At 38.6% G+C, this 72,089-nt stretch overlaps 4 protein-coding genes, 2 long non-coding RNA genes, 2 other non-coding genes and 1 pseudogene across 8 annotated transcripts; 5 read left to right on the top strand and 4 right to left on the bottom strand.

Annotated features, from left to right (window-relative positions):
* LOC131359395 (uncharacterized) overlaps positions 1–1,170 on the top strand; it is a 10,932-nt pseudogene extending 9,762 nt beyond the window's left edge.
* Positions 1,171–3,242: 2,072 nt separating this feature from the next.
* Positions 3,243–4,235, bottom strand: LOC131359078 (uncharacterized). The gene is made up of 3 exons (XR_009205737.1): positions 3,986–4,235; positions 3,709–3,866; positions 3,243–3,438 (listed from the first exon to the last, which is right to left on the bottom strand). It is a non-coding gene; the product is annotated as an uncharacterized LOC131359078 (long non-coding RNA).
* Positions 4,236–4,867: 632 nt separating this feature from the next.
* Positions 4,868–6,048, top strand: LOC131359070 (hatching enzyme 1.2-like). Its single transcript, XM_058398627.1, has 4 exons — positions 4,868–4,985; positions 5,203–5,343; positions 5,418–5,535; positions 5,661–6,048. Exons 1-4 carry the CDS (start codon positions 4,868–4,870, stop codon positions 6,046–6,048), a joined length of 765 nt encoding a protein of 254 aa, XP_058254610.1.
* Positions 6,049–9,993: 3,945 nt separating this feature from the next.
* LOC131359393 (polyadenylate-binding protein 1-A-like) lies at positions 9,994–12,948 on the bottom strand. The gene is made up of 9 exons (XM_058399254.1): positions 12,803–12,948; positions 12,386–12,478; positions 12,119–12,289; positions 11,802–11,897; positions 11,352–11,589; positions 11,154–11,239; positions 10,906–11,001; positions 10,320–10,566; positions 9,994–10,114 (listed from the first exon to the last, which is right to left on the bottom strand). The coding sequence occupies exons 1-9, from the start codon at positions 12,941–12,943 to the stop codon at positions 10,083–10,085; spliced, it is 1,200 nt and encodes a 399-aa protein (XP_058255237.1). The 5' UTR covers positions 12,944–12,948; the 3' UTR covers positions 9,994–10,082.
* Positions 12,949–42,008: 29,060 nt separating this feature from the next.
* Positions 42,009–43,213, top strand: LOC131359068 (hatching enzyme 1.2-like). The gene is made up of 4 exons (XM_058398625.1): positions 42,009–42,150; positions 42,368–42,508; positions 42,583–42,700; positions 42,826–43,213. The coding sequence occupies exons 1-4, from the start codon at positions 42,033–42,035 to the stop codon at positions 43,211–43,213; spliced, it is 765 nt and encodes a 254-aa protein (XP_058254608.1). The 5' UTR covers positions 42,009–42,032.
* Positions 43,214–47,217: 4,004 nt separating this feature from the next.
* Positions 47,218–50,123, bottom strand: LOC131359392 (polyadenylate-binding protein 1-A-like). Its single transcript, XM_058399253.1, has 9 exons — positions 49,975–50,123; positions 49,601–49,853; positions 49,334–49,504; positions 49,017–49,112; positions 48,568–48,805; positions 48,370–48,455; positions 48,122–48,217; positions 47,535–47,781; positions 47,218–47,329 (listed from the first exon to the last, which is right to left on the bottom strand). Exons 1-9 carry the CDS (start codon positions 50,121–50,123, stop codon positions 47,298–47,300), a joined length of 1,368 nt encoding a protein of 455 aa, XP_058255236.1. The 3' UTR covers positions 47,218–47,297.
* Positions 50,124–54,527: 4,404 nt separating this feature from the next.
* LOC131359076 (uncharacterized) lies at positions 54,528–71,395 on the top strand. The gene is made up of 3 exons (XR_009205735.1): positions 54,528–54,899; positions 71,168–71,217; positions 71,330–71,395. It is a non-coding gene; the product is annotated as an uncharacterized LOC131359076 (long non-coding RNA).
* On the top strand, positions 67,244–67,332 carry trnay-gua (transfer RNA tyrosine (anticodon GUA)). Its single transcript is given in 2 exon segments — positions 67,244–67,280; positions 67,297–67,332. It is a non-coding gene; the product is annotated as a tRNA-Tyr (tRNA).
* On the bottom strand, positions 67,422–67,493 carry trnae-cuc (transfer RNA glutamic acid (anticodon CUC)). Its single transcript has one exon. It is a non-coding gene; the product is annotated as a tRNA-Glu (tRNA).
* Positions 71,396–72,089: the final 694 nt, after the last annotated feature.

The following is a 72,089-nucleotide window of genomic DNA, read 5'->3' as shown; positions in this document are numbered from 1 at the left end:
ATAGGCTGAGGTAACTAATATTTATTTTATAGAAGGAAGATTCCAGCTTTGAGCCAGAAATGCCCCAGTCCAGCGAAGAGTGCACTGTTTTTCTCCCAGAAATTACAACACCAGCTGATGTGAGATCTGGACTGAAGAGGAAACACTCAGGGAGTGATGCTGGGCAACCTCCCTGCAAACGTTTTAAGGTGAAACGTCCACTACATCATTAATCCTTGAGAGAAGATGCCCGTTTTCTTGATTTCTGTTATATTCACATTAAGAGAACATATAGATAGAATAAATAAACCCGAACAGATAGATCATGAGATCCAATATTCCATTCACAGAAAGAAGAGAAAGAGATCGAGTTACTTGTCAAAGCCCTGGAGGAGCTGAGGCTGGAGGACAGTGTAAAGACCCATTTAGAAACATTTGGTAAGTTAACAAAAAATAAATAATTAAATAATAAAATCAAACCTTCACATGCATGCAGATATCACTTCTAAGTACAATGCACAGTGTGAAATGTGATATCTGCTCTGAAAGTTTATTATATTTGTTGGTCTTTGAGAGCTGTTTCCAGAGAAATGTCCATCATTGTATTTAGAAGCTGTTTCACATTTCACAAAGCTGATCCACATTTAATAAGGAATTCCTCTATATGTAATCAAACCTGCATTTTTTTCACCAAGACAAGCCTAGAACTGGGTGCAGAGTCAAGTTTTGGGCCAATTATGAAAAAGCCCTTTTGTCATGTACAGTACATTTTCCATAATTTGCTATTATTTTCTATTTTGCACTGCATTTGTTCTCTCCTTTACAGGGTCTCCTGCTTCTGAAGGGATGACACAAAGTCCATCAGCAGTAAAAGCAAGATCTGGGAGGAAAAGAAAGACTCCACTGAGTACCTGCTCAAGTTTTGAACTTCCCTGCAAGCGTGCTAAGGTGAAGTGTTGGGCTCTACTACAAAAACTCTGGGCATTCATATTAGTTAATTAAATTCACCACTAACAAGCATTCAGTTAATATTTTACACTGGCTCTTTCATAATCAGAAATATGATGTCATTCATGAAACTGATGTTAATCTGAATCACAGCTAAACATTAAACTATTCTTTTTGTGTGAATTAATGACACTATAAAACTGAAGCTCAGTTGTTTTTCCCCTCTAGCTTCACCATGGTTAGCACCCGGAAGACATCATCCCATCATTTTCCAGACTCCTGGACCATCTGCCTTAATTTAAAATCTTTTTTAAAAATCTTTTTTAATTAAAAACAAATAAAGAAATTACTTTGTAATGACAAAAAAGTTGTATCTATCTATGTTGCCACAAGTTTCTAATTTCTGCAGACAAATGAGAGAATGAGAGATTTGGTGGGGAACAAGAAACTCTCACTAATCATCAGATAACAAAAACACCTTTTTAAAAAGCAAATAAGAAAATGTGATTCATCAGACCAGGTCACCTTCTTACATTGCTCCGTGGTCCAGTTCTGATGCTCACATGCTCATTGTCAGTGCTTTCAGCGGTGCACAGGGGTCAGCATGGTCACCCTGACTGGTCTGTGGCTATGCAGCCCCATATGCAACAAACTGCTCTGTGTATTCTGACACCTTACTATCAGAACCAGCATTAACTTCTTCAGCAATTTGAGCAACTGTAGCTTGTCTGTTGGATCTGACCACACAGGCCAGCCTTCGCTCCCCACGTGCATCAAGGGCCTTGGCTGCCCATGACCCTATTGCCGGTTCACCACACTTCCTTCCTTGGACCACTTTTGATAGATACTGACCACTGCAGACCAGGAACACCCCACAAGAGCTGCAGTTTTGGAGATGCTCTGATCCAGTCGTCTAGCCATCACAATTTGGCCCTTCATCAATCTCGCTCAAATCCTTACTCTTATCCATTTTTCCTGCTAGAGATGCAGACTAGATCCTTAGCACATCAGGTGCCAAGGCAAATATTATGAAATATGCTAAATCACCTTCTTTTGCAGTTGCTAGGCAGACATGACCTATCCCATAGCTTGAAATATTTGGCCTAAAACATCTAGCCAAGGGTATGGATGGTGGTCATAGGATTTTCTCATTATAGTGTATGGAATCAGATAGCCCTCAATATTAATGAATGTTCACACAATGATTCACAAATGTATATAATAGAAATTGACAACTTGTATAAGTATTTGTGATTTTTATTAAAAACATATTTACATGCTACGTTGTATATGTATTTATATATATAAGCTGTTGAAGTGCTTGTTATTTGTCAACTTCACTGCATTTGTGTGTGGGTGTTTTGAGACTCCCTGTCACTGCTCAGTTCAACTTAAGTGTGTGATTTAAGGCACAGGTTCCCTACCTGCAGGGTCCTAAACCTCACTAGAGGCTGCCAAAGTTTCAGAGGGGGTCACAAGGCCTTCTTAATTTTAAGGGATGTATGAAAACTAAAAATATACAGTCGGCCTATGTCCTGGTACTTTAGTCATTTCCATGAGAGGATTTCATGAAACTGTAATTTAAAAGAACAACAGCCAAGCATCAAGAAGAAGAACACACTGAATTTGTCAATAAAGCAACTTTTTAAGTATATATTATATATATTTAAAAAAGAGTTGTCTAAAAGCATCCTAAAAATCTCTAATGCAATACTGACAGAAAATGATAATTCATGTAAATCACTTATTTCTGGCGCTATGTGTTCACAATTAATCACACCTTTTAAACTACACTTATTTTACTGACTGAAAAGGAAGGAGGTAGGCTACAGATAAAGTGTGAATTTAAGGGCTGTGACACACCAAGTTGACGCCAAAGAATTACTGTCTCACATCGTCTTCATCTGGGTCAACAAGTGGTGCTTGATCACAGAGCAAAGACAACAGCTGACAGACATGTAGGGCTGGACGTTCAGTGCTTGTGTGAGAGAGGGGAAAAAGTGTAAGACCCGGGACTGCATTTGTACAAACCCGACAGCCCGATGGCCAGCTTGGTCTGTCTTGGACCTAAGAGGAGCATTATTTTATTTATATAAATATGTTATGTATTGTATGTATGTATGTTATGTACATATAAATATGTATTTTATTCATATAAATACATCAAAAATTGTATGTTTTTGATGAAAATTGCTAATACTTTTAAATACATATATAATATTGTGTACAAAAAAACTATTTTGTGGAGAGAATCATTTATATTTAAACCACAAAATACATTTACAGAATACAAATACAGAATTTTTCTTTGCGTATTTACTGATTTAGGACTCATGACTCATGTGATTCGATAATAACGTGTCATGGACGAAGTAACTGTGTTAGGCCGTATGGGAGGTATATTGTGATAAACTTACCAGATATTCCTTGTAAAAAAGAGTCTGGATCCTCATTGAGATAGATCACAAGGCTCCTCAGGATGCATTCCCTCCTGATGTCAATGCTGTCACACTAAAGCAGGGGCAACAATCAAGATAGAATTTAGCAGAAGTGGGTGCAATGGCAGAACAGGGAGGAGAGCAGGCTGTCTAAAGCCATTGGTTGTCTGGTTGGCGAGTTGGGTGAATGAAATGCAAATGCAATGAAGTGCTTTGGATAAAAACACCATATAAACAGGCCATTTACCATTTCTCAAATGTTTAAATGAGCAGCTAAGGACAAAAAAACCTTGCAATAACCACCTCAATACAGTGAAAGCATTTCCCATGGATTTTTACTTACAGGATCTTTGATATCCAGGACATCCTTGATCTTCTGCCCCTTCAGTCCTCCTTTCTTGTTGAAGATTGCTGTATTAGTTTGTCTGAGAAATGGTCCTGCTGTGACAGGAACTTCGATCGCAGTGGCTTGGTAGTGATCCACAAGAACTCTGCATTTATCTGAAAATTTTAAACAATAAACAATGGATTAGAATTACTATCATATAAGGATGCAGGATAACTAGAAAATTCAAATTGCAAGCCATTAAACACCATGAACAGTAATAAACATTACCTACTTCACTCTCAAGGAACAGGGCAGGCCATCTGTTTTTGAACTCTCCTATCTGAAGACTGAACAAGCACCTGAGCAGCCTGTGTGGACAGAAATGGCTGAATCCTTCTGATGTTGCACTGAAGAAACTGTCATGAGCGTGTGACATTAGTAACATGGGAGGAAAATGACAGCTGATTGTCCATGGTTACCCCAAGGTTGTGAGCAGTGGCCAAAGGGCAGGTCAGGGAGTTGTTCAGAGCCATTGCGAGATCCTGGGCTGGAGATAAAACATCTGGGATGACCAGCAGATCAGTGTTAATTTGAGAATGGCCAATGACGCTACACATTTCATTCCAAATGAAACAGCAAGTTCACCTTACTTTTCCTGAATAGTCATTTGTCTGCATTCTCAAACAATTATTAATTGCAGGTCCTGCTTCTCCAGAGCAAAAATACACATATTTGTAAATTTTGGATACAAATCACATGACCTTCAGCCATATGGCTCAGATATTCATTCAGAGAATGTTTACCTTGGGTTAACTCGTAAGTCCTTCAAATATACAAGGCACTCCATAAAACTAGAGCCTGTCTGAGACATAGATCAACAACCGGTCATTAAGAGGTATGGTCCAGCTAAAGTCCATCCATTACTCCTGATTATCCAACCAATCTCCTAACTCTCATGATGCTTCAGTGAGGCACTAAAGTGTTGAGTTCAGAGGATCCTCCCTTTAGTTCCACACATTAGACAGTGGACATTAAGGCCTAGAGTTAATCCCCAGAAAGCTACTCCAAGTTGTTTCTGTGTGTGTCAGTGTGTATAAAAAGTGAGAAATGACAGTTGGCAGTCACCGAGCTACGGTGAAGGAGCATCCAGATCATCTCCCCACACTGAAGCATCATGCAGTCTATAGCGTCTCTCTCCATTCTAGCCCTGCTGCTTGGCTTCTCACAAGCTTTCTATCTTGACCAACCTGAGCATGTGGACATCACGTCAAGGATTCTCACCATCAACAACGGTCTGATAACTCCCTGATCTCACTACACCAGTATTATTACTGCTACACATTCGACAAATATGGGCCTAGAACCTGTCTTGTTCTAAGATTAGGATTTTTGTAATTATTTCTTTTGGGTACGGTTTCCTTGCTGGCACCAGTGACAGAAATTGTAAGACACCACCATTACTACTTATTGATTTTGCTGTCTTTATCCCTTTTTGTTCTCTGGTTGAAGGATCCAGTGAACTGTTGTTGGAGGGAGACATACTCTTGCCAAGAGGTAGGAATGCTCTGGTCTGCAGCGACAGCAGCTGCTTTTGGAAGAAGTCCTCAAATGGCCTAGTGGAGGTGCCTTACACGTTGAGCAGTGTTTTCTGTAAGTGAAAGACTTCCTCATTATGACACATCTCTGTTTATTACTTGTTAATGTATTGAACGTTTTCTCTACAGCTTTCTCTGACAGGACCGTAATAGCCAATGCCATGGCCTCCTTCCACAGCAAAACCTGCATTCGTTTCGTTCCCAGGACAAATCAAACTTCCTACCTTAGCATCGAGAGCAAAGATGGGTGAGAACCACTGAACCAATCCCTGTACCTGAAAATGGAATTTGGAGTTCTCTAATTTTGTTTAATGTACAGTGTCCTTAGTTTGACGTAAGTGACATGGTTGATTCCCCTCTTTTTTCTCTCAGATGTTTCTCTAATGTGGGCAGATCAGGTGGTGCTCAGGTGGTTTCTCTCAGCAGGTTGGGTTGTGTTTACTATGGCATTGTCGAGCATGAGCTGAACCATGCACTTGGTTTCTACCACGAGCATACTAGGAGTGACCGTGACAAGTACGTCAAAATCAACTGGGAAAACATCGACCCAACCACGCAGTCTAATTTCGAGCTGAAAAACACCAACAACCTCAACACTCCGTACGACTACTCCTCTGTAATGCACTATGGAAGAACAGCTTTCTCCATTAACGGGCTGGACACCATCACTCCCATTCCTGATCCGTCAGTGAATATTGGACAGAGAAAGGAACTGTCCGCCATCGACATCCTGAGGATCAACACCCTCTACAAGTGCTGAAATTGTTCAGAGGCTTCACTTGCTGTGCTAACAAAATATGAAATCATACAATAAAATGGCTACATGCATCTTTTTCTTGGTGTGTGCTTTAATAAAGTATTTCACTGAAACCCCATGAAACAGTTTTCATCATGCCAGGACCATGAATGTCCAGCAAGATTTATTGTTACTCCCTCCACCTCAGTATCACATATGTACCGGCATTTTATTGAATGTTGTTTTGTATAAATGAACCAGCACTTTGACATCTATGACTACATATAAATATAAAAACTATACATTTGAGGACAGTCATCAACTTTAGACTTCAAAAAGCATATCCAGTGAGAGAATCCTAATACACCATGTCCTGTTCGTTTGGTATAATTGAACCAGCACTTAGACATGTATGACTACATACAAATATGAAAACTAAACCTTCAAGGATCATCAACAACATTAGACATGATTGCAGAAACAAATCCTGTGAGAAAATCCTAATATACTACATTAGTTCAGCCCTCTGTAGGTTGATCATTTTCATTTCCATCAAATGATGTGGCATCCTTTCATTTCTAACACATTACCCAGTCCATTTCAGTATAGATATCCAGCATGATATTTTCCCCATTGAGATCTGATGTGTTTTCAAAGTGTTCCTTTAATTTTTTTAAACAGTGTATTTACCAGTGGTGGGCGGTCAGTTCCAGCAAGGTCTTCTCTGCTGGCCTAAACAGCAGTGATCTGAATCACTGACTTGCATTTTAATATATTTAATATATTTTTCCATGAATGTGTATTAAATTATTCCCAATAGTCTATTCTCTACATTGCATAGCTTTTCTCTCGGTTGCGCTGTTTCCAGTAGTGTATATTTATGATAAGAGTATGTATCTAATCATATTTCAGCCAGTGGCAGACATCATGTGTCACCAGAGTGAAAGAAATCTGCCTTAAGGCCTTCAGAATCAATGGTGCAGGCGCCCGTAGCTTAAAATAAGTGGCAATGAAATTGTTACATTAACCAATCAGATTTCGAGTTGTTGTCACTGGGGCCATCTAGCAGGCATATGATTACGTCAGCAATTTCCCGTCCTTTGATTGGATAATTGGAGTAGTCAGAGGCAGCGAACCGCCCATATACATTGTTTCTATATTCTCTGCGTCTCATTTCGGATCCTTGGGAGATTGCAGTTTGCTACATGCGTCATCAAGAATGTCTTTTTTGAGAAAAGTAACTGTAATAAAATTGACTATTCCTTGTGAGGTGTGAAATACTGTAGACTAATTTCTTTTTTACTTTGTTATTTAATGGTTGATTAGTATCTATTGCCGTGGCGTCCAGGGGTGATCCTAGTTTCATTTAAGGGGGGCTCAGCCCCCAATGAGGGTATAATAGTAAAATAAATAAATAAATAAATAAATAAAGGTTTGACTAACAGGGTAGGATGGTAAACTTATTGCAGCATTCCACTGTATTGCATAGATGTGTATAAAGTACTGAACAAGCCAAATACTAGTCTTCCTGATCACACACACACACACACACTTGTCCTCTGATCCTCGCTCTGCGGATTGAAAGACGGGGAGGAGCCGAAGTCTGCCGCAGTTTTCATATGAAACTTAAAGCGGACTGAGGCGATCACGAATTTGTGTACAGTTTATGGACAATCGCTGAGGGCTGAGAAGAAAATGGCCTAGCGATGCTCATGGTGGCGTCATAATGATGGTAGAGATGAGGATTAATTCAGGAAGGACACCAGTGAAGGCCTAGGTGTGAAATGCACGGTCCGCCACTGAGTTTACATACTGTATAGTCCACAAGATACAAATAAACTATTCAAAGAAGTGAATACGCACGCGCACGTGACGTCTAAAATGCACAGATTCACCCGGCTCGAGACACCATGTGGGAATACCTGAGATGCGGATTGGGGGCACGCAGATGATGATGATGATGATGATGATTATTATTATTATTATTATTATTATTATTATTTTATGTTTGTTATCGTTATTAATTATTATAATAATAATGTAATTACTATTATTGTATTGTTCTTATTGTTGATACATACACTTTATTACACTTATTTACTTCCACTCATATATCAATATATACTTACTTAGATCGTTCCTTATAGACCGTTGTTGCTCTAACTGTGTGAAGAGCTTTGTAAATATGAACACAGTACTCATAAATGCATGTCACTAACTGTCAGAGAAATTGTAAAACAAATCCAACAATCCCTTTGCGCCACCTGCTGGAGAATCGATGAAATGACATCAAGTAATCTGGGGCAATTTTTGTAAATTTTTGTTCTGTTATCAAGTTATAACAAGTATAATTCATTACAATTCTATTCATTCATACAATTTCAGTTATTTATCTTGTTTAGTTTATAATAATAATAATAATAATAATAATAATAATAAACTGTAATCTGATTAAAAAAAAAAGAAAATATCAAGATAAAGTATCTTGTGTTATTGCACAATTCTCATATGATATAGTAGAAATCCCAAAATATATTGTCCAGTTTGTGGAAGGGGCTACTGGGAGCAGTGCTGGTTGTACAGTCTCACAGCAGCAGGAAGGAAAGACCTACAGTACCACTCTCTCAAACACTTGGGGTGAAGTAGCCTACCACTACAGGAGCTGCCCAGAGTCATCAGAGTCTTCCAGAACCTGACCATCATCCTCCTTTCTCCCTCCATCTGCACTGGGTCGAGACTGCATCCTATGAAAGAGCTATTTTTATGATTTTTTCCAGTCTCTTCCTGTCTGCAGCAGAGATGCCACTACCCCAGCTGAAAAGGCAAGATGCAAGATGCTGATGTCATGGACGTTTTGATAGGTCAACTGACAACATTTGAGTTAATTGGAGGCACATCCGTGGATGTATTTTAAGGCTCACCTCAAACACTTCCTTGTGTGACCCCATGGGAAAATCAAAAGAAATCAGCCAAGATTTCATCCTTGGGTACAATTTCCAGATGCCTGAAAGTGCCACATTCATCTGTTCAACAATTATACGCAAATATAAAACACCATGGGAATGTCCAGCCATCGTACAGTAGTTGCAGTACAAGTTTTAAATACTTTAAATACTTTTATGTTGCTGCTGCTCTACAGTAAGCTTACCTGTATATCTGTGCAGGAGTGAATACTATTAAGATCTTGAATGTGAACTTTGGGTGTGCTGATTCTGTAACCTGTTCAAGTGGAATCCCCAACAGTTTCACCCAGAACACCAACTGCTACGCTCCAAACACACTCTCAACTGTCTCCTCACTGTAAGCTTTTAGTTTGTTCTTTAAGCTTTTTTTACTTAGTAGGTTAACTTGTAGTCCAGCTCTTAAAGAGACCATGTTAACATTGTTTTTGTCATTTACAGGCGCAATGGACTGAAGAGTTGCACTGTCGAAGCTTCCTCCACCATCTTTACAGATCCTTGTAACACTACTGCTACATACCTCACAGTGTCCTACACATGCACCGCTGGGCATCTGGTCTTTTTCTTTTTCTTCTTCTTTTTTCTTACCTCTTTTCAGAAATATTGGGTAAACTGGAAAGAAATAAAGTTCTTATGAACTCATGAATGAAATATATTTTTTATTCTTATTATAAATTTTTTAAAAATCTGTCATCTGAATTACTTCAGTTCTCAAGTACATACAGTACACGCAGTATGAAAGGTATTTTAAGTGCAGCAGTACATAATTAATTTCTTTCCTGTTCTTTTTATTGCTATTGACAGAATACCTTGAAGGATTTGAGATTTCAGTGTAAAAAGGAATCAAACCCTGTTAGCTTGATGAGTTTTGGTGTTGGTGTGCTTTATATTTGCATGTTATCAACATGATCAACTGCTGAAATACCCCCCCCCCCCGCCCCAAATTGTTTATTTGCTTTTACATGCAATGAGTATGATAATATAATATATAAAAATTCAAAAATAACAAATGAGTTTCACAAAATTTAACAAAATTTATAATAATAATATAAATCAATATATATATTTTGATAAAAGGAAGTATAAAGTTTAAAAGGTTTATCTGGTGGCCGGTGCAACAGAGGGACGACCTGAAAGAGAAAAGCAGAGTCATATTACCCTATTACTGTCACAGATACACGCTGTGTGTTCAGAATTATTGTGTAGCTATTCAGTTATATATCACAGTAATTCTCAAACAGTTTATCATAGTTTGTATAACCATTGCACTTATTGATATTTTTCATTTTATTATTGCATTAAATTTCTTGTATTACAAGGTCAGCTGTGACTCACGATGTGAATGGACCCTCTGCAAGAATCTGTGAGGTCTTGTGTGTGGCTCAGTTGGACCACTGCTTCCTGTACACTCAGTCTGGGTGAGGGAAGCCTTGCGCTGCTTATTGTTGTTAGCCAGCGTCACATACAGTGGCTTCCTGCCCATCATCCTTCCATTCATCTCCTTAATGGCTTTTTCTGCTTCATTTGGAGAGGTGAAGCTCACAAATCCAAAACCTCGGGAGCAGCCATTCTCCACAGTCACCTGTAGGGGTCAGCAAGGAAATACAGCAAGCACAAAAGTTAATATTACACACACCTACTGTATGTGGCTAATCTTGAGGAAAAACTAGCACTGTCATTACATCAAAACATAATGAAAATAGCTATATTGTGTTAGTATCAGGGTTCTGGTATTGCACATTCAATATGAATCTCTTCAGTGTTAATAGTAATTTGAGGTAGCAACCATTCGAAAAAACACCCAACTACACATTCATCTCCTTGTGCTGCAAGTGCACACTGGTTTTGACATAATAGAGCAGGTAAGGAGAAGTAAACAAAAAAAAGAAATAAAATGTAGGGTTTAGTAATTTTAGGTGACCTTTGCACTGATGACTGTTCCATATGGCAGGAACGCTTCATGCAGGCGCCTGTCGTCCACACTGTAGTCCAGATGTTTTATAAACACCTTACTCTTCTACAGAACAGAGAGCAAAATCAACATCCAGCATTTGATTTGGTATTTTATAGTAATCCATCACTCAGTATTAAGACAATCATTAAGCTAAAAATGTGTGACCAAAACATGGGAAAAATCATTAAAGTCCTGTAATATAATCAGAAAAATACCTGTGCATCCTGGGACTGCAGTGTGGTTTGCGCTCTGCATATGTTCCTGTCCTGTTGGTTGGTTCTCCTCAATTCTGGAGATGCATCTGTAGCCACAACCAAACATTTCACTTTATCATCCAATCAGTATTATGATTGGGACCTATTGAGGCCTTAACAATGTTGTAAACTTAACACAAATTGAGAAGTGTGACTTACTCTGTGGCTGAATATTCTTTTGAGCCTGGTGTGGATTTGGACAGGGTTCTTTCAGGCTACTCTCTGCCCTCTCTCTGTGCCTTCCTCCATGTTCCTCCTTGCTCTGAACCACACTAACATACACTGGCCTGCTTCCCAATACCCTGCCGTTCATCTTCATGATGGCATTTCTGGCTTCATCAGGAGATGCAAAAATGACAAAGCCAGTGCCTTTGGGATGGCCATTCTCCATATTGACCTGCAGAGGAAACAGATTTAGAGATGCGAAAAGCAAAGAATGAGCATTACATGCACTATATGGTAACAATATAATAGATTTCCACATTCAGAAAATAAACCGGTTAAATAGTTCACAATAAAAAAACCCTCATCTTCTTGTGCTACAAGTGCACAGTGATTTTAACCTAAAAGAGGGAGTATGGGGAGGTGAAGGTAGTAATTGAAATTGACCTCTGCACTGATCACAGTTCCAAAGGGATGGAATTCCTCATGTAGTTGTCTGTCATCCACATTGCAGTCAAGGTTCCTCAAGAGTAGTTTCACTGTCTGCAGAACAGGGCAGAGTCAACATCCAGATTGTTAATTAAGCCAATTTGTTAATTAAAAACAAAACATACAAAAAACAGAATAGCACAGCTTGAACAATAACTGATACAAATGCTATATGCTAAGTAGAGACACACAAACATGTCCTTATATGGAAATAAAGCTAGAAATAAAGCATGTCCTCTCAGGCCTTGATCTGCAGCCAGACTTTACTACAGTACCTTTTTATTCTTGCAGAGGCGTTCATTAGGGAGCTTTTTGTCACTAACAGGCAGCTGCTGGACTCTGGCCTGTTTCTCTGCCTTCTGCTCCTCTACCTTCTGCTCCTCTACCTTCTGCTCCTCTGCCTTCTGCTCCTCTACCTGGCTGATGATATCCATGCTCCAGGGATTCTGGTTTTAACAAAAAATGAGAGAGAATTAGAGGATGAAAGACACAACATCCTTATGTTATGTATGCCCGACATATTCACAAGCTTATTGTCTTACATAGAAAGAGAAAGGCTCTACATTCTCCATCTCATTGTCCTCAGCGTCCATGATTTCACCCCACGTGAGTTTTGCGGGAGCTGGAGATGTACACTGTGGTAGTTCAGACATGGACTCAGGATCCATAGTAGGCAGAAAGTTGGAAATTGCCTCTGACAGAAACTGAATAAAGAAAAAGAGTTAGCTTTAAAGAAACTTCGCTCTTGAGGCACATAAAGGTAATTTATGTAATCAACAAAACTACTAACATAGCATAGCATAGTGGTTACAATGAACTCCCCAAAAACCCTGAATAGCACAGCTGAACAAAAACTGTTAGAAATGCTATATGCTATATAGAGACACAAACTTGTCTTTATATGGAAATAAAGCATGTCCTCTTAAGCCTTGATCTGCAGACAGACTTTACTGCAGTACCTTGTTATTCTTGCTGAGGCGTTCATTAAGGAGCTTTGTGTTTCTAACAGGCGGCTGCTGGACTTTGGCCTGCTCTTCTGCCTTCTGCTCCTCTATGTTCTTCTCTACCTTCTGCTCCTCTACCTGGTTGATGTAATCCATGCTCCAGGGATTCTGGTTTAAACAGAAAAAAGAGAGAGAATTAGAGGATGAAAGACACAACATCCTTATGTTATGTATGCCCAACATATTCACAAGTCTTACATAGAAACAGAAAGGCTCTACATTCTCCATCTCATTGTCCTCGGCGTCCATGATTTCACCCCATGTGAGTTTCACAGGAGCTGGAGATGGACACCGTGGTAGTTCAGACATGGACTCAGGCTCCATAGTAGGCAGCAAGTTGGAAATGGCCTCTGATTGGAACTGAATAAAGAAAAAGTTAGAGAAAGAGTTAGCTTTAACGGCACTCGCCTCTTGAGGCACATAAAGCTAATTTATATAATCAGCAAAACTATTAATTAACATAGCATAGCATATTTCTTTACAACTTACCGTTGTACCAAGTCTGAATAATAAAAGCAAGGAAACTGCTGGCTCTATCTGAAATAAACTTTCTCGCGGTGCGATGTGAACTGCTGCTTGCTTTTCCTAACTTGCTGATGCTCTGGACTGTGGCTGACCAACACTACGTCATGTTCTGATTCTTTGTATGATGCGTTGTGTTCCGTCATTGCCATAGCAATGCTGTTCTCTCCACTACCCACCCTTCACCTGACCCCCCCCCTCCCCCCGCGGGTCATCAGGAGGTCATTATCAGTGATGGGCAGTAACGAAGTAAATGTAATTCGTTACTGTACTTAAGTGTCTTTTTCCAGTATCTGTACTTTACTAAAATATAACATTTCTTTGAGACTTCTTACTTTCACTCCACTAGATTTTGAAGTAAAATATCGTACTTTTTATTCCACTACATTATCCCACATCTCTCGTTACTTGTATTAGAAAAAAATAAATAAAAAGCAGTTGTCCAATCACAGCACAGCAAACCGAGCTACAGCGCGCGCAGTGTTTTTGAACCTAGGTATCTTTCCGGTTTCATTAAATGCAGCGAGTGTTAACGGTTCGGTAGAAAAACCCTGACCCCATCCCGCTACCTGCACACACATGACCCATGACCTGACCTGCAGGATTTGTTTTAAGATGTAGAACAGAAGAAAGACTCTTTCATATTCAGATACCTGCTCTGTCTCACTAACATCATCTTTGTGAAAATGTAGAGGTGAGCACGTGCTGTAATCATCATAATGGTCATTTTCTTTAATATGAATCTAATGTTAGCTGTCAGTAATGAAGGATTTTCTAGTGTATGTGAACAAATCTGTCATTATCTTAATTATGTCGTGTATGGCTAGTTCCGCTTTAGTTATCTAAGTAAGCTAATCAGTAGCTCTTGAGCAGCAGCTTATATTAACCTTACTGATGTTATACAGCATCCCAATAACCCAATAACTCAACTTTTATTGTTGATATTTGACCAGTCACCAAGTAACATTCCTTTTTCATAGTTTTTTTATTATGTAAAGCAGAATTACTGCACAAATACTGTAATTGCCCATCACACACCAAAGCATTAGTTACTAAATACTGAAATACTGACTTTGCTGAATTTGAACTTTTTTCCTCTGAATCTGTAGAGCAACAAGTGTCTGTTAAAGTGAATCTGCTTAGATCCTCGCTGGTCATTTGTGTCCCAGGACACAGTAGTGTCCAGCACACATTAGTTATTCTTTATGAGTTACCAAGTCAGACTGTCCAGCTGTAGTGCTTACTATTTCCTTCTGTTGTGATGTATATATTTTTATTTTTAAGCACTTTATTTAGGAAACAATTTACAAGCTATAGACCCTGTCTTTATATGTGTCCTTTTTCTTTTGTAGTGTCCATGCACAAATACCTGTGTCCTGTAAACACTGACACAAATACCTGTGTCCTGTAAACACTGACACAAATACCTGTGTCCTGTAAACACTGACACAAATACCTGTGCCCTGTAAACACTGACACAAATACCTGTGTCCTGTAAACACTGACACAAATACCTGTGCCCTGTAAACACTGACACAAATACATGTGTCCTGTAAACACTGACACAAATACCTGTGTCCTGTAAACACTGACACAAATACCTGTGTCCTGTAAACACTGACACAAATACCTGTGTCCTGTAAACACTGACACAAATACCTGTGTCCTGTAAACACTGACAGACACACACACATTTCAACAGCAAAGTGTTTTATCATGTTTTAATGGTTACTATCTTAAGTATAACATAAGTCTTAACAGGAAAACCTAACTTATCTAAAGTCCTGCTGTTCTACAGCCCCCATGTTCCCAAAAATAACAATAATGTTAACTGACATCTGAATCATGATCATTTCTCAGACCTTGTATTAACAGGCATGTGTGAGCAGAGTGACAGATTCTTCTGACATAAAATGAATAGTTCATACACAAAATGACAACATTAGAGCTGGGATAAATACTTTAATCAAGTAAAAATTAGAATAACATTTTAACTAGAGTATCTGTACTTTTATTGTGTACTTTGTGTACAATAATGTGTACTTTGCCCACCACTCGTCATTAGTGACCTTCAGTAAAGCAGTTTCCGTACTGTGTTTAGTACGGAACCCTGACTTGAATTTGAGGTTTCAGATTCAGTGGAAAGCTTAAAGTAAGAGAGAACAGTGGGAAAAGCAACAGGCTCACTGTGGAGTGGGATAATATTTTAGGCCTATATGAATTTGTGTCATTGTAAAATGATGAGGTAGCATCATGAGTAGTTTTGAACACCATTTCTGTTTTTGGTCTGATGAAGTAAGGTTTTAACAAGACAAGAAGGGTGCATTGTTTAGGTGTGTCTGTTAAGCATGAATAGTCTTTGTGTAGATAATGAATTAACAGTAACTTAGTATTGCAAGTCTTTGCTATCAACACACTGAATACGTTCAATTTTGTCTCCTTTCTTTAGAGAACATTGTGATCTGTGAGCAAGGCTACAGCACGCTGGATCATAGTAAGATCTCTGCTTCCTTATGGTTGGGCTGATGAGCATTTTACTTCTTTTGATGTTGCTATTGGGCTACAGCAATTTTACATGTGTCTCTGTGCAGGAGATGAATCTATTTGGATCAGAAATGCAATCTAAGGATGGGCTGTGGAATTAGAAGCAGATTTACTTATACTTGTTCACATTTTTTACTTCTATTTAAAGTTGTAATGGAAAGAGGACATGCACTTTAGAAGCTTCAAACACCACCTTTACAGATCCTTGTGCTGAAACTGCTAAATACCTCACTGTCTCCTACATCTTGTGGGAGTAATTTTTGACTGGTTTAGAGTGTTCAAAGTGGTTTGGAGTGTTTAAAGTGTATTTGAATGGTTTAGAGTGTTTAAGGTGTATATGAATGCATTCTTGTTTGGATATGTATAAAACAATTAGAATCAGAGGACAGCATGATTGGGTTGTCAGGCACCACCTCAATTTATTGATCACCTCTATTTACAGGTTTAATAATGTAGGGTTTAACACAAACGTGCGGGATGAGGGGTTTGGGCAATGCTTGTTAACTCTGGGCTGAGATTACATAGCTGGTATGGAATGAGAAACAGTGAGGGTAACATCAGTTTGGTAGGCCTTTTCAGTGGTAGACGAAACTTGGAGCTGTGCCCAGGGTCATCGTGCCCCGCTATATGGCTGAGAGTACGTGAGAGAAAACGCAATTAAAACTGCAGGCTGGTGCAAATGTAAAGAAAAATAGAGCAATGAATTAAACTGAAGCAATCATAGATGGAGCAGAGGCCCCGAAAAGATAATAGTGATAGTGCCACTGATAAGAGCACAGATGCCCATTATTTTTTATATGACTGATCTCAAAAGTCCAATTATAATGGAATGTGAAAGAGTTAAAAATTAAAGATATAATGGTGTCCAAAAAGAACCCGATATTCCAAAAAAGAAAATAGGTGGGACTTTCTCAGTGAAGAGGGTTTGGTTTGAATATTATGAAAAGATAAGAGAAAAGAATAAAAAGGCTATGTTTTGTGATGATTATTTCAGAGGTTGTTGGGATTTTCATTCATGAGCAGCTCAGTTCTTGTAAGCAGCGCTGATCGCAAATAAAACCTTGTATCTGCATTCATCCAGTCTGCATGATTCGTCTTCTTTAGTTAGAGTCTTGCTTGACTGAACTGTCGGGTCAATGTGGAGTTTGGAGTCAGATAATAGCGAAGTATTAATGGAGTAGTGTTAAGTAGTACATTATAGTATGGGACAAAAAATATGGGGTATGGGGTAAAAATATTTTCCACATTGTTTTGGTGACCCCGACGTGATAGAATATACGCGATTGGAACAAAGCACAACGGAGCCCCGGACCTGGGACCTGCAGTTGCAGCTGCCACCCACAGACCAGACACTTGGCCATCTAGGACAAAGGTAAGGCAGAAGCCTGTTTAATGGAAATTCTGCATTAGTTGTGTGTGGTCTGGGGAGGTGGAGGCGCCCGTTCCGAGGACGGATCAGCTCTGTTTTGTCTTGATAGAGTAATCGTAAGTTAAAGTTACATAAAATCATATGATAAAATTGCATGATTAATGCATGATAAAGACTGGATGGTGTCAGATGTGTGAATGAACTAAAAAACGTCCCTGCAGGGTTCAGTATGATCGAAAGTCCTGGTGGGTTCCAGGTGGTATGAAAGTTCTGTGAAAAAGACCTTGTTTGGAAGCAAACAGAGTGTTCAGTAGCAGAAATTAAATTCTGTGAACAAGAACACTGTCAATGGGAGAAAATCAAGAGTCAAGTAACAGGTGTAACAAGTAAAAATTCCTGGATCCCGGGTGATACAGTGAAAGGAATAAAGAGAAATACAGAGAAATAAAGAGAAATAAAGGGAATAAAGAGAAATACAGAGAAATAAAGAGAATAAAGAGAAATACAGAGAAATAAAGTGAATAAAGAGAAATACAGAGAAATAAAGGGAATAAAGAGAAATACAGAGAAGTAAGACGTAAAATTCCCGGGTCCAGGTGATAGTGATGAAAGAGAAAAGAAACAAAGAGAAAAAGTGCTGAGTAGAAATTCCCGGGTCCAGGTGATAGTGAAGAGAGAAAAAATAAAGACAAAAAACAGAAGTAAAAAAAAAAAGGGGGCCCCGTTGTAAATAAGGTGTGTTTGTCTTTGTTGTTGTTGTGGTGTATCTGAGAACTTCTGTGTGGCTTTGAATCTGGGTGATGGTATTGTATGGCTAGTTGTGTACACGCTTGACTTTGTTATTCTCGGATGCTGAGAAAATCACTGTGTAACGGTGAAGTGTGATCTGAATCTGGGGGTGATATTTTGCTGATTGTGCTGCATTTGAAATGAAGCTGGATTGAAGTAGTGATTGCACTGGTAATTCTTGCATTGTGTAAATACATTGTGGGGTATGGAGTGTATACAGGTTGAATTTGAAATGTATATTTTGGAGATATATCGTAGAGGTAATGAAGAAAAGCTGAAGGTGTTATTGGAATGGTTCCGATTTAAATATTGTGTTGAAACGACCACTCACAGGTGGAAGGTAAAAGACGATAAATAGACGACGGTACTAGGGCATGAGCTTATGGCGACATGTTTATAGTGAACTCTGACAAGAAGCGGCTTTGCATTTACGCCCACCCTTATAAGAAATCATGCTCTGTCAGAGCTCATTGACCGCAGTGAAAGAAAACAATATTTTCTGAAAAGACCCTAAACTTTAGCTATAACTTTATATAAACTTAAAGAAGCTAAACTTCTCATAGTCAAATGTCCGGCACACAAAACAGACCGCTCGTTCTTAACTAGTGGTAACACTGCAGCGGATGAGGCAGCCAAATTAGCAGCTTTAGGCCACACCAACATTTTGCTAGTCATGGACTCTGAGGATGATACCGCCCCGGAAGCGGATTTGACCTCGTTAGTGGCGGCGCAAAATTCGGAGCGGTTAAAAATGCTGCTTATGTGTGCTATTACTTTTCATGCTGATAAGTATTATAGTTTTTATATGGATTTTTAAATGTATTTTTCACAGACTTCAGACTGCTAGTGTGTGTGTGTGTGTGTGACGTCAGCTAGAGTGAGGGATGAGGGTTTTTTTTGGTTATCTGTAGATATGTAAAACATTACTCCACTGATCTCAGTAGTATTATAAGCTGCAGTTTAGCTTCTTGGTAGAAGCCGTAAACATTCCTCTGTAGATGCTGTAAACAAGCATGTAAAACATTACTCCACTGATCTCAGTAGTGTTATAAGTTACAGTTTAGCTTATTTGGTAGACCGCCTGATAATACGATAATAGACATATTTGAACTGTGACTTTAGTTTGTATATTATTTGAGAATGTCTTGCAATAGTTTAAGCATATTTAGCTTGTATATCGTATATTGTGTATTTGATGGTGGCTAGTGGTAGTGCATGTAAAGTATTAGTACCACTGATCTCAATGACTTTACAAGTGGCAGTTTAGCTTATTTGGTAGAGCGTCCGCCTCACATGCTGGAGACCCGGGTTCGAGACCTGCTTGGAGTTGTATTTATATATTATTTCAAGTTCTCGCAACAGTTTATATATTTATATATATATACAGTGAAACCTTGACTTACGAGTGACTCAACTTACGAGTTTTCCGAGATACGAGCCGTCGCTCGCTCAATTTTTTGCTTTAAGATATGAGCCGAGATCTGAGTTACGAGCGAGCGAGCTTACGCAATTAATTGTAGCATTAAGTGTGTAGCGAGTAAGTTAACTTAAGCGATAGAGCACGAAATGAAAAACGCCACCCACCTCCTCCAATCTCCTCCACCTCCACCATCATCTTCGTCTGATCTTCAACGTAAATACACTTAATAAAACCAGTTTATTTCTTTACATTCTCTTTTATTATGTATTATTATTGTTTTATACATTATTTGTTATTTATAAAGTACATTTTTCTTATTTAAAAAACACGTAACAAAAAAATTGGTGTGAAAAAAAAAAATTGGTTTATTTTATATGGATTTTAAATGTATTTTTCAAGGACTTCAGACCGCTACCGTGTGTGTGTGTGTGTGTGTGTGTGTGTGTGTGTGTGTGTGACATCAGCTAGAGTGAGGGAAGAGGTGTTTTTTAAGGACACATCATCTTTAAACTGTTCCTACAGCTTGAATTCTTACTCTACAGCCACATAAACTACCTTAAACTTTTTAAACTGTGACTTTAGCTTTTAAATATTATTTGAGCATGTCTTGCAATAGTTTAAGCAACATATTCGCAATCACACTCGCATTTTCTCCTGGAAATGCAACATTGCAACATTGCTTACGCAATCACACTCTTGTTATCGTCACTATTTTTTATTATTATTATTATTATTATTATTATTATTCCGGTTCCTGGACTCGCTACTAGTCCTAAACAGTAATAGCTAAAATTATGGTTCCATCGCTAAAATGTTGGTTATGTTCTGCTTAAGTGTGCTATTACTTTTCATGCTGATAAGTATTGTAGTTTATTTTATATTAATTTTAAATGCATTTTTTACGGACTGCACTTCCTGGTTTCCGCACGGACATTTAAGGAGAGCGCTCACAGTTCGGTTTTTCTCAGCAGTTGCCGTAAACAAGCATGTAAAACGTTACTAGTCCTAAACGGTAATAGCTAGAAACATGGTTCCAACGCTAAAATGTTGCCCATGTTATGCTTATGTGTGCTATTACTTTTCATGCTGATAAGTATTGTAGTTTATTTTATATTAATTTGTACATGCATTTTTCACAGACTTCACTTCCTGGTTTCTGTACAGTTCGGTCTTTCTCTGAGATTTTCGGTAGGTGCCGTAAACGAGCATCTGTAGATGTCGTAAACAAGCACGTAAAAGGTTACTAGTCCTAAACGGTAATGGCTAGAAACATGGTTCCAACGCTACAGTGCTGCTTATGTGTGCTATTACTTTGCATGCTGATAAGTATTATAGTTTTTTATATGGATTTGTAAATGTATTATTCCCGGACTTCAGACCGCTGCTGTGTGTGTGTGTGTGTGTGTGTGTGACACGTCAGCTAGAGTGAGGGATGAGGGTTTTTTTTGGTTATCTGTAGATATGTAAAACATTACTCCACTGATCTCAATAGTGTTATAAGTTACAGTTTAGCTTATTTGGTAGAGCGCCTGATAATACGATAATAGACATATTTTAACTGTGACTTTAGTTTGTATATATTATTTGAGAATGTCTTGCAATAGTTTAAGCATATTTAGCGTGTATATCGTATATTGTGCATTTGATGGTGGCTAGTGGTAATGCATGTAAAGTATTAGTATCTCAATGATGTTATGGGTTGCAGTTTAGCTTATTTGGTAGAGCGTCCGCCTCCGGGTTGCATCGCTTGTGGCACTTTGTTAATGCGCCCGCCTCCCATGCTGGAGACCCGTGTAAAATATTGTAAAATATTAGTACCACTGATATCAATAACATTACAAGCTGCAGTTTAGCTTATTTGGTAGAGCGCCCGCCTCCCATGCTGGAGACCCGGTCAGAGTGGTATTTATATATTATTTGAGAATGTTTTGCAATAGTTTGAGCAACATATCGCTTAATAGCTATACGGTAATAGCTAGAAACATGCTTCCAATGCTAAAATGCTGCTTAGGTATGCTATTACTTTTCATGCTGATAAGTATTATAGTTTATTTTATATTAATTTTTAAATGCAATACGTACTTCAGACCGCTACTGTGTGTGTGTGTGTGTGTGTGAGAGAGAGAGAGAGAGAGTGAGGATGAGGTTGGATGCATCATCTTTAAACTGTTCCCAGCGCACACACTAGTTTAGATTTCATATTTTAACTGTGACTTTAGTTTGTATATATTATTTGAGAATGTATTGCAATAGTTTAAGCATGTATAGCTTTTATATTTGTAACGGAGAGTAGTGCTACGTGCTGTGATGTAAACCTCATCTTAATAAGTTTACTTGCCAACGAAAGCTTTTATTGCTTGTGGTACATTGTTAGTGCGCCCGCCTCCCATGCGCGAGACACGCTCAGAAACGTAAACGGTTACGTAAGCGTAAACGGTAATAGCAAGAAAAATGTTTCCAACGCTAAAATGCTGCTTATGTGTGCTATTACTTTTCAACCGCCTGTGCCACGTCAACCACGTGCATACATTAGGTGAAGGCCGACACTTGCAGAAAGTGTGGTTGTTCTAGGACATCAGCAACTGGACATAGCCAAGACAAGGCCAGAATTTATTGTCCAGTGACAGAGATGATGACAGAACAGCAGTTGCTCAAAAAAATAAAGAAAATATAGATATGTTGCATATAGCACTTGTATTCTTACAAAGTTACATGTATTTTATATTTAAATATTTGATGTTTAAATAGTATTTTTCTGTTTTGTTTATAGTTTAATATATTGCTATTTTATAATGTGTCACTTGTATTTATTATTAGGGTACATGTATTAAATAATGTATTATTTGAATTGTATTTGCACATTATTCAACTGCTGCTATACGTACTGTATTGTCTCTTTGCACTGTCTTTTGTCTTGCACTGTTAGCACCAAGTTGCACACGATGTACTTTATGAAGCTAGGACAGCTTACTTTCCGTCCTTAGCTCTGTGTTTTGTAATTATGTTGTTTATGTAGCACCAGGGTCCTGGAGAAACATGGTCTCATTTCACTGTGTACTGCATCAGCTATATGTGGTCAAAAGGACAATAAAAGATTCTTGACCTGACTTGAATGTATTCTTTGTTTTATCATTATAAGTTTATTTAGGTGTGTGCTTCAACATATATATTTAATAATATAAATATTGGTAGTTTTTTTGTTTTAATTAAAAAAATTACAAAACAGGTGCATATAAATCACACGTGGCACTCTGTCTCTCCTTTGCTTTCTTCCTTTCTTTCTTTTCTTCTCTTTTCTCTCTTTTTTCTTCCTTCCCCTCCTTCCCCATTTTTTTTTCCTTTCTTCCCCACCCGAAGCAGACTATTGAACTTTGGCTCAGCTAGTAGAGCGGTGGACTGTAGGTGCTTACAAATGAACATCCTTAGGTTGCCGTTTCAAATCCGGCTCGAAGGATGGCGTTTACCAGCCTCCAGAAAGCACGTCGTTTGTGTGCTGCCGCTAGCTCTGGCCGGGCGCAAAAACGAGCTTGCTTCTCTGACCGGGAATCAAACCAGGGCTGCCGGGGCAAGAGCGCCGAATCCTAGCCATTAGACCACCAGGGAGACACAGACAGGTTTGTAGGCCTCGTGCGGCTGGGCGCAGCACCTAGGATTGGCCTCTAGTGCCGATTTACCGCAATTCCGGATGAGTTACACCTGAGGAAACAGCAGTTTAAACAAATTCGCTTTAACGTCAACAGAATGTCTGCACAGACTGTCTCAAAAGACTTAAAAGAGGTCCCACCTCTCAGCTGCAGGGTCACCAGTTTGCAGTCTGTCCAGAGTCCCCGTGCGTGTACACCCGGTGTTCTCCGGTTTCCTCTCACCTCCAAAAGACACGCCAGTAGGTGGATCAGCTGAAACAAATTGCTATTAGGTATGAGCGAGTGCGTGAATGTGTTTGCACAGTGATGAGCTGGCAAGCCATGCGGGGTGTACTGCTCACCGATCAGGTCTAGACGAGAACAGGTATTTCTGTCCTATGGAAAAGCTTTGACGTGCAGCAATGCACACAAACGTTCACATCTGAAGGTTTTGGCCCATCGCTTTTGAGGCGCCTGGTGGACAGCGTGAAACCCGCATTAGATAGATAGATAGATAGATAGATAGATAGATAGATAGATAGATAGATAGATAGATAGATAGATAGATAGATAGATAGATAGATAGATAGATAGATAGATAGATAGATAGATAGATAGATAGATAGATAGATAGATAGATAGATAGATAGATAGATAGATAGATTCAACTTCATTGTCATTGCAGAGTGCAGGTACATAGCAATGAAATGCTGTTTAGCATCTACCAGAAGTGCAAATAGTAGAAATTCTGCCAATGAACAGGTGCAGATAAATATGTAAATATGTACATCGATAAATAAGGCTATGTCAGAGTGTGCATAGAGAAGTATGTGCAAGTAATATTTACAGTAGATAAAGTGACAGGTGTAATTATAATTGTGCTAAAAATGTGTGCATTATGTAAAATGTATGTACAACAGTAACAGATAATATACATATATTAAATAGTATGTATAAATATAGTATATGTAAATGTATATAAATAGATAGACAAATAGATAATACTAGGTGTAATCTATGAAATGGACAATATGTACAATAATTATATTACACACTGAGAAAAAATTATATTATAACAGAATGTACAACAGAATGTTTAACAGTGAAAAATATTATATTAACAGAATGTACAGAGTGGAGCAGAACTGTAAAGTGGTAAGTGTAGAAAGACATGAGTGTCCTAGTGGTGTAGTGTAGAGTTCAGTAGATTTATGGTTGAAGGAAAAAAACTGGCCCTAAACCTACTGGTTCTGGTGAGGATGGACCTGTATCTCCTCCTGGATGGAAGGTTGAACAGTTTGTGACTCGGGTGGGAGGAGTCTTTGATTATTTTGTGTGCTCTGTGTAGACATCTACTGTGGTGAAGAGACCCAATGGCAGGTAGTTGGGTGCCGATGATGCGTTGGGCGGTTTTCACAACCCTTTGCAGAGATTTCTTTTCACACATCGTGGAGCTGCCATGCCACACTGTGATGCAGCTCATCAAGATGCTCTCAATGATGCAGGGGTAAAAGTTGGTCAGGATCTTGGGGGATAGGTGAACTTTCTTCAGTCTCCTTAGGAAGTAAAGACGCTGTTGTGCCTTCTGAAACAGAGTTGAGGTGTTCAGATGCCAGGACAGATCCTCAGAGATGTGGACACCCAGGAACTTAAAGCTGGAGACACGCTCTACTTCAGACCCGTTGATGTAAATAGGGGAGTAAAACTTACAAGGTCTCTCTCTCTCTCTCTCTCTTTCTCTCTACCTATATAAGAAAGCATAAACCAGCACTAACTGGTATAAACCAGTATAAACCAGCACTAACTGGTATAAACCAGTATAAACCAGAATTAACTGGTATAAACCAGCACTAACCAGTATAAACTAGTACTAACTGGTATAAACCAGTATAAACCGGCACTAACTGGTATAAACCAGTATGAACCAGAATTAACTGGTATAAACCAGCACTAACCAGTATAAACCAGTATAACCAGCACTAACTGGTATAAACCAGTATAAACCAGCACTAACTGGTATAAACCAGCACTAACCAGTATAAACCAATATAAACCAGCACTAACTATAACTATAAATAACTTATTCTATACGGTTTTGCCAGATCTAAAGGGCAGAAATATGAGGTGTGTCTGGGTTTATTTGATGTCCAGAGAATGCACTCATGGAAGATCATGTCTGATTATTTTTTAAGGCTTCATACAGAATCTATTCAGCTTCTGTTTCTGTTGACATGTGAGTCAGAATATAAAACACTCTTACAGCTGACAAGTGCATGAATTCTACACACTGTCTCAACACAGTAGTTTATAAAGGTTTAGGTCACAACAGAAGATGATCTTTACCTATTCATATTGTAAATACTGGGCTTTATGTAACTACAGTGATTGGTACAAGCCTCTGAAATGGCATGTTCCATTAAATATCTACACCAATACGAAGGTCATTGGAAATACCAAGATTGTGTGCACGTGTGCATGTGTACGCATGTTTGTCTAGACATGCTGGATGGGAGAGTATGTGATGATAGGATGAAATATTTTAGTTTGTAGTGTTTCAATTAGAACTCCATCACCATATCACACAAAAATAATAATAAACATAATTTATTTAGAGTAAGCGCTCTGTGTGCTGCCATTGTCCAGTAAAAAGTCCATTATGATTAACTCATGTTAATAATAAGAATATGAACAATAAAATAATTACAACACAGGACAGCTGTTCTAACTGTTAGATAAGCTTTATTTCAGCTCCACTGATCAAAATGTTTGCTTACAGTTGCCTTTTAGTCCTACTGCCAACACGATTTTTCCATTTTCAGACAGTTCACATTTATCTATGACAAGAAGCAAGATATGCCACAAATGATCTAAAACCACACCATCAGACTGAGCTTTGTCCAGCAACTTCCATGTACATTAGTGTCTTAAAGATCAATTTCAGCCACAGCAGTATGTCAGAGCTTGAGATGCATTTCCTCAAAACACCTGGAATCAGTTATAAATGTTGCCTGCACAGACAAAACAAGGACATTTTAAGACACATTGAGGCCATTTCTGTCATAAATGAACACACTTAAATTAATACACTAGCCTTCAAAATAAGGAATGTACAAAACAGAAAAGAAATATATAAAAGGTGGACACTTTATAGCCTTGCTAAGGCCATAATAAAATATATAGTGGGGTCCAAATGTCTGAGACCACTAGGAAAAATGCTTCTTTTTTGCATTTTTTTCTAATTTAATACATTTATTTGTTTTACAGATTATATTATTTGACACCAACTTGAAGTAAAATCTTTAAATTTATGCAAGATGCCTTTCTGAGTTTCTAGCATTTAGCATGTTGCCGTTTTTGCTTTAAATGAGTTTGTGCATTTGAGCTGCATGGACACCACAAGTTTATGCAAAACCTTACAAGCCATTTTAGATCAAATGCATCAGTGTCACTTGAACACATGCTTCAGTAAAAAAGATCAGACATGAGGAAAATCTCACCTTTAAATAGACACCTAGAAAGAGTACAGAATCTTAAATTAACTATTGTTTATTTTCTATATTTTAAAGAGGAAAAAGTGCAGTTGAAGAAAAATCCCAGATTATTAATGTGGTCACAGAATTTTGGACTCCATGCGTAGATTTGTTGTTTTACCCGAGTTGGTTTCTTCAAGTCTTTTGTTTTGTGGTGATTGAATGAATCTGACATTTGACAAATTCAGCCTTTCAGCCTGTGAAATGTTAAAAAAAAAACCTGTGAGGGTGGACTAATGCAAATTTTGTTGAGATGACTAGAGCACAAGCCTCCATTTAAGAATATTGAGGATTAATAAGAGCTTAATCCTAGAAGGAAAACAATGTTTTCTACAAATAAAGTTTAAAAGCTTAGGTTTATTCTGATTCAGCTGATTTTCTTTTGAAGTGGACATAATCAATACATTTATCACATTACAATTATTTATGTGAGTAATAAACCATATAAACATACTGTGATAACACTTTACATTAAGGCTCTGTTAACTTACTTTATTTACTGCATTAGTTAACATTAAAGAAATGCTTATATGAAAGCTTATACCGTCTTTATAACAGATCACCTTAGACCCTGAATCTGTTCTTGGAGCTGGATTTGATTTGTATTGTGAAATGTGAACTGACAGAAACTTCTTAACAATTACTGGTATACTTATGAAGAACAATTTACTTTAAAATAAATAACAGAACTGTAGGATGGGAATAATGAGGATTTAAGTGTTTTAAACCTAAGTGCCAGAATCTCTTCACAGAGCTTTAACTATGCGGTATTTCAAGATAATCACAGCCACATACAGTGTGATGAGATGAAATAATAATTCTCTCAGACTCAATGTCTAAGACACATGTATGACATTTCATAGTGCTGACGAGAGATATATAAAGTGCAACAGGAATAAGAAGCATGCAGGGAGGGGCTATGGGTAACAGTGGGGGTAAGTACACACATGGGTTCAAAGCTTTAAATTGCAGTAATGCTTGTAAAAGTAACCTGAGATGAATGAAATTTAAAGTGACACAGTGTGTAGTAAGGTGTTAAGTCAGTAGTCTGTGTTATTCCTGCTGCCACCTCTGTATGATGGCCTTCTGCCTCTTTAAACAGCTGAGCACACAGACCCTCAGCCAAATATGGCAATTCTGTAAACTTTTACATTCATCCTGAAGGAAATTTCCGAGTGCTTTAAGTGAAGGAAAGTGAAGGGACAGGCCTTGTTCTCTTTCCACATCCTCCAGCTGAACTTAATCACCAGACCTAACTTATAAACACTGATTCAGATGTTTGAAACTGAAAAGTGTTTAAAAAAGAAAAGAAAAGAAAAGCTATTTATTATATACAAGAAGTACAAGTATAAAAACAAATTTCATTCATGTCATTTAATTCATTTATTATTTTATTTCATTAAGTGGTTACAGGCTGGTCTTCTTGTGAAAGTATATAAAGAGACTTAATGCTTTACTTCTATACTCTGTGGTACCTGTTAGTAAGTCTCCTGTATTAGGTCAATTCTCAATCTCACCACAGGATGGCAGTATCGGATACAGCTTATATAAAACAAGGGGAAACCTAGAACTACCTGACAATCATTAGATTATATATCCAACAGTGAGATTGATTTGTTGTGAGAAAGCCTAGTGCATAAATTGATTGAAATAATAAGTTGCTGAATTTTCTCAGGAACAGCCATCTAGTTAAATTCAGTGAATGTCAGATGATGTTTGTGTGTTGCCAGGTGTGTGGTTTTCAGACCAAATAATTATTTCAGGTCTTGTGTGTGGCACATGTTCCATAATCTTCTTGCCAAGTAAGAATGTCACTTTTGAGAGATACAAGTTCTTCTCTGCTGACCAGACACAAGGAGTGAGTTTTGACCAGTACCTTGTGGAACTGCACACACTGAGTAAGACTTGTGAATTTGGAGATTTTAGAGGCTCTGACACAGTGTATGTAAACTTCTGGTTTCAATGGTAAGTACCTGGGTGTTCATCTCAACTATAAACTGGACTGGACAGACAATTCCACTGCACTTTACAACAAAGGTCAGAGCAGATGGTACCTGCTGAGAAGACTCAGTTCCTTTGTAGTGCAGTGGGCAGTCCTCAAGATCTTTTTTGACTCTGTGGTAGTATCTGTCATTTTTATGTTTCTTTTTCAGCTGGGGCAGTGGCAATTCTGCTGCAGACAGGAAGAGACTGGATAAAATTATAAAGATAGCTCTTTCATAGGATGCAGTCTCGACCCAGTGCAGGTGGAGGGAGAAAGGAGGATGATGGTCAGGTTCTGGAAGACTCTGATGACCCTGGGCAGCTCCTGTAGTGGTAGGCTACTTCACCCCAAGTGTTTGAGAGAGCGGTACTGTAGGTCTTTCCTCCCTGCTGCTGTGAGACTGTACAACCATCACTGCTCCAAGTAGCCCCTTCCACAAACTGGACAATACATTTGGGGATTTCTACTATATCATATGAGAATTGTGCAATAACACAAGATTCATTTTTACACAAGATACTTTATCTTGATATTTTCTCTATTTTATAATCAGATTACAATTTATTATCATCATTATTATTATTATTATAAACTGAAGAAGATAAATTACTGAAATTGTATGAATGAATAGAATTATAATGAATTATTATTATTGTTATAACTTTATTACAAAATACAGTGGTAAAAAGAAAGTATAGACAAGAAATTTGCTTGATAACAGAAAACGTTTACAAAAATTGCCCCAGATTACTTGATGTCATTTCATCGATTCTCCAGTAGGTGGCGCAAAGGGATTGTTGGATTTGTTTTACAATTTCTCTGCCAGTTAGTGACATGCATTTATGAGTACTGTGTTCATATTTACAAAGCTCTTCACACAGTTAGAGCAACAACGGTCTATAATAAAGTGTATGTGTTAACAATAAGAACAATACAATAATAGTAATTACTTTATTATTATTATAATTAATAACGATAACAAACATAAAATAATAATAATAATAATAATAATAATAATAATAATAATAATAATAATAATAATCATCATCATCATCATCATCATCTGCGTGACCCCAATCCGCATCTCAGGTATTCCCACGTTGGGTCTCGAGCCGCGTGAATCTGTGCATTTTAGACGTCACGTGCGCATGCGTATTCGCTTCTTTGAATAGTTTGTGTTTAAACTGTATCCATGGTGATAACGCGTCACATCGAGTAGTTTAAAACCATAGCTCGGCATTTGCTCCTTGGATACAGACAAACATCTGCTCTACAAAAACTCATCTCTTCATCTGAACAGCGCACAACTGAACATCGGAACAACTTCATCAACACCACGAACAGCGACTCCCGACGAAGGACTTCATCAACACCACGAACAGCGACTCCCGACGAAGGACTTCATCAACACCACGAACAGCGACTCCCGACGAAGGACTTCATCAACACCACGAACAGCGACTCCCGACGAAGGACTTCTGACTCTGCGATGGATTTCCGCGTAATGCTGCAAGACCTGAAGAGCTTGACCCTGGGTGAGATCGCCTGTGCTGCGGGTCTGGTCACTCTCTCCTCCGGTGTGAGTTACTTCATTTCCCGCAGCCTCCGGGGAAAAAGATCTCCTCAAGGTAGGAAGAGCTTTATCCTACCACGTGACTTTAATGTCTCACTGATTTTACAATAAATCCAGTTGAAGTTACAGTTACAGTCTAATGTTATGTAGCTCACAAGCGACCTCATCTGTTGCCGCGAATTAGCCTCATGCTAGTTATCGTGCTAGCGAACTTGGCTACTGGTTTAAATCACACAATAAAATCATTAAGCTTGGTTTAAGAATTTATTTTATTTCCACAATGAAATATTTCCCCCATCAGAAGGTCACTTAACAACCCTGAGTACTGGTTTTACACTAAATCATGATTAGACTAGTGATTATCCAGTTAGCGCCCTAAAGGACTTGATTACAGATGTATGTTAGCTAGCTAGTGCATTTCGCTAATCATTTCATGTACACAATATCATATTGAGTATAAAGCTTGCTGAAGTCGGGTGAAGGTGTAAATAATTATACAGTATAATATTTAGATAGATTTTGGATGATGGACAGGGACAGGAGGTTTTTGAGACTTTAATCAGTCACATGTACAGTGAATTTACACAAGCTGAATACTAATGCTGATATTTGTCTGTTTATTCACGAGTGAACTAGCTAACAAACTCACAATATTATTAACTTTTCTGTATTAAGGAAAGTTTTTTACTTCTCCCTTTCTCTCTGTTGTTCAGACATGTGTTCATTTAAGATTAGTACATAAAATGTATTTTTAAATAGAAAAATCCTCATTTCCGGGTGTGGAAAACACAGGTTTAACTACACTGTTAGTAAGCCTGGATAATTAACTTGGTAGCATCATTAAGATAAATAATTTATTCATTAGAGCAAAAATAAAAATAAGTGGATGGTTAAAAAAGTATTTAAAATTAATGCTTGGCTATAAATTATAGCATATATTTAATGGTTAGCTAGTGCACTTGAAAACATGTCTACCCATTTTGAAATCTCATCACAATACAACTCATAAACTTGACTATTGGTTTATATGTACAATAGAAAATATTAGTTGTAATTGAAGTTATAATTATGAATCACATACAAATAAAACTAATTTATTACAGCTCCTGTGAAAACCCCGAGAGAAACACCAAGGGCTCCTTCTGTCATGGTTGTTGAGCCGATCTCTCTGCTGCATCCCACCATACGCCGCCATGTACCTACAGCTGCTGTTCTGGTAACCAAACCTTTCATTTACTTACTAAAAGCAATCTCTGAATTTTCCAAGCAGCAGAATGTTCAGTGTGTTAGTATGAAACTGCTATGATAAAAAGCCCTTATGATCTTAATGCTTTATTTTTCACAGTTTCTCAGGACTGGTGAGCTGTACAGCGTCTGCCGAAGTGTTCCCTCCCACATTGCAGACTCCTCCCTCTCACATGTAATCACAGTATTCATTACTCTGATGAAGAGATTTGATATTAATGATTTTTAGAAGAGCATTTTAATAAAATATATCTTGAGTTTCATCTTCCCGTTATTTGCAGGAATTCTCTTATTTTGCCCACACTGAGGATGGTTTCACTGGCATTCAGGTAAGGGGTTATTTATTGTGGCATTGCAAAATTGTGTTAATTGCAGTGACTAATTGTGTTTGTGTGTGTTAAGGATGTTGAGAGAAATCTTCAGCTGCTGCCGTATGAACATCGCCATGATCCATCCAATACCTTTCTGGTAAACAAACCTTTACTCAAGCTGTTTTTACTGTAAGGAAAGTGACAGAATGTTTGATGTGTTATTATGAAACACAAACACACACATCACACACAAACACACACATCACACACAAAGACACACACATCACACACAAACACACACATCACACACATCACACAAACATACACACACAAACACACACATCACACACAAACACACACACATCACACACACACATCACACACACACACCACACACAAACACACACACATCACACATAAACATACACATCTCCTTCTTTACAAGTTCTCATTTTGTTTTTCTTTTTTTGTATTTCTAGTCAGTGAACACTATTCTATCCTTCATCAGGAGAATAAGGGGCCCTGAAACTCAGCTCTGCTGGGTTTTATACAGATTTTTAACCAACGACTTAACACCTGAGTCGGTAAGAGTCTTATCAGTGCATTAAAAAGAATGCTAGATTTGTAGTTTGACAACACAATCTATTTTATTGCATTTTCTTTTCTCATATTTTAACCCTGGCATTAACAGAGCTTGTCTTCTTTCTTTCCTAAAGTTAATGGGAGGATACTTGGACCACCTGCTGGAGTTCATCAACATGTGGGATGCAGACGAGGAGGAGCCTGAAGCAGAGAACTACTTCACAGAGCTTATTGTAAGTGTTGAATATCTTCTCATGCCACGATACACAAATTCTCACCATTGTATCTCTAAGACAGTGACATAATACTGGATTTGTGTGTGTGTGTGTGTGTGTGTGTGTAATTTGTTGATAGGGTCAGCTTACAGGCCTTATTGATGTATTCTACGCTCAGCCACGGTTAGGGATCTCCTCCAGCAGCACGTAAAGAAGATGATGAAGACTTTGGAGAGACTCTGAGCAATGTCCTTCCCTTACCCCCACACCTCCCCATTTCCCACCATACACACACACACAAACAATTTTTTTCACTAGTTAATTCCCTTTTAATACTTTTTTACATTTCATATTTTGTCCCTACATTGCTCAAGCTCTCCACAGGTAAGTATAAATTAATTTTGTAATTAAATTCTCACATTTTCAAATATTTAATATCGTTACTAACATTATTAACCCTCCTATTTTCATCCTCCTATTAAGCCCCCCATCACCCCCTCCTCCCTCATCCCTCTATGTAGATCTTCATCTGTAAATAGTTCAAAATCTGTAAATAGTTCAAAATCTGTAAATAGTTGCATCTTTTATTATAGTGCTTAATTAGTAATCTTCAATAAAATATTTGAATTGCATCTATTACAGCCTCCTTCCGATCATTTCTATGCATCAAAATCATTTCTATGCATCTTTTCAGCACAAACACATAAAATTCATTTCTCCCTAAAATACAAATCCTTTTTAAAGAGTGTCAAAAACTTTTAATCATTCACTACAATGTGAAATGAAAATGACAATAAAATACAGATAGCCTTCAAAAATCCTTCAAGACCCAACCTGTCAGGATTAAAGTCTGAAATTCTAATTGTAAAGGATCAAAAATCTGAGATGACACCATCTTACACATTTTAGTGGATTTGTTTACATGGAATAGTATTGACAAATGCACAAGTTACTTCATTATAGTTGAACATCCTTAAATGAAGCTGTAACTTTATTATTAATAAAGAAGAAATAGAAATTTTTTAAGGTATTTTCCCTAAACAATGCTTCATGTAAAAACAACAACCTAAAATCTTACTTAGATTAGACAATAAGCTGAGATGTACCTTTATCTGTACCAGAAGTATTTCTGTACCAATACCAAGAAATAGAGTAAAATAGTATAAGATAAAAATAAACAATCAAATAAATCTGTGTGTACAACCCAGTCGTGTAGCACTTTTTTGTGTTATGCTACTAGGTATGAAATAAATGAAAACATTATTAGTAAGGCTTATATAAACTTATGAACTGGTTCATTTGTGTTAATTCAGTTTTTTATTGTATCTTGTGCACTATATGTAAACTTTATGTAAAAGCAGAGCTAAATAAAAAAAATAAAATGCAATTTTTATGATCTCTTATTTATTTATTTGTTTGTTTGTTTTACATTTTCCATATTCTGCTAGTATCTAAACTTATGATGTCAACTGCATTAGTCTTGGCAATTTTATATCCCTGTGTGTGTGTGTTGGGGGGGGGGTAAAAATGTAATGAATTAGTATGAAGTTCTTTATTAGTAAAAAGTATAGAAGGTTGTTTCTTGCCTTTACTTCTCCTGCTGTTGACCACGCCCCCTTTTACTTACATTTACATGGCATGTGATGCCTAATGTGATGTCACATTAATTGTGTTATAATTTATCACACAGTTTCACTGGTTAGACTTTCACTTCTTTATTTCTTTATTTTAATAAACAATTGTAAGTCTCTGTGTTTTAAACTCCAGCTGTTTTTAAATAGTCTACAGGGGTACAGATCATTCAGTAAAACCTTTGTTAAATTGCCTGCATATGTTACAAAGACATACACACCATTTGATTTTTGACTCCTTATGCATCAGAAGCATCAACATATTTAAATGTACAGAAAAAGTTACAGAATTCAATTTTTGCCACACTGCAGTTTTGGAAACAGAAAACAATGTGATTCTACTTTCAGTATCTAATCAGTTCCTCCAGGATTTTGTGATTCTGAGATCACAGAAATGAAAACAAGATCAAGCAAATTCAATTCAGTTCAATTTATTTGTATAGCGCTTTTAACACTTCTCTCAAAGCAGCTTTACAAAAGTATAGAAACACAGAAATAATGTTAAAATGAAAAAAAGTTACTATTATTTTAAGTTATGTTACTATTTATGTCTAAAATTTATCCCTAATGAGCAAGCCTGAGGTGACAGTGGTGAGGAAAAACTCCCTAAGATGATATGAGGACGAAACCTTGAAAGGAACCAGGCTCAGAAGGGAAGCTCATCCTCATTTGGGTGATGATATTCAGAGGAGTTTGCCTTCTTTCAGTTTTGTCCGTGTTTCAATACCTGGCCCTTTAATTAAGCTACACAGAGATTGTCACAAATCATTCTTAAATCACATCTGTGATCATCCTTGTAACAATTTGATTGAAAATGATATGATATTGTATTGCTTAACTGTTATGAAACTGTATTTTCCTGTACTTTAGGATTCACCCTGCACTTCCTGATGAAATATTTATGATAAACACACATATGTATATACCACAATTTAAATCCAATGATCTAGAGATGTCCAGAATACCTCTAATCAGTTAAATATTATCACAAATAGATCTATTGGGTCCACAATATGTCTGGTGTATATGAAAGAGGTGACCAGTCACTTCTCTTAATCTGATAGCTAGTGTTTTTGATAATAACTTCATATCAGAGCACAAAGGTGACAAAGGTTGCCAGATTTTTATGTCTCTTAAGTCAGTATACATATACAGTATACATATAAGTAAGTATACATATATATATATATATATATATATATATATACATATATATATATATATATATATATATATATATATATATAGGAACAGGTGGACAGGCCTAGAGAGGGAGCTGGCAGGTGATTCTGTGAAGCCTGCTTTATTGTGTGTATTTTTTTGTGCCACTCCTTTCCTATTGTTCTCGTTCCCACCATGTCACCTGTTCCCCATTAGTCTTAATGTTGTGCCCTATAAATATATATAGGGATCCTTTTATACCTGTCATTGTTCTATGTTTGTTGTTTGTAAGTCAAGTTTCTGTTCATGTTTTAGTTTCTGTTAGTGTTGTCATGTCTTCGTTATTAGGTTAGTTTCCCATTGTCTTGTGTTTATGTTAATAAAGCAGTGCCTTCTGAATCCTGCATATGGGTCTTCTCCATGGCGTGCTGATGCACGCAGCGTCCACGGAGGTCCGGGTTCACGCACGGGGCGGCAGCGACCGGACGCGACACTCATCCATGCACTGTAATTTAATTGAGTTAGTCCAACTAATTTTTATCAAATGCAGCTACAATAATAACCAGTAAACCCTCAAAGGATCTATACAGTGCAGCTTACAAGTTTTAAATGTTAGAACACATCAACCTGAAAATCACTGACAAGGCTGATAACAATAACCCTCAATTCAGCATCATCAATACTTCAATACTCACACCACTATATTAACTTTTAGACTTGAAACCAGACTGCAAGGTTAACTCTTTTAAAAGGATTTAAGAGCAGTGCCCTGAAATAGTACTTCTGTAAAAGCTTCATAACTGGTGAAAAATGAATTCCCAGCTATTCCAAATCCCTGAGCCACAAAAAACAAAGGCTCTATGAAGATGGAGAGCTTTGCACTGCTTTACACACAGGGGATGCCAATGTGTGGTTTTGATATAACAAACACCAATGATGCAAAACAGCTTCTATTAAATTGTTTATCTTAATACTAACTAAAGAACAATTTAAACATCAATTATAAAACACATTCTTTATTCTAGATATACAGTAACTGTATATGTAATAAAAGCTGAACAACAAGGGTGTAGGAAACATTTGCGGGAATTAGGTTTACACCTGAGCAATTTAAAATCTAATAGGCTTACATCTTCTGTTACCACGCAGATAAGTGCAAATGAAAAAGAGCAATATTTTACTAACCTGAAAATCTACCTAAAATAAAAAAATTAAAATTACATCGAAGCTTCCATGTATGTCATGTATAACCAATATGGCAAAAGTAAAATTCCCTCTACTTTGCTTATTCGAGAGGTACGGCATTGTTTTCTTCCCCATAGTACAAACTAGGACAATTGCAGTTACTCATATACACTGAAAAACTGCTTTTGGTGTATTATCCTAGGGGCTAACAGAAACTGGTTGCATCGACCACTTTTGGGCTACAGAAAAGAAGAAGAAAAAAATCTCACCCATCTGATAATAACTAATATGGATACCCATATTCATTTATATGTAACAAACTGTAAAATTTGACTTGTTACACAAAAAAATTCTGGCCATTCACAATCAAAGGGAATTACAGTTTTGTTCAAATCTGTTTATATCCATTTCAACTTAAGTGTTAAGTGTCATGTGATCAGGTGAAGGGTAGCGGGGAAAAAATGGATGCACCGGCTGACACTGGCATCAGCTCTATGGCAGCTTGAAAAGGGTGGAGGGTAGAGTCACACTTGAGGTGAAGGTGAAGGTTGGAGGTTGGAGGTGAAGCAGGCAAACTTGAGGTGAAGCCCATGGAATTCCACACTTAAACCCCATCAACCCTTAGTTCATCCAGGTAGTGCAAAGTCACTCCACTTCCCGTGGTTGTATATCCTTCCTTATAACTGTTAAACAGCTTGCAGTCATATGTAAAATATGTAAAAAAACACCCATAGTCTGCCTCTGTGAGCTTTGTGAATTCTTTGAAAATATCAGGACAAGAAAAACATCAATGAAGTCTCTGATGGTCATTGGTTGTTGACTGAGCCAAAGATGAAAATGGAAAAGCAAAACAAAAACAGCTCCAAAAGACCCGATAATGAAGACTGGCAGTGTACAAACAACTTGATTTTCAGCTGCTGTATCTTTGTATTCAGCTTGTGCACATCCAAATTCATTATAACCTTCTGGAAAAACTCGAAGGTGTACTTGAGGTTTTTTGGAAAGCTTATGCTTATGGACATTGCCTATGTTGCTCAAGACTTGAATGCCTTCGATCACAATTCCCACATCCTCTGGCTCCTCAGCACCATCTCTTCGGATCGTGTAAATCCCCATGACTGTGTCTCTCTGCAACCTCAGTGGCGGAGGCCTGGACAACAACGCATACACACAACACTTGCGTTAAGGAGAATGATGAACACCAAAAACCATAAACTATACACTAAGAATGTGAAGTTGGCGTCACGAAGTGTTAAGTGCTGAAGGACATGGGCACCATCTTGTGAGATTTCCCCTGCCTTTCTATCGGTGAGTTGGAGTCTGTGTTCTGACTTTCTGTCATGATTCTGTAAAGAGTCACCACATACTGTCAGTGCTGCTGCCATAGGTCAGAAGAGGACTGCTGTCTTACCTTTGTGAGCACTTGCACAGAGCCACTGAAAACCGATCAGGTATTTATTGTTATTACTTTTTCCAAATACTGTTGCTTACTATTGTGATTTAATTTCTCCAGGTAAGGTCCCTTTTCTACCTTCACATCTTCCCATCTCTATCAAATTTTAACAATTTCAACAACTTATAACCTTGACCTTCTGGCTCTCCCTTTTAGTTATGCTGTCATAGCTAGTCTTGCCGGAGTCCCTGCCTGCACTTTACACATAATTCTACTTTGTCTTTAAACATCACATGATCAGAAACTTAATATCTTTCTCTTTCTCTCTCTACCTTCTCTGTCGAGCTATACACCCCACTCCTGAGCTCCCAGTGTTTGCCAGTTTCCAGTGCGACCGCTGCCCTACCCCTGGTCGGAGTCTCGCCGCTTGATGGTGCCCACTGATGCTGTGGATGGATCTGTGTGGACCAGGAGACAGCCATGGACAGAGCCACTTGGGGACTTTCACACCATCACAGATATGCCATTACATCTGTCAGCCCGTGACAGCAAAGAACTAGTGTTTATAATGACCTTAGAAACTACACTGACCTAATAGTTCCTCATGGGTCATTGATTGCTGTTGTAGAAAGGACATTAATCAGCTACAGTTACATTATTTTCTGTTTAGTGTCACCCAAATGAGGATGGGTTCCCTTCTGAGCCTGGTTCCCCTCAAGGTTTCTTCCTTTCCATCCCAGGGAGTTTTTCCTTGCCACCGTTGCCACAGGCTTACTCATTAGGGATAAAATAAAATAGTCTAACTACAGAATTTAATAATTTATTCTTATTTCTAGTTAATTAGTTATTTTTTATTTTTTATTATTATTTTTCATTTTCCCCTCCCCTTTCTCTGTTTTCTTCTTTTGTAAAGCTGCTTTGAGACAATGTTCATTGTAAAAGGCGCTATACAAAATAAACTGAACTGAATTGAATTGAATTATAAAACCAAACAAAAGATATGCAGGTAACCTATTCTAACCGCTGTAGCAGGCACAGATAAAGAGACCACATAGATCACAAGATAGTGCCCGTGTCTCCCAACAGTTAACATGATATGACATCTTCACATTCTCTGTAAAACATTCTTAGATTATCAACTGCAGCTTAGAGATGCAGACTAGATCCTTAGCACATCAGGTGCCAGGGCAAATATTATGAAATATGCTAAATCACCTTCTTTTGCAGTTGCTAGGCAGACATGACCTATCCCATAGCTTGAAATATTTGGCCTAAAACATCTAGCCAAGGGTATGGATGGTGGTCATAGGATTTTCTCATTATAGTGTATGGAATCAGATAGCCCTCAATATTAATGAATATTCACACAATGATTCACAAATGTATATAATAGAAATTGACAACTTGTATAAGTATTTGTGATTTTTATTAAAAACATATTTACATGCTACGTTGTATATGTATTTATATATATAAGCTGTTGAAGTGCTTGTTATTTGTCAACTTCACTGCATTTGTGTGTGGGTGTTTTGAGACTCCCTGTCACTGCTCAGTTCAACTTAAGTGTGTGATTTAAGGCACAGGTTCCCTACCTGCAGGGTCCTAAACCTCACTAGAGGCTGCCAAAGTTTCAGAGGGGGTCACAAGGCCTTCTTAATTTTAAGGGATGTATGAAAACTAAAAATATACAGTCGGCCTATGTCCTGGTACTTTAGTCATTTCCATGAGAGGATTTCATGAAACTGTAATTTAAAAGAACAACAGCCAAGCATCAAGAAGAAGAACACACTGAATTTGTCAATAAAGCAACTTTTTAAGTATATATTATATATATTTAAAAAAGAGTTGTCTAAAAGCATCCTAAAAATCTCTAATGCAATACTGATAGAAAATGATAATTCATGTAAATCACTTATTTCTGGCGCTATGTGTTCACAATTAATCACACCTTTTAAACTACACTTATTTTACTGACTGAAAAGGAAGGAGGTAGGCTACAGATAAAGTGTGAATTTAAGGGCTGTGACACACCAAGTTGACGCCAAAGAATTACTGTCTCACATCGTCTTCATCTGGGTCAACAAGTGGTGCTTGATCACAGAGCAAAGACAACAGCTGACAGACATGTAGGGCTGGACGTTCAGTGCTTGTGTGAGAGAGGGGAAAAAGTGTAAGACCCGGGACTGCATTTGTACAAACCCGACAGCCCGATGGCCAGCTTGGTCTGTCTTGGACCTAAGAGCAGCATTATTTTATTTATATAAATATGTTATGTATTGTATGTATGTATGTTATGTACATATAAATATGTATTTTATTCATATAAATACATCAAAAATTGTATGTTTTTGATGAAAATTGCTAATACTTTTAAATACATATATAATATTGTGTACAAAAAAACTATTTTGTGGAGAGAATCATTTATATTTAAACCACAAAATACATTTACAGAATACAAATACAGAATTTTTCTTTGCGTATTTACTGATTTAGGACTCATGACTCATGTGATTCGATAATAACGTGTCATGGACGAAGTAACTGTGTTAGGCCGTATGGGAGGTATATTGTGATAAACTTACCAGATATTCCTTGTAAAAAAGAGTCTGGATCCTTATTGAGATAGATCACAAGGCTCCTCAGGATGCATTCCCTCCTGATGTCAATGCTGTCACACTAAAGCAGGGGCAACAATCAAGATAGAATTTAGCAGAAGTGGGTGCAATGGCAGAACAGGGAGGAGAGCAGGCTGTCTAAAGCCATTGCTTGTCTGGTTGGCGAGTTGGGTGAATGAAATGCAAATGCAATGAAGTGCTTTGGATAAAAACACCATATAAACAGGCCATTTACCATTTCTCAAATGTTTAAATGAGCAGCTAAGGACAAAAAACCTTGCAATAACCACCTCAATACAGTGAAAGCATTTCCCATGGATTTTTACTTACAGGATCTTTGATATCCAGGTCGTCCTTGATCTTCTGCCCCTTCAGTCCTCCTTTCTTGTTGAAGATTGCTGTATTAGTTTGTCTGAGAAATGGTCCTGCTGTGACAGGAACTTCGATCGCAGTGGCTTGGTAGTGATCCACAAGAACTCTGCATTTATCTGAAAATTTTAAACAATAAACAATGGATTAGAATTACTATCATATAAGGATGCAGGATAACTAGAAAATTCAAATTGCAAGCCATTAAACACCATGAACAGTAATAAACATTACTTACTTCACTCTCAAGGAACAGGGTGGGCCATCTGTTTTTGAACTCTCCTATCTGAAGACTGAACAAGCACCTGAGCAGCCTGTGTGGACAGAAATGGCTGAATCCTTCTGATGTTGCACTGAAGAAACTGTCATGAGCGTGTGACATTAGTAACATGGGAGGAAAATGACAGCTGATTGTCCATGGTTACCCCAAGGTTGTGAGCAGTGGCCAAAGGGCAGGTCAGGGAGTTGTTCAGAGCCATTGCGAGATCCTGGGCTGGAGATAAAACATCTGGGATGACCAGCAGATCAGTGTTGATTTGAGAATGGCCAATGACGCTACACATTTCATTCCAAATGAAGCAGCAAGTTCACCTTACTTTTCCTGAATAGTCAATTTGTCTGCATTCTCAAACAATTATTAATTGCAGGTCCTGCTTCTCCAGAGCAAAAATACACATATTTGTAAATTTTGGATACAAATCACATGACCTTCAGCCATATGGCTCAGATATTCATTCAGAGAATGTTTACCTTGGGTTAACTCGTAAGTCCTTCAAATATACAAGGCACTCCATAAAACTAGAGCCTGTCTGAGACATAGATCAACAACCAGTCATTAAGAGGTATGGTCCAGCTAAAGTCCATCCATTACTCCTGATTATCCAACCAATCTCCTAACTCTCATGATGCTTCAGTGAGGCATTAAAGTGTTGAGTTCAGAGGATCCTCCCTTTAGTTCCACACATTAGACAGTGGACATTAAGGCCTAGAGTTAATCCCCAGAAAGCTACTCCAAGTTGTTTCTGTGTGTGTCAGTGTGTATAAAAAGTGAGAAATGACAGTTGGCAGTCACCGAGCTACGGTGAAGGAGCATCCAGATCATCTCCCCACACTGAAGCATCATGCAGTCTATAGTGTCTCTCTCCATTCTAGCCCTGCTGCTTGGCTTCTCGCAAGCTTTCTATCTCGACCAACCTGAGCATGTGGACATCACGTCAAGGATTCTCACCATCAACAACGGTCTGATAACTCCCTGATCTCACTACACCAGTATTATTACTGCTACACATTCGACAAATATGGGCCTAGAACCTGTCTTGTTCTAAGATTAGGATTTTTGTAATTATTTCTTTTGGGTACGGTTTCCTTGCTGGCACCAGTGACAGAAATTGTAAGACACCACCATTACTACTTATTGATTTTGCTGTCTTTATCCCTTTTTGTTCTCTGGTTGAAGGATCCAGTGAACTGTTGTTGGAGGGAGACATACTCTTGCCAAGAGGTAGGAATGCTCTGGTCTGCAGCGACAGCAGCTGCTTTTGGAAGAAGTCCTCAAATGGCCTAGTGGAGGTGCCTTACACAATGAGCAGTGTTTTCTGTAAGTGAAAGACTTCCTCATTATGACACATCTCTGTTTATTACTTGTTAATGTATTGAACGTTTTCTCTACAGCTTTCTCTGACAGGACCGTAATAGCCAATGCCATGGCCTCCTTCCACAGCAAAACCTGCATTCGTTTCGTTCCCAGGACAAATCAAACTTCCTACCTTAGCATCGAGAGCAAAGATGGGTGAGAACCACTGAACCAATCCCTGTACCTGAAAATGGAATTTGGAGTTCTCTAATTTTGTTTAATGTACAGTGTCCTTAGTTTGACGTAAGTGACATGGTTGATTCCCCTCTTTTTTCTCTCAGATGTTTCTCTAATGTGGGCAGATCAGGTGGTGCTCAGGTGGTTTCTCTCAGCAGGTTGGGTTGTGTTTACTATGGCATTGTCGAGCATGAGCTGAACCATGCACTTGGTTTCTACCACGAGCATACTAGGAGTGACCGTGACAAGTACGTCAAAATCAACTGGGAAAACATCGACCCAACCACGCAGTCTAATTTCGAGCTGAAAAACACCAACAACCTCAACACTCCGTACGACTACTCCTCTGTAATGCACTATGGAAGAACAGCTTTCTCCATTAACGGGCTGGACACCATCACTCCCATTCCTGATCCGTCAGTGAATATTGGACAGAGAAAGGAACTGTCCGCCATCGACATCCTGAGGATCAACACCCTCTACAAGTGCTGAAATTGTTTAGAGGCTTCACTTGCTGCGCTAACAAACTATGAAATCATACAATAAAATGGCTACATGCATCTTTTTCTTGGTGTGTGCTTTAATAAAGTATTTCACTGAAACCCCATGAAACAGTTTTCATCATGCCAGGACCATGAATGTCCAGCAAGATTTATTGTTACTCCCTCCACCTCAGTATCACATACGTACTGGCATTTTATTGAATGTTGTTTTGTATAAATGAACCAGCACTTTGACATCTATGACTACATATAAATATAAAAACTATACATTTGAGGACAGTCATCAACTTTAGACTTCAAAAAGCATATCCAGTGAGAGAATCCTAATACACCATGTCCTGTTCGTTTGGTATAATTGAACGAGCACTTAGACATGTATGACTACATACAAATATGAAAACTAAACCTTCAAGGATCATCAACAACATTAGACATGATTGCAGAAACAAATCCTGTGAGAAAATCCTAATATACTACATTAGTTCAGCCCTCTGTAGGTTGATCATTTTCATTTCCATCAAATGATGTGGCATCCTTTCATTTCTAACACATTACCCAGTCCATTTCAGTATAGATATCCAGCATGATATTTTCCCCATTGAGATCTGATGTGTTTTCAAAGTGTTCCTTTAATTTTTTTAAACAGTGTATTTACCAGTGGTGGACCGTCAGTTCCAGCAAGGTCTTCTCTGCTGGCCTAAACAGCAGTGATCTGATTCACTGACTTGCATTTTAATATATTTAATATATTTTTCCATGAATGTGTATTAAATTATTCCCAATAGTCTATTCTCTACATTGCATAGCTTTTCTCTCGGTTGCGCTGTTTCCAGTAGTGTATATTTATGATAAGAGTATGTATATCTAATCATATTTCAGCCAGTGGCAGACATCATGTGTCACCAGAGTGAAAGAAATCTGTCTTAAGGCCTTCAGAATCAATGGTGCAGGCGCCCGTAGCTTAAAATAAGTGGCAATGAAATTGTTACATTAACCAATCAGATTTCGAGTTGTTGTCACTGGGGCCATCTAGCAGGCATATGATTACGTCAGCAATTTCCCGTCCTTTGATTGGATAATTGGAGTAGTCAGAGGCAGCGAACCGCCCATATACATTGTTTCTATATTCTCTGCGTCTCATTTCGGATCCTTGGGAGATTGCAGTTTGCTACATGCGTCATCAAGAATGTCTTTTTTGAGAAAAGTAACTGTAATAAAATTGACTATTCCTTGTGAGGTGTGAAATACTGTAGACTAATTTCTTTTTTACTTTGTTATTTAATGGTTGATTATTATCTATTGCCGTGGCGTCCAGGGGTGATCCTAGTTTCATTTAAGGGGGGCTCAGCCCCCAATGAGGGTATAATAGTAAAATAAATAAATAAATAAATAAATAAAGGTTTGACTAACAGGGTAGGATGGTAAACTTATTGCAGCATTCCACTGTATTGCATAGATGTGTATAACGTACTGAACAAGCCAAATACTAGTCTTCCTGATCACACACACACACACACACACACACACACACACTTGTCCTCTGATCCTCGCTCTGCGGATTGAAAGACGGGGAGGAGCCGAAGTCTGCCGCAGTTTTCATATGAAACTTAAAGCGGACTGAGGCGATCACGAATTTGTGTACAGTTTATGGACAATCGCTGAGGGCTGAGAAGAAAATGGCCTAGCGATGCTCATGGTGGCGTCATAATGATGGTAGAGATGAGGATTAATTCAGGAAGGACACCAGTGAAGGCCTAGGTGTGAAATGCACGGTCCGCCACTGAGTTTACATACTGTATAGTCCACAAGATACAAATAAACTATTCAAAGAAGCGAATACGCACGCGCACGTGACGTCTAAAATGCACAGATTCACCCGGCTCGAGACACCATGTGGGAATACCTGAGATGCGGATTGGGGGCACGCAGATGATGATGATGATGATTATTATTATTATTATTATTATTATTATTATTATTATTATTATTTTATGTTTGTTATCGTTATTAATTATAATTATAATAAAGTAATTACTATTATTGTATTGTTCTTATTGTTGATACATACACTTTATTACACTTATTTACTTACACTCATATATCAATATATACTTACTTAGATCGTTCCTTATAGACCGTTGTTGCTCTAACTGTGTGAAGAGCTTTGTAAATATGAACACAGTACTCATAAATGCATGTCACTAACTGTCAGAGAAATTGTAAAACAAATCCAACAATCCCTTTGCGCCACCTGCTGGAGAATCGATGAAATGACATCAAGTAATCTGGGGCAATTTTTGTAAACGTTTTCTGTTATCAAGTTATAACAAGTATAATTCATTACAATTCTATTCATTCATACAATTTCAGTTATTTATCTTGTTTAGTTTATAATAATAATAATAATAATAATAATAATAATAATAATAAACTGTAATCTGATTAAAAAAAAAAGAAAATATCAAGATAAAGTATCTTGTGTAAAAATGAATCTTGTGTTATTGCACAATTCTCATATGATATAGTAGAAATCCCAAAATATATTGTCCAGTTTGTGGAAGGGGCTACTGGGAGCAGTGCTGGTTGTACAGTCTCACAGCAGCAGGAAGGAAAGACCTACAGTACCACTCTCTCAAACACTTGGGATGAAGTAGCCTACCACTACAGGAGCTGCCCAGGGTCATCAGAGTCTTCCAGAACCTGACCATCCTCCTCCTTTCTCCCTCCATCTGCACTGGGTCGAGACTGCATCCTATGAAAGAGCTATTTTTATGATTTTTTCCAGTCTCTTCCTGTCTGCAGCAGAGATGCCACTGCCCCAGCTGAAAAGGCAAGATGCAAGATGCTGATGTCATGGACGTTTTGATAGGTCAACTGACAACATTTGAGTTAATTGGAGGCACATCCGTGGATGTATTTTAAGGCTCACCTCAAACACTTCCTTGTGTGACCCCATGGGAAAATCAAAAGAAATCAGCCAAGATTTCATCCTTGGGTACAATTTCCAGATGCCTGAAAGTGCCACATTCATCTGTTCAACAATTATCCTCAAATATAAAACACCATGGGAATGTCCAGCCATCGTACAGTAGTTGCAGTACAAGTTTTAAACACTTTAAATACTTTTATGTTGCTGCTGGTCTACAGTAAGCTTACCTGTATATCTGTGCAGGAGTGAATACTATTAAGATCTTGAATGTGAACTTTGGGTGTGCTGATTCTCTAACCTGTTCAAGTGGAATCCCCAACAGTTTCACCCAGAACACCAACTGCTACGCTCCAAACACACTCTCAACTGTCTCCTCACTGTAAGCTTTTAGTTTGTTCTTTAAGCTTTTTTTACTTAGTAGGTTAACTTGTAGTCCAGCTCTTAAAGAGGCCATGTTAACATTGTTTTTTTCATTTACAGGTGCAATGGACTGAAGAGTTGCACTGTCGAAGCTTCCTCCACCGTCTTTACAGATCCTTGTAACACTACTGCTACATACCTCACAGTGTCCTACACATGCACCGCTGGGCATCTGGTCTTTTTCTTTTTCTTCTTCTTTTTTCTTACCTCTTTTCAGAAATATTGGGTAAACTGGAAAGAAATAAAGTTCTTATGAACTCATGAATGAAATATATTTTTTATTCTTATTATAAATTTTTTAAAAATCTGTCATCTGAATTACTTCAGTTTACTTCAGTTCAGTGTACATACAGTACACGCAGTATGAAAAGTATTTTAAGTGCAGCAGTACATAATTAATTTCTTTCCTGTTCTTTTTATTGCTATTGACAGAATACCTTGAAGGATTTGAGATTTCAGTGTAAAAAGGAATCAAACCCTGTTAGCTTGATGAGTTTTGGTGTTGGTGTGCTTTATATTTGCATGTTATCAACATGATCAACTGCTGAAATACCCCCCCCCCGCCCCAAATTGTTTATTTGCTTTTACATGCAATGAGTATGATAATATAATATATAAAAATTCAAAAATAACAAATGAGTTTCACAAAATTTAACAAAATTTATAATAATAATATAAATCAATATATATATATTGATAAAAGGAAGTATAAAGTTTAAAAGGTTTATCTGGTGGCCGGTGCAACAGAGGGACGACCTGAAAGAGAAAAGCAGAGTCATATTACCCTATTACTGTCACAGATACACGCTGTGTGTTCAGAATTATTGTGTAGCTATTCAGTTATATATCACAGTAATTCTCAAACAGTTTATCATAGTTTGTATAACCATTGCACTTATTGATATTTTTCATTTTATTATTGCATTAAATTTCTTGTATTACAAGGTCAGCTGTGACTCACGATGTGAATGGACCCTCTGCAAGAATCTGTGAGGTCTTGTGTGTGGCTCAGTTGGACCACTGCTTCCTGTACACTCAGTCTGGGTGAGGGAAGCCTTGCGCTGCTTATTGTTGTTAGCCAGCGTCACATACAGTGGCTTCCTGCCCATCATCCTTCCATTCATCTCCTTAATGGCTTTTTCTGCTTCATTTGGAGAGGAGAAGCTCACAAATCCAAAACCTCGGGAGCAGCCATTCTCCACAGTCACCTGTAGGGGTCAGCAAGGAAATACAGCAAGCACAAAAGTTAATATTACACACACCTACTGTATGTGGCTAATCTTGAGGAAAAACTAGCACTGTCATTACATCAAAACATAATGAAAATAGCTATATTATGTTAGTATCAGGGTTCTGGTATTGCACATTCAATATGAATCTCTTCAGTGTTAATAGTAATTTGAGGTAGCAACCATTCGAAAAAAACACCCAACTACACATTCATCTCCTTGTGCTGCAAGTGCACACTGGTTTTGACATAATAGAGCAGGTAAGGAGAAGTAAACAAAAAAAAGAAATAAAATGTAGGGTTTAGTAATTTTAGGTGACCTTTGCACTGATGACTGTTCCATATGGCAGGAACGCTTCATGCAGGCGCCTGTCGTCCACACTGTAGTCCAGATGTTTTATAAACACCTTACTCTTCTACAGAACAGAGAGCAAAATCAACATCCAGCGTTTGATTTAGTATTTTATAGTAATCCATCACTCAGTATTAAGACAATCATTAAGCTAAAAATGTGTGACCAAAACATGGGAAAAATCATTAAAGTCCTGTAATATAATCAGAAAAATACCTGTGCATCCTGGGACTGCAGTGTGGTTTGCGCTCTGCATATGTTCCTGTCCTGTTGGTTGGTTCTCCTCAATTCTGGAGATGCATCTGTAGCCACAACCAAACATTTCACTTTATCATCCAATCAGTATTATGATTGGGACCTATTGAGGCCTTAACAATGTTGTAAACTTAACACAAATTGAGAAGTGTGACTTACTCTGTGGCTGAATATTCTTTTGAGCCTGGTGTGGATTTGGACAGGGTTCTTTCAGGCTACTCTCTGCCCTCTCTCTGTGCCTTCCTCCATGTTCCTCCTTGCTCTGAACCACACTAACATACACTGGCCTGCTTCCCAATACCCTGCCGTTCATCTTCATGATGGCATTTCTGGCTTCATCAGGAGATGCAAAAATGACAAAGCCAGTGCCTTTGGGATGGCCATTCTCCATATTGACCTGCAGAGGAAACAGATTTAGAGATGCGAAAAGCAAAGAATGAGCATTACATGCACTATATGGTAACAATATAATAGATTTCCACATTCAGAAAATAAACCGGTTAAATAGTTCGCAATAAAAAACCCTCATCTTCTTGTGCTACAAGTGCACAGTGATTTTAACCTAAAAGAGGGAGTATGGGGAGGTGAAGGTAGTAATTGAAATTGACCTCTGCACTGATCACAGTTCCAAAGGGATGGAATTCCTCATGTAGTTGTCTGTCATCCACATTGCAGTCAAGGTTCCTCAACAGTAGTTTCACTGTCTGCAGAACAGGGCAGAGTCAACATCCAGATTGTTAATTAAGCCAATTTGTTAATTAAAAACAAAACATACAAAAAACAGAATAGCACAGCTTGAACAATAACTGATACAAATGCTATATGCTAAGTAGAGACACACAAACATGTCCTTATATGGAAATAAAGCTAGAAATAAAGCATGTCCTCTCAGGCCTTGATCTGCAGCCAGACTTTACTACAGTACCTTTTTATTCTTGCAGAGGCGTTCATTATGGAGCTTTTTGTCACTAACAGGCAGCTGCTGGACTCTGGCCTGCTTCTCTGCCTTCTGCTCCTCTACCTTCTGCTCCTCTACCTTCTGCTCCTCTGCCTTCTGCTCCTCTACCTGGCTGATGATATCCATGCTCCAGGGATTCTGGTTTTAACAAAAAATGAGAGAGAATTAGAGGATGAAAGACACAACATCCTTATGTTATGTATGCCCGACATATTCACAAGCTTATTGTCTTACATAGAAAGAGAAAGGCTCTACATTCTCCATCTCATTGTCCTCAGCGTCCATGATTTCACCCCACGTGAGTTTTGCGGGAGCTGGAGATGTACACTGTGGTAGTTCAGACATGGACTCAGGATCCATAGTAGGCAGAAAGTTGGAAATTGCCTTAAAGAAACTTGGCTCTTGAGGCACATAAAGGTAATTTATGTAATCAACAAAACTACTAACATAGCATAGCATAGTGGTTACAAAGAACTCCCCAAAAACCCTGAATAGCACAGCTGAACAAAAACTGTTAGAAATGCTATATGCTATATAGAGACACAAACTTGTCTTTATATGGAAATAAAGCATGTCCTCTTAAGCCTTGATCTGCAGACAGACTTTACTGCAGTACCTTGTTATTCTTGCTGAGGCGTTCATTAAGGAGCTTTGTGTTTCTAACAGGCGGCTGCTGGACTTTGGCCTGCTCTTCTGCCTTCTGCTCCTCTATGTTCTTCTCTACCTTCTGCTCCTCTACCTGGTTGATGTAATCCATGCTCCAGGGATTCTGGTTTAAACAGAAAAAAGAGAGAGAATTAGAGGATGAAAGACACAACATCCTTATGTTATGTATGCCCAACATATTCACAAGTCTTACATAGAAACAGAAAGGCTCTACATTCTCCATCTCATTGTCCTCGGAGTCCATGATTTCACCCCATGTGAGTTTCACAGGAGCTGGAGATGGACACCGTGGTAGTTCAGACATGGACTCAGGCTCCATAGTAGGCAGCAAGTTGGAAATGGCCTCTGATTGGAACTGAATAAAGAAAAAGTTAGAGAAAGAGTTAGCTTTAACGGCACTCGCCTCTTGAGGCACATAAAGCTAATTTATATAATCAGCAAAACTATTAATTAACATAGCATAGCATAGTTCTTTACAACTTACCGTTGTACCAAGTCTGAATAATAAAAGCAAGGAAACTGCTGGCTCTATCTGAAATAAACTTTCTCGCGGTGCGATGTGAACTGCTGCTTGCTTTTCCTAACTTGCCGATGCTCTGGACTGTGGCTGACCAACACTACGTCATGTTCTGATTCTTTGTATGATGCGTTGTGTTCCGTCATTGCCATAGCAATGCTGTTCTCTCCACTACCCACCCTTCACCTGACCCCCCCCCCTCCCCCCGCGGGTCATCAGGAGGTCATTATCAGTGATGGGCAGTAACGAAGTAAATGTAATTCGTTACTGTACTTAAGTGTCTTTTTCCAGTATCTGTACTTTACTAAAATATAACATTTCTTTGAGACTTCTTACTTTCACTCCACTAGATTTTGAAGTAAAATATCGTACTTTTTATTCCACTACATTATCCCACATCTCTCGTTACTTGTATTAGAAAAAAATAAATAAAAAGCAGTTGTCCAATCACAGCACAGCAAACCGAGCTACAGCGCGCGCAGTGTTTTTGAACCTAGGTATCTTTCCGGTTTCATTAAATGCAGCGAGTGTTAACGGTTCGGTAGAAAAACCCTGACCCCATCCCGCTACCTGCACACACATGACCCATGACCTGACCTGCAGGATTTGTTTTAAGATGTAGAACAGAAGAAAGACTCTTTCATATTCAGATACCTGCTCTGTCTCACTAACATCATCTTTGTGAAAATGTAGAGGTGAGCACGTGCTGTAATCATCATAATGGTCATTTTCTTTAATATGAATCTAATGTTAGCTCTCAGTAATGAAGGATTTTCTAGTGTATGTGAACAAATCTGTCATTATCTTAATTATGTCGTGTATGGCTAGTTCCGCTTTAGTTATCTAAGTAAGCTAATCAGTAGCTCTTGAGCAGCAGCTTATATTAACCTTACTGATGTTATACAGCATCCCAATAACCCAATAACTCAACTTTTATTGTTGATATTTGACCAGTCACCAAGTAACATTTCTTTTTCATAGTTTTTTTATTATGTAAAGCAGAATTACTGCACAAATACTGTAATTGCCCATCACACACCAAAGCATTAGTTACTAAATACTGAAATACTGACTTTGCTGAATTTGAACTTTTTTCCTCTGAATCTGTAGAGCAACAAGTTTCTGTTAAAGTGAATCTGCTTAGATCCTCGTTGGTCATTTGTTTAAAACTGATTCCCCAGGACACAGTAGTGTCCAGCACACATTAGTTATTCTTTATGAGTTACCAAGTCAGACTGTCCAGCTGTAGTGCTTACTATTTCCTTCTGTTGTGATGTATATATTTTTATTTTTAAGCACTTTATTTAGGAAACAATTTACAAGCTATAGACCCTGTCTTTATATGTGTCCTTTTTCTTTTGTAGTGTCCATGCACAAATACCTGTGTCCTGTAAACACTGATACAAATACCTGTGTCCTGTAAACACTGACACAAATACCTGTGCCCTGTAAACACTGACACAAATACCTGTGTCCTGTAAACACTGACACAAATACCTGTGTCCTGTAAACACTGACACAAATACCTGTGCCCTGTAAGCACTGACACAAATACCTGTGTCCTGTAAACACTGACACAAATACCTGTGTCCTGTAAACACTGACACAAATACCTGTGCCCTGTAAACACTGACACAAATACCTGTGTCCTGTAAACACTGACACAAATACCTGTGTCCTGTAAACACTGACACAAATACCTGTGCCCTGTAAGCACTGACACAAATACCTGTGTCCTGTAAACACTGACACAAATACCTGTGTCCTGTAAACACTGACACAAATACCTGTGCCCTGTAAACACTGACACAAATACCTGTGTCCTGTAAACACTGACACAAATACCTGTGTCCTGTAAACACTGACACAAATACCTGTGTCCTGTAAACACTGACACAAATACCTGTGCCCTGTAAACACTGACACAAATACCTGTGCCCTGTAAACACTGACACAAATACCTGTGTCCTGTAAACACTGACACAAATACCTGTGCCCTGTAAGCACTGACACAAATACCTGTGTCCTGTAAACACTGACACAAATACCTGTGCCCTGTAAACACTGACACAAATACCTGTGCCCTGTAAACACTGACACAAATACCTGTGCCCTGTAAACACTGACACAAATACCTGTGCCCTGTAAACACTGACACAAATACCTGTGTCCTGTAAACACTGACACAAATACCTGTGCCCTGTAAACACTGACACAAATACCTGTGCCCTGTAAACACTGACACAAATACCTGTGTCCTGTAAACACTGACACAAATACCTGTGTCCTGTAAACACTGACACAAATACCTGTGTCCTGTAAACACTGACACAAATACCTGTGCCCTGTAAACACTGACACAAATACCTGTGTCCTGTAAACACTGACACAAATACCTGTGCCCTGTAAACACTGACACAAATACCTGTGTCCTGTAAACACTGACACAAATACCTGTGCCCTGTAAACACTGACACAAATACCTGTGTCCTGTAAACACTGACACAAATACCTGTGCCCTGTAAACACTGACAGACACACACACATTTCAACAGCAAAGTGTTTTATCATGTTTTAATGGTTACTATTAAGTATACTGTTAAGTATAACATAACTCTTAACAGGAAATCGATGAGGTAGCATCATGAGTAGTTTTGAACACCATTTCTGTTTTTGGTCTGATGAAGTAAGGTTTTAACAAGACAAGAAGGGTGCATTGTTTAGGTGTGTCTGTTAAGCATGAATAGTCTTTGTGTAGATAATGAATTAACAGTAACTTAGTATTGCAAGTCTTTGCTATCAACACACTGAATACGTTCAATTTTGTCTCCTTTCTTTAGAGAACATTGTGATCTGTGAGCAAGGCTACAGCACGCTGGATCATAGTAAGATCTCTGCTTCCTTATGGTTGGGCTGATGAGCATTTTACTTCTTTTGATGTTGCTATTGGGCTACAGCAATTTTACATGTGTCTCTGTGCAGGAGATGAATCTATTTGGATCAGAAATGCAGTCTAAGGATGGGCTGTGGAATTAGAAGCAGATTTACTTATACTTGTTCACATTTTTTACTTCTATTTATAGTTGTAATGGAAAGAGGACATGCACTTTAGAAGCTTCAAACACCACCTTTACAGATCCTTGTGCTGAAACTGCTAAATACCTCACTGTCTCCTACATCTTGTGGGAGTAATTTTTGACTGGTTTAGAGTGTTCAAAGTGGTTTGGAGTGTTTAAAGTGTATTTGAATGGTTTAGAGTGTTTAAGGTGTATATGAATGCATTCTTGTTTGGATATGTATAAAACAATTAGAATCAGAGGACAGCATGATTGGGTTGTCAGGCACCACCTCAATTTATTGATCACCTCTATTTACAGGTTTAATAATGTAGGGTTTAACACAAACGTGCGGGATGAGGGGTTTGGGCAATGCTTGTTAACTCTGGGCTGAGATTACATAGCTGGTATGGAATGAGAAACAGTGAGGGTAACATCAGTTTGGTAGGCCTTTTCAGTGGTAGACAAAACTTGGAGCTGTGCCCAGGGTCATCGTGCCCCGCTATATGGCTGAGAGTACGTGAGAGAAAACGCAATTAAAACTGCAGGCTGGTGCAAATGTAAAGAAAAATAGAGCAATGAATTAAACTGAAGCAATCATAGATGGAGCAGAGGCCCCGAAACTCAACCATGCTGTCTTCAGAGGTCAGAGTGAACTGCTAAATGAAAAAAGCCAGAAAGTGCCACTGATAAGAGCACAGATGCCCATTATTTTTTATATGACTGATCTCAAAAGTCCAATTATAATGGAATGTGAAAGAGTTAAAAATGAAAGATATAATGGTGTCCAAAAAGAACCCGATATTCCAAAAAAGAAAATAGGTGGGACTTTCTCAGTGAAGAGGGTTTGGATTGAATATTATGAAAAGATAAGAGAAAAGAATAAAAAGGCTATGTTTTGTGATGATTATTTCAGAGGTTGTTGGGATGTTCATTCATGAGCAGCTCAATTCTTGTAAGCAGCGCTGATCGCAAATAAAACCTTGTATCTGCATTCATACAGTCTGCATGATTCGTCTTCTTTAGTTAGAGTCTTGCTTGACTGAGCTGTCGGGTCAATGTGGAGTTTGGAGTCAGATAATAGCGAAGTATTAATGGAGTAGTGTTAAGTAGTACATTATAGTATGGGACAAAAAATATGGGGTATGGGGTAAAAATATTTTCCACATTGTTTTGGTGACCCCGACGTGATAGAATATACGCGATTGGAACAAAGCACAACGGAGCCCCGGACCTGGGACCTGCGGTTGCAGCTGCCACCCACAGACCAGACACTTGGCCATCTAGGACAAAGGTAAGGCAGAAGCCTGTTTAATGGAAATTCTGCATTAGTTGTGTGTGGTCTGGGGAGGTGGAGGCGCCCGTTCCGAGGACGGATCAGCTCTGTTTTGTCTTGATAGAGTAATCGTAAGTTAAAGTTACATAAAATCATATGATAAAATTGCATGATTAATGCATGATAAAGACTGGATGGTGTCAGATGTGTGAATGAACTAAAAAACGTCCCTGCAGGGTTCAGTATGATCGAAAGTCCTGGTGGGTTCCAGGTGGTATGAAAGTTCTGTGAAAAAGACCTTGTTTGGAAGCAAACAGAGTGTTCAGTAGCAGAAATTAAATTCTGTGAACAAGAACACTGTCAATGGGAGAAAATCAAGAGTCAAGTAACAGGTGTAACAAGTAAAAATTCCTGGATCCCGGGTGATACAGTGAAAGGAATAAAGAGAAATACAGAGAAATAAAGAGAAATAAAGTGAATAAAGAGAAATACAGAGAAATAAAGGGAATAAAGAGAAATACAGAGAAGTAAGACGTAAAATTCCCGGGTCCAGGTGATAGTGATGAAAGAGAAAAGAAACAAAGAGAAAAAGTGCTGAGTAGAAATTCCCGGGTCCAGGTGATAGTGGAGAGAAAAAATAAAGACAAAAAACAGAAGTAAAAAAAAAAAGGGGGCCCCGTTGTAAATAAGGTGTGTTTGTCTTTGTTGTTGTTGTGGTGTATCTGAGAACTTCTGTGTGGCTTTGAATCTGGGTGATGGTATTGTATGGCTAGTTGTGTACACGCTTGACTTTGTTATTCTCGGATGCTGAGAAAATCACTGTGTAACGGTGAAGTGTGATCTGAATCTGGGGGTGATATTTTGCTGATTGTGCTGCATTTGAAATGAAGCTGGATTGAAGTAGTGATTGCACTGGTAATTCTTGCATTGTGTAAATACATTGCGGGGTATGGAGTGTATACAGGTTGAATTTGAAACGTATATTTTGGAGATATATCGTAGAGGTAATGAAGAAAAGCTGAAGGTGTTATTGGAATGGTTCCGATTTAAAATGAAGTTAAATATTGTGTTGAAACGACCACTCACAGGTGGAAGGTAAAAGACGATAAATAGACGACGGTACTAGGGCATGAGCTTATGGTGACATGTTTATAGTGAACTCTGACAAGAAGCGGCTTTGCATTTACGCCCACCCTTATAAGAAATCATGCTCTGTCGGAGCTCATTGACCGCAGTGAAAGAAAACAATATTTTCTGAAAAGACCCTATTGTAGTGGCAAGAAGTGTCATTGTCAGGAGGCGGCAGAATGTGGCCCATAACTTCAAGAGGTCCCCGATACTCCGAGGTCTGGATCAGCGCCTGGCAGTTGGGACGGGATCGCAGGCTTAGGAGGAGCTTTATTGCAGGTGACCTTACAGTTGACCCACAAATATTAGTAAAAAAATAATTTGTGAGACCATTTATATCCCTATCTATAAGAGTTTAGTGCTATTCACATGAAAATACTTGAGGAAAAGCATTCAAAGCATCCTATTACTGCTATTGAGAGTGTGTGTGTGTGTGCCGAAGAGATTTCGCCGTGTAGGGGTGCGAGTGAACTGTGTGTGTGTGTGTGTGTGTGTGTGTGTGCATGCTTAAGGTCAATGCACGAGAGTGTGTGTGAGTGGGTGTGTGTGCAAATTCTTTGTGAATGAAAGAGAGAGAGAGAAAGTGAGAAAGAGAGAGAGAGAGAGAGAGTGGTTGGATAACAGGGATTTTCACTTTGAAGGATTAAGAGTGCATGGCATGAATGAGCTGTTCAGGAAAAAACTAAAAATATTGTATTTTTACCCCAAACAATACAGAACCACTTGTAATAAGTTTATCACAAAGGGAAAGGGTAGCTAAGAAGAATCCACCTAGAACTTGGTTCTGTATTTTATTAGGTCATTCAGTAACTTGTAGGAGGTGTGATCCAGACAAAACTACACTGCCTTTATTGAAACACTGAGATACCTTACTGGTGTCCTCTGCTGGATGTGTACTGTTATCTTTTTCAGATTGTATAAATTTGGACGGCCCTCCGAGAATGAGACACAGAGACCAGAGGTATGCACACACTTGGGATGAGTGAACATACAAAGATAGAGACGGTGTAGAGCAGGGCTGGGCAATTCATTTCTACAGCGGGCCACATAACAAGTATGAACTGTGTTGGACGGCCAAACCAACAATAACTTGAACTTAATTTTGCTCAATATTAATTTTCTTCCATTCTAAAAAGCAGTAAATTATATATTTTGATTAGCTGTTACTGGTAAACAGAAGAATAAGGATATTCTGTAAATATTTATGTAAATTTATGAATTATTGTGTAGGTCAAAGAGGAAAATAATCCTGTAAGAAGTAATAAACAGTTTAAAACAAAAACAATCGTTGCATCACTGTTTCATTTTATTTTTAACTTGTTAAAATAGGGGCATGTTCTTAAATGCATGTCCACCATACACTCTTTAATAAACTCTCAGTCAGAAAACGGTTTATTTTTCTAGTGATTTTCTGAGATATGACATAACTCGTCTTGACAGCTGCATCTCTGGGTGTGTGAAGTTTTGTAAAAAGTCCTTGTCGGGTTTGCAGCGTAGCTAGCATAGCCTCCGACTCCTTTGCGCGCTCTTCATCAGACAATTTCTGGTATTTCTCCTCGTGTTTGGTCACGTAGTGGTGATTCAGATTGTAATCTTTGAAACCTGTGTACCACACGGCTTTACCTTTGCTTTCTGTAAATAAATATTTTGCAGTCCATGTCTTGTTGAAAACGCGGCATTCAGAATCAACTTTTCTTTTTTAACGGGAACTGACATTTTTAGGGGTAGCTGACCAGCATTAACGTGCCAGCATCACCGGTTGCTGTTCAGACACGCACGCACATCCATACGTAAACAATAAAACTCCAGGCTTTTCAAAATACAAGAAACACAGTTGTATTGCGTGCACAGCATCAATACTTGTTCTTTAATGTTTATGACTGACTTAACGCCCAGGTCTGGTGTAGAGCGATGGCAGTCAGAAGATTTGATTAACAAATTGTGGGCTTTAACAAAGTCTGAAGGCTTGTATACTTTACAGAGAACTTTCCCCGACACAGATTGGTATGAAGAACTTAGAAAAGTTTGGAGGCCCAAATTATTGAGTCCAGTATTGTGTGAATTGGTTGAGGCCTCAGCCCCCAGCAAAGCCACTATTCTTTTGTTTGATTACATTGGGGACTCACACAGAGAAGATGATAAACCACTAGTGGAATTGTTTAATCCGAGACCAGATCAATATAATTAGTGTTCAGAATAAACAGCAGCTGTAACAGTAGAGCCCATGATCGTCCATTGGGAGAGAGGATTGGCAACATTAATATTAATTGATAAGATTAATATAATTGTAGAGAAGTTGAGGAAAAACCTAGTAAAACCCTGTATGACAGTTGATTCACTGTAAAAAATTCTATTGGTAACATAGTTGATAGAACTTTTGTGGACAATAAGAAAAAATGAAATGTAATATATTTATTTAAATGCAACTTTATAATATTAATTTTCGTAAGTATTTAGAATGTTGAACCAAATAAAATTTAAATGGTTCACTTTAATTGTATTTTCTTAGTATCCAGGCTCGCTAAACTGAAAAACAGGCACAGCAAAAACTGTTAATTTAGACACATTATGGTAACTTTAAGACAAATGAAACATAGGGTTCACTGAATGTTTATGTGGAAAATAGATATATTTATCGAGAATGGACATAGAATGTAGAATTGTTGAGTGATTTACAGACGATTGGAGATTTTGGAATGGTTTGCATGATAAGGAAAAAGAGATAGATAGAGAGTGGACTAGCCGAGGGAAAAAAAAAGAAAAAAACCCACACCCCACTCACTATCTAGTGCACTTACTCTACTGGGAGCCATTTTGTAAAGCATCTTTGACATGAAATCTCACAATGCACTGCAGCTTGAACACATGACCCTGAGAGAGGATGAGAATGTGGTGAAATTCATTCATGAATACCAGAATAGATGGAGACACAGAACACAGTGTCTCATGGATTCATTAGAAGAGAATGTTGTTCCTAAAGCTGAAGTCAGTATTATTTCTTTGCTGAATTAGAAATAAATTGAACCAGCCAGAGTAGACACAAATACCCCACTAATAAAGAAAAAGTTTGGCAGGGAAAAAAAAAGTTAGTTAAATTAGATAAGTTAGGTGATCAGTATTTAATGTCCAAGTTTTTACTACAGAGCCACTGTACCTTTTCAGCGTGGTTTAGAGCACAGTGTGTCTTGCTGTAAATTATTAAACATGAAAAAAGTTCACCTTGTAGCTCAACACTGCCATCTTATATCCATTAACACTGCAGGCCCAAGCCGGTATAAGGCCCAGAACTGAAGGTTTATTAGAAGCTGGAGTATTGATCCCAACACAAAATGAATGTAACACTCCAATATTTCCTGCCAGAATAACCTAATTCAGACAAGCGGCATCTCGTACATGATTTGCGTGTCATAATCCATATTGTTGAAGCAGAGGCACCAGTAGTTCCAGACTCACATATATTGCTTTCCAATATTCCAGGTGACACCAAATGGTACATAGTCATTGATTTATGTTCAGCATTTTTTAGTATTCCGTTACATCCAGATTCACAACATCTGTTTGCATTTTCTTATAATGGGCAACAGTACACCTACATCAGTCTTAAATCGAATAGTGGCAAGGGATCTAGCTTCTTTGGATATTGATAGTCTCCTGTTGACTTCTGTTGATGACATCTTAATTTGTAGTCCAACCGAAGAACAATGTCAAGCAGATTCATTAAAGGTCCTAAAATTATTGGTTGAAAATAGGCAAAAAGTACTTAAGGAAAAAATTGCAATTCTGTACTGCAACAGGTTAAATATCTGGGAAGAGTTTTGCATGACACCAGCCATAAGCTGTCTACTTCACATGTTAATGTTGTTCGGAAAGCTCCCAAACTGCAAACCGTTGGCCAAATGTTGTCATTCCTAGGAATGGTAGGCTACAGCCGACAATGGATAGTAGATTTTGCTCTAAAAGTGTCTCTGTCCATGCACTGATAAAAGCAGCAGATCAAATGAAAGCATCCTTGGCTTGGACAACAGAAGCAGTAGCAGCCTTAGAAAGATTAAATAAAATAAAATGGTAAGCCATTTTATTTGTATGTGTCAGAAAAACGTGGATTTGCTAATGCTGTTCTAACTCAACAACAGGGTCCAAGTAAACAGCCAGTTGCATACTTTAGCACGTCATTGGATAACATAGTGAAGGGCATGCCACCTTGTTATCATGGGCTAGCAGCAGCTGCATTTGCTTACCAGAAAGCTTCAAGTATTACAATATGTCAACTCACACACTGTATGCATTATTGACCAGTCCAACATTTGTAATCACTCATACACGGAAAACTGGTTATGATGTAATCTTCTCCAGAATTAACCATTCAGAGATGTCAGACCCCATTGGAAGGTGAACGACACGATTGTCAATTAACATCACTTACATGAAAGCGTGACAGGATTCAGAAAACCAGCCACTACCGCATTCTGAGTTAACCTTTTTTGTAGACGGCTCCTGTTTTAGGGGTCCAGACGGTAATTTGGCAGGTAATTGTATGCTTGTATGCTTAAGGAGTGCGTCATTACTTTGGCCCCACATGGGCACAGAGGGGGCTTTTAAGGGCAGACGGCACACCTGTCACACATGGTATGGCTATCACTGAGTTATTACATGCTATTACACTAGCAGCTAAACTTCTCATAGTCAAATGTCCGGCACACAAAACAGACGGCTCGTTCGTAACTAGTGGTAACACTGCAGCGGATGAGGCAGCCAAGTTAGCAGCTTTAGGCCACAGCAACATTTTGCTAGTCATGGACTCTGAGGATGATACCGCCCCGGAAGCGGATTTGACCTCGTTAGTGGCGGCGCAAAATTCGGAGTGGTTAAAAATGCTGCTTATGTGTGCTATTACTTTTCATGCTGATAAGTATTATAGTTTTTATATAGATTTTTAAATGTATTTTTCACGGACTTCAGACTGCTAGTGTGTGTGTGTGTGTGTGTGTGTGTGTGTGTGTGTGTGAGACGTCAGCTAGAGTGAGGGATGAGGGTTTTTTTTGGTTATCTGTAGATATGTAAAACATTACTCCACTGATCTCAGTAGTATTATAAGCTGCAGTTTAGCTTCTTGGTAGAAGCCGTAAACATTCCTCTGTAGATGCTGTAAACAAGCATGTAAAACATTACTCCACTGATCTCAATAGTGTTATAAGTTACAGTTTAGCTTATTTGGTAGAGCGCCCGATAATACGATAATAGACATATTTGAACTGTGACTTTAGTTTGTATATTATTTGAGAATGTCTTGCAATAGTTTAAGCATATTTAGCGTGTATATCGTATATTGTGTATTTGATGGTGGCTAGTGGTAATGCATGTAAAGTATTAGTACCACTGATCTCAATGACTTTACAAGTGGCAGTTTAGCTTATTTGGTAGAGCGTCTGCCTCACATGCTGGAGACCTGGGTTCGAGACCTGCTCGGAGTTGTACTTATATATTATTTCAAGTTCTCGCAACAGTTTATATATTTATATATATATACAGTGAAACCTTGACTTACGAGTGACTCAACTTACGAGTTTTCCAAGATACGAGCCGTCGCTCGCTCAATTTTTTGCTTTAAGATATGAGCCGAGATCTGAGTTACGAGCGAGCGAGCTTACGCAATTAATTGTAGCATTAAGTGTGTAGTGAGTAAGTTAAATTAAGCGATAGAGCACGAAATGAAAAACGCCACCCTCCTCCTCCAATCTCCTCCACCTCCACCATCATCTTCGTCTGATCTTCAACGTAAATACACTTAATAAAACCAGTTTATTTCTTTACATTCTCTTTTATTATGTATTATTATTGTTTTATACATTATTTGTTATTTATAAAGTACATTTTTCTTATTTAAAAAACACGTAACAAAAAAATTGGTGTGAAAAAAAATATTGGTTTATTTTATATGGATTTTAAATGTATTTTTCAAGGACTTCAGACCGCTACCGTGTGTGTGTGTGTGTGTGTGTGTGTGTGTGTGTGTGTGTGTGTGTGTGTGTGTGACATCAGCTAGAGTGAGGGAAGAGGTGTTTTTTAAGGACACATCATCTTTAAACTGTTCCTACAGCTTGAATTCTTACTCTACAGCCACATAAACTACCTTAAACTTTTTAAACTGTGACTTTAGCTTTTAAATATTATTTGAGCATGTCTTGCAATAGTTTAAGCAACATATTCGCAATCACACTCGCATTTTCTCCTGGAAATGCAACATTGCAACATTGCTTACGCAATCACACTCTTGTTATCGTCACTATTTGTTATTATTATTATTATTATTATTATTATTATTATTATTATTCCGGTTCCTGGACTCGCTACTAGTCCTAAACAGTAATAGCTAAAATTATGGTTCCATCGCTAAAATGTTGGTTATGTTCTGCTTAAGTGTGCTATTACTTTTCATGCTGATAAGTATTGTAGTTTATTTTATATTAATTTTAAATGCATTTTTTACGGACTGCACTTCCTGGTTTCCGCACGGACACTTAAGGAGCGCGCTCACAATTCGGTTTTTCTCAGCAGTTGCCGTAAACAAGCATGTAAAACGTTACTAGTCCTAAACGGTAATAGCTAGAAACATGGTTCCAAGGCTAAAATGTTGCCCATGTTATGCTTATGTGTGCTATTACTTTTCATGCTGATAAGTATTGTAGTTTATTTTATATTAATTTGTACATGCATTTTTCACAGACTTCAATTCCTGGTTTCTGTACAGTTCGGTCTTTCTCTGAGATTTTCAGTAGGTGCCGTAAACGAGCATCTGTAGATGTCGTAAACAAGCACGTAAAAGGTTACTAGTCCTAAACGGTAATGGCTAGAAACATGGTTCCAACGCTACAGTGCTGCTTAGGTGTGCTATTACTTTGCATGCTGATAAGTATTATAGTTTTTATATAGATTTTTAAATGTATTTTTCACGGACTTCAGACTGCTAGTGTGTGTGTGTGTGTGTGTGTGTGTGTGTGTGTGTGTGTGAGACGTCAGCTAGAGTGAGGGATGAGGGTTTTTTTTGGTTATCTGTAGATATGTAAAACATTACTCCACTGATCTCAGTAGTATTATAAGTTACAGTTTAGCTTATTTGGTAGAGCGCCCGATAATACGATAATAGACATATTTTAACTGTGACTTTAGTTTGTATATATTATTTGAGAATGTATTGCAATAGTTTAAGCATGTATAGCTTTTATATTTGTAACGGAGTGTAGTGCTACGTGCTGTGATGTAAACCTCATCTTAATAAGTTTACTTGCCAGTGAAAGCTTTCATCGCTTGTAGTACATTGTTAGTGCACCCGCCTCCCATGCGCGAGACCCGCTCAGAGTTGTCTTTATATATTATTTCAGAATTTCTTGCAATAGTTTAAGCAACATATCGCGTAAACGGTAATAGCAAGAAAAATGTTTCCAATGCTAAAATGCTGCTTATGTGTGCTATTACTTTTCATGCTGATAAGTATTATAGTTTATTTTAGATGGATTTTTAAATGGATTCCCGGACTTCAGACCGCTACTGTGTGTGTGTGTGTGTGTGTGTGTGTGTGTGTGTGTGTGATGTCAGCTAGAGTGTGGGAGGAGGGTTTTTTTTTTTTAATTATTTGAGCATGTCTTGCAATAGTTTAAGCAACATATTCGCAATCACACTCGCATTTTCTTCTGGAAATGCAACATTCTAGTTATTTTTATTATTATTCCGCTTACTAATAACGCTACTAGTCTTAAACGATAATAGCTAAAAACATGGTTCCAATGCTAAAATGTGCCACATGTTTATCTTTAGTGTTCTATTACTTTTCATGCTGATACGTTTTGTAGTTTATTTTATATTAATTTGTAAATCTATTTTCACGGACTTTACTTCCTGGTTTCCGTACGGACATTTAAGGCGAGCGCACACAGTTCAGTTTGTCTCGGTGGCTATCGGTAGTTTCCGTATGTGACGTCGGCTGGAGTGAGTGAAGAGGTTTCGGGCTTCGTACAGACATGTAAGCATGGTCAGCCAGCCAATCAAAGCTCACCCGGGAAATTGGGGAAATCTTTTTCGGCCAATCACATCGGCCCGTTACATCCGTTACATGTTTCTTCCCCAATCCCTGCGCTGAAAAGATGGACAGACAATGACGGCCACGCCCGTCCGAGCCAATCGAATCTCTCGCAATTTGATCATTCTCCGCTAATCGCGTTCGTTCGCGCCGATGGGCCCGCCCACGGAAACGGATGAATCCGCCAATCAAATCGCGCACGCACAGTGACGTGTCATTCAAGTTACGTGTTTTCACCTGCAGTGTGTGTTTTCGTATATCGTGTATTTACCTGTTTATTTTAATAACTTTTGGAGTATTATAATCATGTGCTGTGATTAACCTTAATTTTTAGGAGGATTTGGAACATTATACCGCCCCAGGTAAGAGCTGTTTTTTGTTTAAATCCATGCCTCGATGTGTATCATGTATTGATATGCGTTATAAGTATACAAAAAATTATTCATCATAGTGTACTGGTATTATTCACCATAGTGTACTGGTATTATTCATCATAGTGTACTGGTATTATTCATCATAGTGTATTATTATTATAGTGTACTGGTATTATTCATCATAGTGTACTGGTATTATTCATCATAGTGTATTATTATTATAGTGTGCATTATTATGTACAATTTATAATATAAGAGGGCTGGAAATTGTACGGAATTGCATGTTGTTCGTTTTTATTTATTTAATTATGATATTATTCAACTCAACATGCTGAATTTAACTTTCACAGATTTTCAACTACTAAAGCCTCAAAACTCAAAAGGCCATGGCAGTTTTCCAGTACAAGTGTGTGTCCCTCTGCAGCTGGGGACAGACCTGCTCCTCACCAGAGGGTATGTATAGAAAAGACAAAGCCATACCGTGTTATCTTTAGGTTTTGTGCCAACTGACAGTAGTTTTTTTTTTATGTTACAGATAAGTAAATGTCCAGTGCAGGCCTGTGGACACATGACTTTTTTCAGATTCTCCCACTCAAGTTATTGAGGAGAATTTGGTATGTAAATATCTCAGTATATTACATCTGAAATATCTCACCTAAACTCTTTACCCACTGCTTAAATTTTACTGCCATATATGTAGACTGTTAATGTATATTTTTTTCATCATGTTTTACGCATACTGGCGCAAACTGGTGCTGTTTCCATCGAGCCCAGCACTTTTATCAAGCATGGTCCCCACACCGAACCCACATTCGGACCCTGGACATGGACCCTGGAGCCTCAGCAACCAGCACTCCCCAGCCCAGCAGCGCTCCACCCTACTTGATGGTCCATCAACCAAGCCGTGTTCCTCCAACAGCATTTCAACCACCTGTGCCACGTCAACCACGTGCATACATTAGGTGAAGGCCGACACTTGCAGAAAGTGTGGTCGTTCTAGGACATCAGCAACTGGACATAGCCAAGACAAGGCCAGAATTTATTGTCCAGTGACAGAGATGATGACAGAACAACAGTTGCTCAAAAAAATAAAGAAAATATAGATATGTTGCATATAGCACTTGTATTCTTACAAAGTTACATGTATTTTATATTTAAATATTTGATGTTTAAATAGTATTTTTCTGTTTTGTTTATCGTTTAATATATTGCTATTTTATAATTTGTCACTTGTATTTATTATTAGGGTACATGTATTAAATAATTTATTATTTAAATTGTATTTGCACATTATTCAACTGCTGCTATACGTACTGTATTGTCTCTTTGCACTGTGTTTTGTCTTGCACTGTTTGCACCAAGTTGCACACGATGTACTTTATGAAGCTAGGACAGCTTACTTTCCGTCCTTAGCTCTGTGTTTTGTAATTATGTTATGTTGTTTATGTAGCACCAGGGTCCTGGAGAAACATGGTCTCATTTCACTGTGTACTGCATCAGCTATATGTGGTCAAAAGGACAATAAAAGATTCTTGACCTGACTTGAATGTATTCTTTGTTTTATCATTATAAGTTTATTTAGGTGTGTGCTTCAACATATATATTTAATAATATAAATATTGGTAGGTTTTTGTTTTAATTAAAAAAATTACAAAACAGGTGCATATAAATCACATGTGGCACTCTGTTTCTCCTTTGCTTTCTTTCTTTTCTTCTCTCTTCTCTCTTTTCTTCCTTCCCCTCCTTCCCCATTTTTTTCCTTTCTTCCCCACCCGAAGCAGACTATTGAACTTTGGCGCAGCTAGTAGAGCGGTGGACTGTAGATGCTTACAAATGAACATCCTTAGGTTGCCGTTTCAAATCCAGCTCGAAGGATGGCGTTTACCAGCCTCCGGGAAGCACGCCGTTTGTGTGCTGCCGCTAGCTCTGGCCGGGCGCAAAAAAAGAGCTTGCTTCCCTGACTGGGAATCGACCCTGGGCCGCCCCAGCGAGCTCGCCGAATCCTAGCCATTAGACCACCAGGGAGACACAGACAGGTTTGTGGGCCCCGTGCGGCTGGGTGCAGCACCCAGGATTGGCCTCTAGTGGCGATTTACGGCAATTCTGGATGAGTTACACCCGAGGAAACAGCAGTTTAAACAAATTCGCTTTAAGATCAACAGACTGTCTCAAAAGACTTAAAAGAGGTCTCAGCTGCAGGGTCACCAGTTTGCAGTCTGTCCAGAGTCCCCGTGCGTGTACACCTGGTGTTCTCCAGTTTCCTCTCATCTCCAAAAGACACGCCAGTAGGTGGATCGGCTGAAACAAATTGCTATTGGGTATGAGTGAGTGCGTGAATGTGTTTGCACAGTGCCCTGTGATGAGCTGGCGAGCCATGCAGGGTGTACTGCTCACCGATCAGGTCTAGACAAGAGCAGGTATCTCTGTCCTATGGAAAAGCTTTGACGTGCAGCGATGCACACAAATGTTCACATCTGACCGTTTTGGCCCATCGCTTTTGAGGTGCCTGGTGGACAGAGTGAAACCCTGCGCATTAGGTCCTCTCTGTATTTACTTAGTTTAAGTCAACGCACCGGCGAGGGCGGCCACGCGTAGAAACCTGAGATTGCAAACGGGATTGTAAAGTTTGTCGGTGAAGAAGGGTCCAACATCGACAAGCACGTTCATAGGCCCCAGTAAATCTGGCCTAGCGCCCCTGAAACCGCTGCGCTACGTGTCTCGTAACAGACAAAATCGCCAGGGGTCCCGTTTGCCAGGTCACTGCCAAAAGGCGGCCCTGAGCCCTCCCTTCGATAGCTCAGCTGGTAGAGCGGAGGACTGTAGGTGCTTACAAATGGACATCCTTAGGTCGCCGGTTCAAATCCGGCTCGAAGGACGGCTTTTACCAGCCTCTGGGAAGCGCGCCGTTTCAGTGCATCGGCTTCTTGCGGCCGCTAGCTCTGGCCGGGCGCAAAAAGAGCTCGTTTCCCTGACCGGGAATTGAACCCGGGCCGCGGCGGTGAGAGCGCCGAATCCCAGCCACTAGACCACCAGGGAGACATGGACAGGCGTGTGGGCCTCGTGCGGCTGGGCGCAGCACCCAGGATTGGCCTCTAGTGCCGGTTTACGCCAATTCCGGATGAGTTACACCTGAGGAAACAGCAGTTTAAACAAATTCACTTTAAGATCAACAGAATGTCTGCACAGACTGTCTCAAAAGACTTAAAAGAGGTCCCACCTCTCAGCTGCAGGGTCACAAGTTTGCAGTCTGTCCGGAGTCCCCGTGTGTGTACACCCGGTGTTCTCCGGTTTCCTCTCACCTCCAAAAGACATGCCAGTAGGTGGATCAGCTGAAACAAATTGCTATTAGGTATGAGCGAGTGCGTGAATGTGTTTTCACAGTGATGAGCTGGCGAGCCATACGGGGTGTACTGCTCACCGATCAGGTCTAGACAAGAACAGGTATTTCTGTCCTATGGAAAAGCTTTGACATGCAGCGAAGCACACAAACGTTCACATCTGAAGGTTTTGGCCCATCACTTTTGAGGCTCCTGGTGGACAGCGTGAAACCCTGTGATAGATAGATAGATAGATAGATAGATAGATAGATAGATAGATAGATAGATAGATAGATAGATAGACAGACAGACAGACAGACAGACAGACAGACAGACAGACAGACAGATAGATAGATAGATAGATAGATAGATAGATAGATAGATAGATAGATAGATAGACAGATAGACAGATTCAACTTCATTGTCATTGCAGAGTGCAGGTACATAGCAATGAAATGCTGTTTAGCATCTACCAGAAGTGCAAATAGTAGAAATTCTGCCAATGAACAGGTGCAGATAAATATGTAAATATGTACATCGATAAATAAGGCTATGTCAGAGTGTGCATAGAGAAGTATGTGCAAGTAATATTTACAGTAGATAAAGTGACAGGTGTAATTATAATTGTGCTAAAAATGTGTGCATTATGTAAAATGTATGTACAACAGTAACAGATAATATACATATATTATATAGTATGTATAAATATAGTATATGTAAATGTATATAAATAGATAGACAAATAGATAATACTAGGTGTAATCTATGAAATGGACAATATGTACAATAATTATATTACACACTGAGAAAAAATTATATTATAATAGAATGTACAACAGAATGTTTAACAGTGAAAAATATTATATTAACAGAATGTACAGAGTGGAGCAGAACTGTAAAGTGGTAAGTGTAGAAAGACATGAGTGTCCTAGCGGTGTAGTGTAGAGTTCAGTAGATTTATGGCTGAAGGAAAAAAACTGGCCCTAAACCTACTGGTTCTGGTGAGGATGGACCTGTATCTCCTCCTGGATGGAAGGTTGAACAGTTTGTGACTTGGGTGGGAGGAGTCTTTGATTATTTTGTGTGTTCTGCGCAGACATCTACTGTGGTGAAGAGACCCAATGGCAGGTAGTTGGGTGCCGATGATGTGTTGGGCGGTTTTCACAACCCTTTGCAGAGATTTCTTTTCACACATCGTGGCGCTGCCATGCCACACTGTGATGCAGCTCGTCAAGATGCTCTCAATGATGCAGGGGTAAAAGTTGGTCAGGATCTTGGGGGATAGGTGAACTTTCTTCAGTCTCCTTAGGAAGTAAAGACCCTATTGTGCCTTCCGAAACAGAGTTGAGGTGTTCAGATGCCAGGACAGATCCTCAGAGATGTGGACACCCAGGAACTTAAAGCTGGAGACACGCTCTACTTCAGACCCATTGATGTAAATAGGGGAGTGTCTGCTGCTGTTAGATATCCGGAAGGTCTGGAGAAAGTGCAGGCCACTCCATTTGAGGTACCCCAGCCTCCAGCAGCTGTTCCCTAATGATGCGACCTCGATGAGCTGTAGGATTGTCGTCCATGATGAAGAAATTAGGCCTGTATTGTTCGTGCAGGGGCACAATGACTGGATTAATGATGTTATTCAGGTAGTACTGGCTTGTCACTGTACTATTCACAAGATGTAGGGAGGTTCTGTATTGAGTAGACACACCTGCCCAGACTGTAACACCACCACAGCAGTGGCTGATGCATAGCGCTCTCCTTGACGTCTCCAACATCGTTGGCAGCCATCATTTCTGCTCAACGTGAATTGACTTTCATCAGAGAACAGCACTGAGGTCCACTGGTCCCTTGTCCAGCGTAAATGCTCCCTGGCCCGACGCCTGTGCCTGGTGGTGTGGTCAGGTACCCTTGCAGGTCGTCTAGCATGCAGACCACATTGATGTAAACGGTTTCAAATGGTCTGACATGACACTTGGGTGCCTCTTACCTCCCTTAAATGTGCCTGGAGTTGAGTGGCATTCATCATCCGGTTCCGCAGGGCACTGTTCACAATGAAGCGGTCATCAACGTGGGATGTGGACAAAGGACGTCCACTTCTATGCCTTTCTGTGATTCTTCCAGTCTCTCTGTATCTCTGTTGCAACCTGCTGATGACACTCTGTGACACTCTAAGCTCAGTGGCCACTTCCCTCTGAGAACATCCTGTTTGAAGCCTCGCAATGGCGAGGTACTGTTGGTCAATTGTTAGGTGTGGTCTTGGTCTCATGATGTCAAAATGTAAACAGCATGATGAAGAGGACTGTTTAAATACCAATTCTAATTGAACCAGAAAATGGTCAAAATATTGGTCAATTCATGGATCAAACACCAGTTGTGAATTTTGCCGTTAAGCACCTTGTTAGAAAACAGCAAGTTATGCAAAAAGTACTGAAACACTGAACAGTTGGACATGTGCATTCAAAAGTGTAGAGAAGGTCAAATTAAGTTCACCTGTAAAGGTTATAGTGCATTTTAGGTGCATCCTGAAATTTCACCCGAAAGCCAAATATCCTTAACTTTTTTTTAAATTTATATTATTAAATCTATATTTAATAATATAAATATTGATAGTTTTTCGTTTATAGATTTCTATACTTTGTTAGTATTTTATAATAATTTATCACTTATGTATATTGTTATGGTGTGTGTCTTGGGCTGTATTATTCTTATCTTTGAAAAAAAAAGACAATATTTCTAACAGTAGGTCGTACTGAGAAGCCATATTTTGCAGATAATTAAATAATCAAAGTCAACTAACTACACAGGACTTAGAACTTGACTCATTTTGACAGCAGGACTGTTTCTGTAGACTAACAGTTGCCATTTCAAAACAGAATGCAATATTTAATCCTTGTCTGAGTTGGGATTCAAGCCGGGTCGCTGTGGATGGGAGGGGGACTTGAATTTTTACTGATTTTTTTTGTAAAAAAGCACATTTTTAAATAAAAATGTACAAAACAGGCGTATATAAATCACACGTGGCATTCTGTCTCTCTTTTGTTTTCTTCCTCTTTCTTTTCTTCTCTTTTTTTCTCTTTTTCTCTCTTTCCCCTTCTTCCCCATTTTTTTCCTTTCTTCCCCACCCGAAACAGACTATTGTTCCCCAGCTTCAAGCTACTAATGCTACAATTAGTCTGTTTCTTCACAAATTAACTAGCTAACTAACTCACAGGTTTATTAACGTTTAAGCATTAGAAAGATAGGAGAGGAAAACTTACAAGGTCTCTCTCTCTCTCTCTCTCTCTCTCTCTTTCTCTCTACCTATCTACTAATTAATAAACTTGGCCATTTTAATGTTGTAGATTTAACAGAAAATATTAATTGTAATTGAACTTACATGAAACTCATTTATTGCAGAACCTGTGGATTTGCAGGGAGAATCATCAGATACTCCCTCAGTCCTCCAGGTAGGTGTCAGTAAAATATTTCAACTACATTTGAAACGTGTAGGCTGCTTTTGTCTAAGGGTGTGTGTGTGTGTGTGTGTGTGTGTGTGTGTGTGTGTGTGTGTGCGTTAAGGTTGTTGAGCCAATCCTGCCGCTGCTGCCCACAGAAACTCACTCCACATCTTCAGCTGTTGTTCTGGTAACCAAACCTGTCATTTATTTACTAAATCTGATCGCTCGGTTTTACAAGTGACAGAATGTTTGAAAGTGTTAGTGTGAAACTGCTATGATAAAAAGCACTAATGATCTTCATGTTCTACTTTTCACAGCCCCTCAGTGCTGGTGAGCTAAACAGCACCTGCTGTAATGTTGACTACAACACTGCAGACTCCTCCATCTCCCAGTCTGGGGTATTGTACAGTGCTGTAGCTGAGATACAAACACACACACATCCTTCTTTACAAGTTCTAATGTTTAGTTTTGTTTCTTTATTTCTAGCAAGTGGACCTTAGGAGAGACATCCTCAGGTTTATAAGGAGTCCAGAGAGTCGTCTCTGCTGGCATGAAACTGCACACTGCTGGACGCTCGAGGTAATCACAGTATTTCTTACTCTCATGAAGAGGTTCCACTTTAACAATTATTAAAAGAGAACTTAAATGAAATGCGGTTGTAGATCTTGAGTTTCATCTAATTGTCGTTTGCAGGGATTCCCTTACCATAACAACTGTGAGGACGGTTTCCCTGGCATTCAGGTAAGGGGTTCAGGTAAGGGGCAGTTACTAATTGTGTTTGTGTGTTTTAAGGTCGTTGAGCCAAACCTTCAGCTGCTGCCAAAAGAACATGACCAGGAATCTTCACCCATCCTTCTGGTAACCAAACCTTTCATTTATTT

Source organism: Hemibagrus wyckioides, linkage group LG09, assembly GCF_019097595.1.
Source record: "Hemibagrus wyckioides isolate EC202008001 linkage group LG09, SWU_Hwy_1.0, whole genome shotgun sequence".
Lineage (NCBI taxonomy): Eukaryota > Metazoa > Chordata > Actinopteri > Siluriformes > Bagridae > Hemibagrus > Hemibagrus wyckioides.
The sequence above is the reverse complement of the archived record's forward strand: the minus strand, read 5'-3'. Positions and strand labels throughout refer to the sequence as shown.

Coding starts and splice junctions, on each gene's coding strand:
- LOC131359068 (XM_058398625.1), top strand. CDS start 42,033: ATGCAGTCTATAGTGTCTCTCTCCATTCTAGCCCTGCTGCTTGGCTTC. Junction 42,151..42,367: donor GATTCTCACCATCAACAACG/GTCTGATAACTC, acceptor CTCTGGTTGAAG/GATCCAGTGAACTGTTGTTG. Junction 42,509..42,582: donor CACAATGAGCAGTGTTTTCT/GTAAGTGAAAGA, acceptor TTTTCTCTACAG/CTTTCTCTGACAGGACCGTA.
- LOC131359070 (XM_058398627.1), top strand. CDS start 4,868: ATGCAGTCTATAGCGTCTCTCTCCATTCTAGCCCTGCTGCTTGGCTTC. Junction 4,986..5,202: donor GATTCTCACCATCAACAACG/GTCTGATAACTC, acceptor CTCTGGTTGAAG/GATCCAGTGAACTGTTGTTG. Junction 5,536..5,660: donor AGCATCGAGAGCAAAGATGG/GTGAGAACCACT, acceptor TTTTTCTCTCAG/ATGTTTCTCTAATGTGGGCA.
- LOC131359393 (XM_058399254.1), bottom strand. CDS start 12,943: ATGGATTACATCAACCAGGTAGAGGAGCAGAAGGTAGAGAAGAACATA. Junction 11,240..11,351: donor AAAGAATATTCAGCCACAGA/GTAAGTCACACT, acceptor TTGTGGCTACAG/ATGCATCTCCAGAATTGAGG. Junction 10,115..10,319: donor GCAGAGGGTCCATTCACATC/GTGAGTCACAGC, acceptor TTTCTCTTTCAG/GTCGTCCCTCTGTTGCACCG.
- LOC131359392 (XM_058399253.1), bottom strand. CDS start 50,123: ATGGATTACATCAACCAGGTAGAGGAGCAGAAGGTAGAGAAGAACATA. Junction 48,218..48,369: donor TGCAGTCCCAGGATGCACAG/GTATTTTTCTGA, acceptor TCTGTTCTGTAG/AAGAGTAAGGTGTTTATAAA. Junction 47,782..48,121: donor GAACAGTCATCAGTGCAAAG/GTCACCTAAAAT, acceptor TGACCCCTACAG/GTGACTGTGGAGAATGGCTG.